At 41.2% G+C, this 72089-nt stretch overlaps 1 protein-coding gene across 1 annotated transcript; it reads left to right on the forward strand.

Annotated features, from left to right (window-relative positions):
• Positions 1-3956: 3956 nt before the first annotated feature.
• On the forward strand, positions 3957-49210 carry PKDCC (protein kinase domain containing, cytoplasmic). The gene is made up of 7 exons (XM_024214266.3): positions 3957-4934; positions 21823-21945; positions 25063-25334; positions 30035-30114; positions 31492-31599; positions 44979-45152; positions 48418-49210. Exons 1-7 carry the CDS (start codon positions 4254-4256, stop codon positions 48501-48503), a joined length of 1524 nt encoding a protein of 507 aa, XP_024070034.2. The 5' UTR covers positions 3957-4253; the 3' UTR covers positions 48504-49210.
• The last annotated feature ends 22879 nt before the right edge of the window (positions 49211-72089 follow it).

Raw genomic sequence — 72089 nt, forward strand, 5'->3', positions numbered from 1 at the left:
GTGTGCGTGTTTAGGGGGGCAAGAAGGAAGAGAATCTGGATACTCCCAATCCCCCTCATTCTGGCTGCTATCCTGTGAAATGGTTTAAATCAGCCTTAATAATGAAAAGCAGTTAAAAGTTCATTTTTGCTCCCAGCAGCAGGAGGCCCTTGCAGAAGACCAAGCAAGACCAACCCTTCTCCCATACAGGCAGATTTACATTGCTCCCCCCAAACCACCCACAGGTAAAATTGTAATGCAAAGTACCTGGCTAAACAAGCTTCCCTTCCCTCCCTTTCAATGAGGCAGTGTTTGGCCTATTATCTGATAGAAATCTTCCAGAGGGAGGGGGCTGGATTGTGAGCTCTCAGGGGCTTTCCGTTGCTTGTCTGTGAAGTTCGATAATCCCGCGCTAAATGGTTTGTGCGATTCAAACGTGAGGATGGTAAATAGCTGTTAGGTGTCTGCAAGGAACGCGAGCGATCCGGGGAAAGCTCTAAATTAGAACCCTGGAGAAGACTGGGCTGATAAGACAACCCTCGGGGCTGCTGGGGGAGTGAGGAGGCGGAGAACCGTGAGGTAACCTGGCCCACTGATTCCATAGTGCACTTTGAAGAGATTGCCCGATGTGCTGTAATCAAAGCGAACTGCCTGGGAAAGGCATTGGACTGAACAGGCAGTGTCGGTGTTTCTCTCCCTCAGATCACAGCACTTAAATCCATTCCCAAGCATTTGGGGGTGAATTAAGACTGTAGCAGTGATTCTTGACAGGAGCTAAAATAAAAATGCAACCCAGAGCTAGAGAAGTAAGGATTTTAAAAGATCAGCTGAAAATCGGTTCCCCGAGTCTGAGAGCATTTCCATCCTAGGGGAAGGTACCGCCTCAGTTGTAGCAAGCAATGGGGCTGGATCCTTTCTATACTGAAGTCGAAATAGCTATGCACTTCAGTGGGAGGAAGATCTGCTCCAATAGGTTTGCCTTGGTAGTTCAGTGTTTTGTCCTCTAAGAGAGATGAATCTGTAACGTTGAAATCCCGGGAAAACAAAGTAAGAATTTAGCCCTGCCCTCCTAAACCTCACTATTTTCACCGGACAGAGTCTGTCTAGGCCCTTGAATGTTACTGGGCAAATTATAAACCCAAATAAAACTGAGTTGGTAGAATTAGTATATACAGGGTTTCCTTCTGCTCTTCGTTTCTCCAGTTTCATAAACGCTCCAACTTTACTCATGTACTTACATCTTTGGAACAAATGGGAAACATTGGTTTAAAATCAAACATATCATAACACCGCGTAAAAGTGATATTTAAAATATTTCTGGACGAATGGGAATTATTTCCCCATATAGCTCTGGGAGAGTCTTTTATTTCTGCCGTAGAGTGGGTCAGAGACTTGACATTGTGGTCGGAGATCTTTGATTGGTGATTGCTTAGTGGTTATCTGATCCGGAATGTAGATGGGTCCAGGTACGCGCACGATTCTCATTTATATTATTCATTGCAATAAATTAGCCCCAGATCGAGTATTGTATAGCATCGGAGACAGGTGTGGCTGACAGATCAGAGTGGGAAGGCCCTGCATTAACCCAGGTACAATATATTTAGTTGTATGCGAGTTTCAGATGCCTAGTAATGTAATATAATGTAATAAAAAGGAATGGATTCAAAGGTGCTGGTCGCCCGCACATCCCATTGAAATCAACGGGAGCGGCAGGCGTTCAGCACCTTTGAAAATACGGCCAGTCGTTATTATCAGAGTTATGTTGCACTTGCGAGATATTATCACGGGCCAAATTCTACCCTCACTTACAAGCCTGGGAGCAGGCTGTGGTATCACTGAGGAGAGAATTTTGTCCGGGATGACAATCAGATAAGAATGGAAAGAATAAAAAAATGAGATGCATCACGCACCGTTGGGATGTTTTATGTCTTGTTACTTGCCATCCAACTACACAAAGCTTCACCCCGTTGCTGTGTCCAGAAATAAGCTTGCCGCTGACTGAGGGTGTGTTGCTGGTTGAGCATTCAGTTGCAAGGAACAGTAGGTGGCGCTTAACTGATACAGTATTTATCTGGCTTTTGCATGCGATCTCCTCCCAGTCTCCTTACACAGCTCAGTTCTGCTCACATAAAAAGGCTGCAATGGCCACAAAGCTAACGGGACAGGCTGGCATGAGAACACCGCGAGGCGTTCAGGAAATGTGCTGCAGGCTATTTAATGGCTTGTTAGAACCACACCTATTTCAGACAAGGTCTCTTTACTGGTAATTTATTGTCCTCATTCTGAGGCTCTCACCATGTTTGACATTAGCTCTTCCATTTGCTCTTGGTATTATGTTTCAAGCCTGACTGTACAGCTACTATTAAAATATGTCAAAATTAGGCCTCATTAAAAGCCATTTGATCTGCTGGCTGCTTCTCATAAACTTGTAATTCACCCTCAGGACAGTTTTATTACAAGTGACTGACGGTTCTTAGTTAAACCAGTGATTGAAAAGATTACATTGTAAACGTAAACTGAATCTTTTAAACTCTCCCGATTATCTTGACTATATAGGCCTCTTATTAATATATCATGTCTCTTGAAAACACTATTCCTTATGAGTCAGCATGCAATCATAGACTCGGTATCACGTGTAACACATGCAACAAAAATGGACAAACAACAGTTTTGGATTTTGACTAATTACAAGCCATACAAAGTATATTGCTTTACTTTCTACTATCACCGAAAATAAATGCTTTCAAGCATCAGGCACACGCGCCTGTGAGGGTAAACGGAATTTTTGTAGCCGATGTGTATTATCTAAATGACTCGTGCTTTAAATGATCCCCTTCCTTTATTGGAAATGCTTCTTCTTTTTGCATCCCGGTGAACTTTAGCTCGCAGTCCCCCCCAGACTCTTTATGGCTTTTCTTTTGTTGACGTGCTTTTCTTTGTGACGTTTCTTGGGCCGATTGTATTTGTTAATTAGTTGCTAACAGCATCGTAATGTGGGCTTGATGGATAACCATGTCATTAGCACTCACCCCTGCAATTCACATCTCCAGCAGGGCAGGGGCTACCCCATGTTGAGACCATGATTTGTAGATCTAGTCTAGAGTGACACAGCTAACCTATCTCCTCCGTTGCTTTCAGTTTTCATCTCGAAATCACATTCCGCTGTTCTTATATTATCAGTAAACTTATGATTAGTCAGAGTTTGATCCTGCCAGAGGACACAAGGCCATTACTACTTCCTGGGTAATGTTGTACCATCTTATTGCGTTGAGAGAGAAAATATATACACCACCTCACGCAGACATAATGAATTAGATGTTATTTATCTTAATCAGATTGTTTTATTTGTAAGGTAACCAACTGCAAGAAAATATGTGGAAAATTCATCGGCAAAATCTTCCCTTTGTGTGCTTATCCTCACTTCTGTATTCCTGTGCGAGCTGCTTTCTGCGCTCTCAAGCACTGGCTTCTCAACATGTGACTGGTCTGATGCCAGTTCAGCCAGCGCTGTCAAACTGGGAGAATGGGAACGAGTGATCTTGAACAAATAAGTATGGGTGAGATTTTAAACGTCTCGCTCAAACATAAACACACACCAGGGTGGGTGGGGGGGGTGAGATAAGCCTTCATCACTAGAGGGGGAGATTTTACTAATGAATCCCAAAATGAAGGCGCCTCCCTCCCACAGCCGCAAGTAGCCGCTGGCAGTTCTGGTTCCGCTAAACCTGCCTCCTCTAGCTCAGAGGCTCCTGCCAGAAAAGTGACTTCACTAATGCTACCCCTACCCCGGCCCCCGGGTGTGTGATCTTGGGTATAGCGCTGTTGGCCAGCCCAGCCTACTCCCCACTCTGCAGAGCACACCGTTATCATTTCGGTCCCGCCTATTGCCTGGCCGTGCACGGGAGCAGCGGCTGAGCCTGGGAGTTGTAGTCCTGACTTCCCGGCTATCAAACGGCGGTGGGGAGCGTCATTCGAGAGACTACGTTTCCCAGGGCCCCCTGCTGCTCCGCCGGTCCACGGGCCGGGCTGGACTGTCAATCAGGGGACGTCAGCGAGCGGGGAGCGCTCAGGGTTATTATCCCCCCCCCACCTCGCCTCCGGGTCCGGCTAATAATCCGCGCTCCAGGAGCTCATGAGCAGGGAGGCAAGTGTCAGGCTGATGTGCCTGAGCCGGGCGAGGGCCGGCGGGGCCACGTGAAGAGGCTGCGGTCCCGGGGAGCCTTTTCCGCCCAAACCTGAGCCCTGGGGGAGAGGGGAGAGGCTGGGGCGCTGCGATGAGGCGCAGAAAGATCGCGGTGGCCGCCGGCTGCTGCCTCTCCTTCTTCCTGGGCACTTTGCTGAACGTGTTGTTCATCCCGGGCTTTGATCCTCACCAGCAGCAGCCGCGGCGCGGGGTCACCCCGGCGTTTGCGGGCTCGCCTTTGTACTGGCCAGGGGAGGACCGCGAGAGCCAGCGCTTGGAGTTAGCCCGGCAGATCAGGGAGCGCTACGAGGAGGTGGTCCGCTACCAGAAGCACCAGGCGCCCGCGGCTGCTGCCAGGCGGCTGGTGAGACCGCTGGAGCGGCGGCTGATGGACCTTGCCCAGCAGCGGACCTCCTCGGAGCAGACTCTTCGGCTGGAGAAGGGGAAAGCGCCGCAGGCTGAAAGCCGCGGGGGCTCCTATCCCGAAGCCAAAGTAGACCTGGCTCTGAACCCCCCTCTGCTGGGGTGCCGAGACATCCACAATGTCACCAGCCTGCATTACTTGGGCTCCGGCTACACCAAAGCTGTCTACAAGGTCGTTCTGAACCGCACGCTGGCCGTGGCGCTGAAATCGGTCGATTTTGGGGGGCACGACATCGAGAACTGCGTGAAGCAATACGCGGCGTTAGAAGATTGCTACCGGCTAGCCTCCTACAAAATCGTCAAGGAGATGATCCTCCTGCAAAGGCTGCAGCATGCCAACATCCTCCAGGTAAGCCCAGGGGGCTGGGGCGCTCTGGCGCTGGTGCCATGGGGGTCGCTTGGGCTCTTTGAAAGGAATTACAGGTAGCTTTTGCAGATCGGCTGGACGTGACACGGTAGACAATGGTCATCTTTAGGGTTTCTTTAAAAACGTCTGGGCTTGTACCAGACTGCGAGTGAAAACCAGCCGACGTGTACAGATAGGATGTGGAAAAATGTGTCAAGGGTTTATTTCTCACCACAGGCAACCTGTTGGCGCTCTTCATACCAAGGGAATAAAAGTATGTAGTAACCGCAGAGCGGGGTGTATATAGGGTGGAGCTGATTGCATTTGTGATCTGTATGAAAGAACTAGAAAGCTTTGATCTTGATATACCTATAACACTGCTGTTCCTGGCCTGGCATACCGAGTGATTATAGTACATCGAATAAATAGTATTTGACTATCACTAATGTCAGCCCAATGGGTCGAAAAATGTCATCTTGTGTTAACAAGCCTCCCTCTAAATACAAATGTAACATTCTTTGGACAAGTATAGTTATAACATCCTTTTGAGACTAATGTTTATCGAGTCAAATAAGTTACTTCAGTTAATGTTTTCTAAAGATTTGTAGATATTAGTTCATCACCATTTAAATTTTATATACACAAAATCACTTCTGATCTATCATCTATACAGATCTATAGTTTCTGCTCTTTTCTAACAACTCTTTACTTATAATACGGAAAAGATAGGAAACCTTTATACACAAACACGCTCAACAGACATACACACCTAAAGATATTGACATCATCTCTGAAGTGATTCATTCTGACAGATTTACCCTGGCCTGTATACCAAAGCAGTGGGGAAAGATTAGGAATATTGTACATTTTCATTCTGCTAATTGGTGCAGAAGTAATGTCATTATGGGAGAAGGCGTATAGCGACGCCTGGCCTAGTAGCCTTTTCTGATTGTTCTTTCACCTAAGAAAAAATAAATAAAAAATAAAATTGTGATGTTGGAAAGCGAAGGAAGCGTAAGAAGATATAAACTCCCTCAAAATACGTACAATAAAATGCTAACCCTAATCAATACAAACGACAACTCCCCTTCCCCCCGAATATTATGAGAATGGAAATGTGATTGTTCCTCACCTGGCACTGTGGTCGTTATTTAGGTTTATTGTGTATTTTATCGTGTGAATCTTAAATACACAGAATCCTGGCAAATGGAAGATTAGAAGGAGTATTAACTGTAACAGGGCTCAGTATTATTCTTACTGTACACTGACATTACTCCACTTGCCAGAAATGTTGCATCGTGCGACTATTACACCTCCACATTAATTTCAACGTGCCCATTTGGATTGAAATTCCTGTTGAATTTCGCAGTGTGTGTGGAACGTTGATGAAAAAAATAAAACAATATTAGAACGTGCGTTCCCCGTAGCTACTTTTTAAAAGAAATCAAATAGGCAGTTTTTGATTTCTTCGGTAGCAAAAGGTACCAGTTCCCCCATAAGAACTAAAGGTCGAAATGAACAGAACGGTCAATTTTCAGTCTAGGAAAGGCCAGATGCCAGTTTAATATCGCCTCTTCCCCATGAGTACATGCAAAAATTGGGATTGGGAAGCCAATTTCTTTCCTGGGATAAAACTGGAGAAAACATTTTTTGTAGCTCTAGAATAAAAAATCAACAACCAACTAAATAAAGCGTTTGCTAATTATTGCCTCCATGCTGCCAGGTATAACTATAACACATACTAAAAACAACATCTCGCACACTACACTACAACTTCTGTTAGAGGTTTTCAGTTACTCCATATGATGTAATACATCCTCATAGGAAGAAATTCAAACTAATCACTGTAGTACAGACTAGGATATCGATAATAGCTTGACAGTAGGAAATAAACTCAATTTTTAAACATTGGTTTTCAAGATTGTTCTCTTATTCCGTAGAAAGCAATCCAGTGTTTCTACAAGGTAGCAAAACTGATGATTTATATTAAACATGTTAGAATTGCAGATTCTCTGGTTTCCTCGGTGGGTTTTAATGATCGTACTGTATTCCTTTCACATGTTATTCAAATAGATACTTTCATCGTATGCAGAGAATAATTTGGAAATAATTAGTCATCTTCACAAAATGGAAACCAAACTTCTGTCCTGCATTATCTATGCAACGAGCAACAACAACAAACTTCAGTGTTTACACATGTGTAGACACTAGGGTTCCTTTAAACTGGGATAGGCATTATGGAACATCTTATTGAAAAATCTGCTCACGATCAGTGATTGCTTTTTGTACCAAAGACTAGAGGAAGCGCTGTCAGTTAATTCCCCTGTTTGCTGAAGGCTGGTGGACCTTATAATAGGTAAATGAAGTCAATCTTCTTCATGTCACATTTTCCTTGTGAGCAGTCACGTCATGTAGAAACTGAACGAGAACAAACACATGAATAGACGCTTCTAAAAACGCCAATTAGAAAATACACGCCCAGCTGGGAGAATGTTCTAATGAGCAAAAATCCCTTGTGTTAATTATGTTTTCATAAATGACATGCCATCTAATTACAGAATAGATTAAATTTAAATCAGAAACATGTTTTCCGTTTGGCTCAGATTCTTTCTTTATGATTATTTTGGCTGCCCGCTGTCTCCTCAGACACTAGCAGAATTTCCTTTTGACTTGGCTGCTCTGATCAGATTGCAAATGCCCTAGAAAGAGCTGCGAAGCCACGTACATCGCTGCCTTTTTGTTTACCCTATTCCATTCATTGCGAATAGCGCGGGGCGAGGTCACTGCCGTGAGTGAACACTAATGTTTGATAAGACCTTACCTTGCAAAGCGACTATTAAAAACCCGACAGACTTTATCTATTCACATTTGGGCAGACGTATGGTCCAGGAACAGATCTGTAATGTCATACTGGGGGTCATCGGGGCACACACAACGGGGAACCGTGAGCGTTTTCAAAACCAGCCTGCTATTTTTTGTTATGTCTATTCTAAAATCCCCGATAGGGCATGGTCCTGCATCTGCTAACCTCAGTGACAAAATTAACGCAGGATTAGGCCTCTAACGCTTATCCGGGTTTAGAAATCACTATCTATAAATTTCTGACGGAGACAGAGGAAAGAAACTCAAAAGTCATCATACTTTCCCCAATCTATTCTGGTTTTTGACATAAGCATCAATTTTAATTAGAGGAAAAGAGTGTAAAGGACCCAAACCATGTAACTGATGTCAAATTCACTATAACACAACGGTGTGTATGTCCTAATAAGAAAAGCCTTTTCTTAGTTCATTTTCATCGGGGTTCTTCATCCACTGTAGAAACACAATTGAGAGTGCTCAGTTTGTCCTCAAACGCCTTTCACTTTCTGCCTGCATGCAATGTATCCATCAATCACCGAGTTACTTCCCTAGCAAAATGGACAGTCCGTTTCTGCGTTAGAGAGACAAGGTGGGTGAGGCAAGATCTTTTACGGGACCAACTTCTGTTGGTGAGAAAGAGACGCTTTGACACCCACCTTGTCTCTCTAATAGCCCGGGAGCTACAGGGCTAAAACAACATTGCTGCATACAGTTAATTACTGCGTTGCCAGTGCTACTTCAGTAGATCTTAATTTAGCAAAATACAAGACTTCTGCCTACTGCTCGGCTTAGTTTTTAAAAGGAATTTCCAGCTTCATCATCGCTCTCCCTTAGTCGAAAGAGTTGTGGAGACCACCTGAAATGACTCTCCAGCCACCCCCGCCAGCAGCAGTTTACAGTCCCTCTTGGGTAAGGAACTTTTAGCGATCTCAGACATGGGAAAAATCAAATGTGCGGGAAAAAATTCTAATACGCCAAGCCCCGGCTTAGCCCGGCGATTCTGTTAGCTACCAGGGGTTAGCTGCTCCTGACGACTCAGATAGGCTCACACTGGGTTTTCAATAGCAATGTGTTTACTACGGAGTTTGACACCACTGTAAACCAGCCATAAAATATTGCACTTTTGTTTCTCAAACTTCCCCTTCCAATTATCCCCCCAACACACAGTGAACACTTAACACCCCTAAGCCAGCTGCGACCAATTATTAGCACGACTCGGGGCTGGAGCTGCTCAGTGGTGAGCTACTTCAACTCCAATTGACTCGCTCAGCCCTCTAAAACAGCGCCCCCAAAGAGCTGTACTTTAGTATGAAAACAGACGCCACCTTCACGCTAACTGCAGCTGGTGATGGTGGTAAGGGGGGGGGGGGGTGGCGGCTAGAAGGGGCGAGGGAGAAGAGAGATCTCTCCCTCTTTCATAGAGTCAAACACGGACAGATAAATAGCCCCCCCCCAAAGAACCTACTCACAGAGATGCATAAGGCGGTGTGCAATGTTATTGCTGCTAAGTGGCTTTCCCTGCACTGTACCCTTAGCGATCTGGCGCGGCAGCGCATGCCCCCACTCAGGCCTGTATGAGGGGCTATCTAGGGTGAATATGCTTGAGTGAGTCTTTCTCGGCGGAAACCCAGCGTTTCTTTCCTGGAGGTTCAGTCCCAGGAAAGGGGATTTTCCTGTAAATCTCTCGCAGCTGACAGCCTGAAGTGTAGTTTGTAAGATAACAGACTTGTTCTTGACTGTCTCTGCAGTTCCCATTCTAGCCTGTCTCTTGTCAAAACTAGCTTTGGTCCCGTCCCCTTTAAGGCATCCTTTTAGAATACCTGATTAGGGCACAATATACGTACGTGGAAGTTTAAAAAAAAACCAAAACCCTTCTCAGCTCGCAGCCCTGTTCTCGCACCACATATTGACACGTTCGTCATGCATGGAGCCTGTTCGGGCCAGGCGCCAGATGTGGCACATCCAGCTATCAAACGAAACGCTGAGAACCCGGACAAGGGAGTGTGGGTTAGTGTTAGATACAGGGGTTAGCTGGTGTTAATACAAAGAAAACAGGAGGTGCCTGTCGCTTTAAAGTGTTTGTATTGACCGCCTCTGAATCAGGCTTGGTTTGTCCGATGGGGCATTGCCTCGGGATCTGGGCAGAGGCGCGGATTCAAAGGGCAAGGCTGGGAACTTGTCAATTACACACACACTGCTCTAGATCGCTTCCTATACACATTCCTGTCGCACACCAGCCATTGTGATAGGCAGGTGCAAATGAAAATAGAACCGTATTTGGTTTGGAGAGGGAGAGAAGGGGCTAGTTCATTAAAGTTGATTTAATAATGAAGGGCATTGGGGAAAAGGGGGATTTGGGTCACTGATTTATTGTAACACAGGATTTAGCAGCCCACTAATTGCTTTGCACTCGCTCTCTATCAAGTGCTGTGGCGGGTCTCCTCTTCCTTTCCCTCTCCGCGGTGGTTTCTTTTCTTAGAAAGTTAAAATATTTATTTCTGAATCCAGCTTTTCCGGGCAGCCGGGTTAGTTTGCTCTAATTCCTCCCTCCAGTCTGTCTGTATCTAGGGAAGAAAAGCAAATCAACCACCATTTGCTGTTAATTTCAGACAATGAATACGATTGGAAAGACCCTGGCAATGTTTGATTTACTGTAATAATATAATTACAGCCCTGTAGATCTGAATTAAGGGTGCTGCCATTCATGAGTATAAACAATCTTTTGACGGGTTCTCCCCTTACATTGCTGAAGACGAATGGAAGGGAGTGAAGGTTTGAAACTGACATACGTGTTTTGTGAAACCGCAAGATTGTCTTTGTAGGTTTTTAGGTATCTTTATAATCACCCATAGCGCAATTCAGTGTGTGCTACTGAAAAAGTCTCCACTTCAACCAAAACAAATCTTTATTTTATTTAAAAAATAATAAAAATAAGTGATGATACAGTGGCGGTGGGGAGGAACAGCCTTGAATAGCAGCTGATAGCAAACCAGAGGCTTGTTGAGTAAGACCAACCCCCTTTTTTGGTTTGTTTGTCAGATTAGTGTTAAAGCAAATACACTTTAAAAATCATGATCCAGATTATGATTTTATCCCATTTTAAATCTAGAGTAATTCAGTTGTCTTTAGGGGAATTATTTTGGATTTACATATGTGTAAGTGGCCTTGATTACACTCTGAAGATGTATCATGTTAGAAAACATGGGATTAAAAGATTTTGCCTTTGGCGCTGACAAATCCAGTGGTGTTTGAAAACATTTTAGGTGGTCCTGGCATGGGCTATTACAACCAGCTAACACATTTTTAAACATTACTTGTTCCTCTTTTAAATAGGATGTAAAGTCACGTTACCATCGTGTTAGTTAACATGTTTTCTAACATTCTGCTTTTCCTCAGCATAGACAAATCCAGTTAGTGAGGTCAAAAGCAGGACCCTTATTTTTAGTTTGAGAATTAAGATGTTGAGGTCTCAATATATAATCTGGTAATTTTATATGGAAGAAAATAATTTTTCCAAGTGGTAAATTAATTAAACTGCATTTCTAGCTTAAATGAGTTGACATGAATCATCTAGGGAATCTTCAGGTCATATTATATCATGTTGCTTCATTCGGAGTCCACACTAATCTTTAATTAACAAAACTTGCATACTTGGCTAGGGTTGAACTCTAGTTATGGGGAGGGTCAGATGCTCAGGAAATCCTTTGTTGTTTCAAGAAAGTGGGGTCCAGTGGAATTAGAAGCTCAAATCATGAAACACTTTTGTGCTGGTAGCGGTGGAGAATGCTCGGTGATGAACTGAAGAGCTTTTTATTTTTATTGAAAAATTGAGCAACCTTCTGAGTAGACTGTGGTGTAGTGTCATCAACGAAGAGCCCAGGCAAGATGGTAGCTGATCACATGGGGAAACTGTCGTTATGAAATTTGGATTGGGAGGGGAGCATAGACATTTTCCTTCAAAAGAGAGCCCCTAATTAGAGAGAATTAACCTGCTAGAATGAGATTTTGGGATCTTATTATGTGTTTGATCTGCATCCATAGATAAAGGGCTTAATATAGCTCCAGGGGCCTATCTACACTGGGAAATTTTCTAAGTGCTGTTAACCTGTTTTTATTAGAGCATTTTTAAGACATTTTAAACTGCCTGAAACCAAGTGCACACCAGCTACTTGGATGGTTTTAAAATGAGTTTAGCTGAACAAGTTTTAAAACTGCTCAGAAATTTTTCCCAGGGTAGGTAGGTACTTGGGGTAACATTTTCAAAAGCATCTAAGTGACTTAGGAGCCTAAATCCCCAAAGTGATGCAGGTACATAGAAGCCTAAGTCCCAATGACTTTCTGTGTCCAGTTGGCTCCTAAGGATTAGTCCACAAAGGGACGTAGGCATGACAACACCTAACTTCTAGGCACCCAGCTGCCTAGTGGAATTCACAGCTCCAAGTTAGGAGCCCAGGCTCCCCTATACAAAGGTGGGGGGAGTTAGATGCCTGAGAAGGGGAGACTTGGCTTCTGGTTTCCTGGCTACTGTCTATGCTAGCCAGTAGGAAATGCCGAGGAGAGTGGTGGAGTCTGAGCCCCGTGTCTAGTTCCACTCAGGATTCAGAGCAGTGAATCCTCTCCTAGAACGAGGTTCCTAAGCCACCTCCGCTCTTTCTCAAAAAGAGAGAGAGAGAGAGCGAGACCCATCACATTATTGCCTATAGCCAGGTGGTTAGGGGGTGCTCACCTGGGGCTGTGGGAGACCTGTTTCCAAACCCCTACTCTGCCTGATTTGGAGCAGGTCTCCCCTATTGCTGCCTTGGCTATTGGGCGTGCTGAGGTGGGGCTCTCTCAGTCTCTTCCATTTTGTTCCATTTTGTATAACAAATGAAATATTTATTGGAGCAGGGACCTACATCACAGGCAAGTCCCCTAACCACTGGGCTATGAAGTCAGTCTCTCTTGAGCCCAGTTAATATTTATTTATTTAATACACAAGGGAACAGCTTCAGCAGGACAGGTTGGGAGCACTCTCACTCTAGAATACCCAATAGCCTCACGGTTAAGGCACTTATTTGGGAAAGCTGGGTTTAAGTCCCTGCTCCAAATCAGCCAGAGTGGGGATTTGAAAACAGGTCTCCCACAGCCTGCATGAGAGCTCTACCCACTGGGCTGTCAGGTATTCTGGGACATACATATCCACGTCAAAAAAGTCTAGATTTGGTTGTCTTTTGTGCGGGTAAGGCATGCTCGGACAATACCTACCAGATTTGGCCCTGCAGGCAAAATAGATGGAGGAATGCCAAGTTGGAGAATCCCACCGGGGAGAGCATGAACTAGGGCACCAGGCAGTTTGGTGGTATTAGACTTAGGTGGTTTTGCACCTGCTCACTAACCGCAATTGAGGTGCTTAGGGAATTTAGGGGTGAGGTGGCGTCTGAGTGGGGGTTTTGAGGCTCTCATTGGTGCCTATATTTTGTATTTAAGACCCTGAAGTGGGAGTTAGCACTAGATCCACAGGGAGATGTAGTGACGTAAGCACTTTTGAAAATGTTACCCTAGGTGTAATGTGGGGTGGCAGCACCGGATCTCTTTGTAGAGTGAGGAGGAAAAAAGCAAACAGTGCCACCCGTTGATGGAGACAGCTTGCTGCAGCTCCAGTATGCCTCCACAGCCCTGGGGAGCTCGGGGTGGGAATGGAGAAGGCCAGGGGGAGCGGACAGATGCGGCTTGGCGAGGAAAGATGAATTACACAAAGTACTTCATTATTGCAAGAGTGCTTCCCAACAGGCCCAGATGTTATCCTGCACTTTTAAGAGCGAAGAAAGGATCTGTTAACAAGAACTCCAGTGCTGTTGGAAGCACAGAGCTGATACAATTGCAAACCAGCCATAACTATTCATGTCATTATTAGACAAGCCATATGCCTCAACTCTAAAGTGTCCAAATAATATTTTCTCCCATTGAATTGCATGGGACTGTAGAGGGAATTCAACTTACATAGCTGTTGGCAGGAAGGGATTTCCATGAGGCATAAACCATAGACTTAGTTAAAGAACTACACCCTCATTACTCACTTTCAAATACATCATTCATAAAACTAATCCCATTAATTTGTCGAATGATTTCTCTGATTGTTCCTCTGTGTTGTATGCCATGTAAATTACCCCAAAAGACTCTGTTTTGAATTTCTGGCTCCTTTATGGGAGCTGATGATTTGCAACCTCATCAGCTTTCCCTGCCTAGGATCCTGGCAGTCTCCTCTCTGTGCAGCATTGAACAGAGACCAATAGCACCATTTCACCTTTTGCAAAAATCACCTTTGCTACTTGAACTTTTCAGAGACACACTGCACGTATAAAGCTGTTCAAGTTGGTGGGTATCCTGCCCAGGACACTATGTTTCAATAAAATATAACATTTTGTATAATGAGGATTCCAAGGGCAAACCTGCTTTATTACTTACCAATTGGGCTAATTTGTAAGGTAGGTAAGTACTATTGTCCTACTTCTTTTATTAGATAGATAGCAAGACTGAGCGAGGTTACATAACTAGTCCAAGGCCACACATCGAGTCTGCCACAGCTGGGGTTAGACACAGGATTTCCTGGCTTCTAAGGTCCCATGTAGCCATGTTGTCTCTTTAGATCTGCATCCTGCCCTTGATCAGTGGGTGTGTCTACATTAAGTTGAGGAAAACTTGTCTCGTTCATACTTCCTGTCATGGTTCTGTAAAGGGTTTGGCCCTCCTACACTAGCAATTATTAAAATCCTTCTGCACCAGTTCAGAAGGAACACTTCCTGACAGCTGTTGCAAACAAACAATTCAGTTCCTTAGCTTCAGTGGCACTTGATTGCACAAAATGGTTTGTAGCATCACCCATCCTTGCAATGGTTTAACCCACCCACAAGCGCTATTTTGATAGAATTGTTTTGGTGCATCCACGCACACCACACACACTGTAGTTGTAACAGCTGTAGTTCTAAGATGCCTGTAGGGCCTAGCCCATAATACCCACTGCTGCTGAGGGGAGGGGATGGCTTTAGAGTAATTTCTGCATTACTACTTTGTGGGAGGCCGTGGGGATTAGCCAAACCAGTATGCTGCCACCCCGTGGTAGCCTTGTCCACAATGGGGAGAGAGACTATTGTAGGGTGCACACTTGAGGAGCATTTGAGGAGACAAGGTGTTGTACATACAATGTATGAACCAACCAGTGATGTTTTTAATACCTTTTCACTTAGGTCCAGATTGTTAAAAGCATTTTTGTACCTAAAGATGCAAATAGGCCTCTAGTGAAGTGTCTCAGTGCCTAATTCTCATTTGAATTCTCCTCTTCCATGATGCCTACAAAAAAAACTGTACAGGGGGTTAGGGTGCTGAGACCACAGCCTCCCTCTGTCAATCTGTATCCATCTGTTGTCTCTTACTTACTTAGATTGTAAGCTTTTGGGGGCAGGGACTGTGTACAGTGCCTAGCACAATGGGGTCCTGGTCCGTGACTGGCACTACTACACACTATGGCAATACAACTAATCAATAATAATAAAGGAGCAAACTGTTGTCTTTTCTCCAATCTCCGCCTGGCCACTCAAGCTAGGCAAAAAGAACTGTCAGTGGAGTATTTGTGGACCTAGGCCTTGAAGGCTTTATATTGTTTCTGGCTAAACTCAGAATGATCTATGATAGGAAGAGCTGCTTATTCTGGGACTTTGCAACTGCAGACCAACTCTGAGTTAAACAAAGCTCTCTTGAGGGAAGTAAGCCCAGCAGTGAAGAAGACTGAGACACTTAACTCAGTAGAATTATACTGAAGGGATCAGTTTTAATATGGACGGGTCTCATGAACATTTCAACAGCACTGTCTTGCTTACTGCTTCAGAACAGAAAACATACAGAGATTAATCATTTAAATAGTTGCATAATTTAGAGTCAAACTTCCACACAACCCCACCAAAGGGGATGGCAGTCATCACAGGTGGAAGTCAGGGTAGATATTCATCCCTATTATTTAAGGTATGGCTTCAAATTCTGCCCTCAGTTATACCTGTCCATTCCCATTGAAATCATGGTTCGATTAGTAGTCTCATTGACTTTAATTGAGATCTTGGCAAGAGCTTGCATGAGTAAGTGTTTTCCTGGGCTGGACCCAAGGGTTGTGCAATGCAGTGTAAATTTACAGTGCTATAAAGAATTTTTTATAATAGAACTATTTCATTTTGGAGTTTAATTGTAATGAAAATGAGGAGAGAGAAAAGGGGAGAGAACTTTTGTAAGTCTTATGTTTACTGCCAAAATATGTGCCTTACAGGTTTTGTGAGTATTTTATTTATTATATCTATATCTCTCTCTCTCTCTCTCTATATATATATATATATATATATAGATATATATATATCTATATCTATATCTATATATATATATAGATATATATACGTGAATTTCATTTTTGTTCCGCTTTCTTTTGAAGCTATTAATATGGATGGCAGCTATGATGACATTTGTGTAACCTTTAGCTCTTCTAGTGTGCAGCACTATTAATAATGGTAAAGTTATTAATAAAAAAACCTCCTAGAGATAGTTGTGAGTAGTTAGTTTAATATTTAAATTATCCACTGCTTGCTTACAATTTCCATCTCTAGCCTGAGGCAACAGGAAGAAATTTTGCCTCTTGTCTTTGACAGCCAGCTTTGGTCCCAATCCTACAAGATGCTGAATGCATCCTGAATGGTGCTGAGTGACCTCTGCTCCCTGCGATTCCTCTGTATTTTACATTTACCTACGAAGATTAAAATTAATTAAATAACCTAATCATTTGCCATGTAAAAGCACTCACCATGTTTACAGATGCTTTTGGATTGAGGAGGGGTGGCAAAAATATTTATAATATACTCCGTAAAGTTAGAACATGTTTAAAATGTGAGAGAAAAAACAGATTTTACGCCAAAGTGAAAATCCTAGAGTATTTATTGCTAAGTAACAGCTATGCATCATGGCTGTTCTTGTATATCGCTCCTTGGAGGGACTGGCCTGTTGCCATGGCAACAGAGGGCATGGCCAAGGTGTCAGGTGCATGTAAAAGTTTATCCCTGATTTGTCTTCCTTTGGTCTGATGCCATTGGAATGTCAAAGCACTCTACAATCGGTTCCTCTAATTTAGCCACTAGGCGCTTGATCCACTGTTCAGCGATGTCAATGGGTGTCTTTCTATTGAGTGCAATGAGCGTTGAGTCAGGCTCTAGTTTACTACTAGACTGGCTTTCAAATGTCCAATTCTGGACTAATTTTCAGTTTGGCTAGATGTGCATATGTATCTTTGAAAATAAATATCATCCGTGCGCACTGTGCCCACAAGCTCCTGTGCGCACTGTGCCCACAAGCTCCAGTATGCACATGAACAAGAAAATTTTTGTCAGTTCATGGCCAAACTCTGCTCCTACAATGGAATAAATCTGCAGTAACTAATGTGAAATTACTGAGGTCTGAGTGAGAAGAGAATCAGAACTAATGCTGTTACTTTAGCAGTTACCAACTCTCACAATTTCATCAAAGGTGATTATTCCTTTTTTCCCAGAAAGCTTGAGCTCTTGGAGTCATGTGATTATATGAACAATCTCAGCTTTTATTACAAAAAACAAGTAAATTTATAGCCCTCCTGGTTACAGAGGAAAGCTAAAGGAGGGGATCCTCAGGGCTCAAAAACTAGAATGCAAATCCATTTTATCATTTTTTTAACATCTCATGATTTTTGGGCCAGTATTCTCTTCTTGGGGGCCAGACTTCTGATCTTTCGATGTTTCAGGCTGACAATCTTGCTTTAGGTTTACACCAGTGATAGAACATAATCTGGCTTTATTTTGTAAGATTTTCAATTGTACCATTCCTGTCTGAGCAAATTGTATAAATGAAAAGTAACACTTTTGCTAAGGCTTTCTCTTGACTTTTTTTTTTTTTTTTTTTTTAAATCCAGCTTTGGTGACTACACTAATGCGTGAGGGCCTGTTGTTTGCATATACTTACCCACTGATGACAGCTTAATAAGCTCCTTTATTTTGTGTTTTTATTCAGTAAGCTTGTCAGCTTTTGTGCGCAGTCTGACCTCTGCTCCCCACCACCCCCTTTCTTGTCTGAAAGGGGCACCTCTGTCTCTATAATTTGTAATAAAAGGCAATTCTAAAGGGATGTGAACTGACTGGCAGTACAGACATGAAATCTTACAAAAGAATATAACTTTCTCAGGGGCTGACCCTGTATTCTTTAGGCATCTAAAACTCCTGCTGAAGTCAGTGGGAGCTTTAGGTGCATAAGGAATACAGTCTTTGATTGAGAAAATCTAAACAGTTAGTGAAGAACTCAGTAACAGACCTGCTCTACAGGGATTATTATGCACAATGTGATAACAGTTCAAAATTTCATATCCAGCTTATATTTTCCTAAGGAAAAAGAAAAGCATCCTAAAATAGTAACTGTTTATAGATTCTATACAAAATTATGTATTTGTAGTATTTCAATGTAATGGCTTGACATATCAGACAATATTCATTGGATAATATTACTTTCCATACATTTAACTGAAACCATGCCATACTGGGGTATGAAAAAATAATATATTTGGAAAATCTAATATGTAACTAGATGATAGTAAAAATGCTATCCCTACAAAGAGAATTTCGTTTGCTGAAGTTCCTGATTCACTCTGCTTGCTCTACTTTTATATCTTTCCCATTTGGATAATCTTTTGCCTCCAGTTTCATTCAAATTGTCTGTGTGGTTATTTTTCCAAGTGCAGGTGGTTGATCCAAATATGTATGTATACAAATTAATTACTTTATTATTGGTAGTGAAAATGACATTGTCCTCTTTGGGACCTTTACAAACTAGATTGGACAAAAACCAAGAAAGTATACTTTGGGAAACAACCTTGCATTGACAGGAAGAAGGGCAAGATGATCTAATGAGCTAAATTTTTAAAGGAAAATACACGTACATCTGTATTCTGTGTGGTCATGCACATATAAATGGCCATTTTGGATACCTAATTATTTGTTTGCATCAGGATGTAGCTACTTTTTAATTTTTCAGTCACCACAATTGTACTCACAAATGTGGCTGTGTATTGCATTTGCATTTTTGCATTAGATCTCAGGCCTTCATTTAAAATATATTGAAATGTAGCCCAATATCTCCTTTCCATCTATGATTGCCATATTCCAATGATTCTATATAACAAAACAGCAATTCCATAGCTAGAAATGTTTTACATAAATAATAGTGATAAAGAAGAGCTTAAGCCAGATGATCTATTTCTTTAGTTAGAATTATGTGTGATGAAGAAAAATATCAAATATTTTTAAATGTATTTAACTATGGACTTAATTAAGTTAAATGGACTTATGGAAGAAAATTTCCCATTGCGATTTGAAGAGAGTTTCTTGTGGAAGGAAAATTGGATTTGGCCCTTTAAGCTTTCATAGCAACTTGAAGCAACTAATTAGGCTCTGGAACAGCAGAGTCTGTACTAAATATAAACATCAGTCAGGAATGATTTTTGCAGGACTGCAATTGGATTCTAAATGGAGATAATTCAATTCAGTGCCACCCAACCCCCGAGGACAATTATTATGACAATTGGAACCCGTACTTTAAGATTTATCACTTACATAAGTATTCTGAATTTATTCTTATTAAATATATATTTTAATTAAAATAAATTCAGAATCTTTTAACATGCATATACATATGCTATAAAGAAACTTTGTCTTAATTAAAATTACTTTGTTTTTATTGCACTCTTTCAGAGGGCTTGAATGGCTAATGAAGACCGATGTCCTTGTCATTCATTATTGCTCTAAATTGACATTTATTGTAGAATTGACATTTTTCATTACATTTGTCTTCTAAATCTCACTTCTGTTTTATTAGTTTTTTCCACTGGACAATACAATTTTATAAATCCCCTCTGTGATTCTATAGAACTAGACTTTAGAAGGATATAGACCCTCTTATTAGGCTCTGACACCAGAAATTAACATATTAAATATAATGGGCCCAATCTTACACTGTTAGTCCCCATCCATACGAAGGCTAAACTTTGTGAGGACTGCAGTATCAGGCATATATATATATATATATATATATATATATAAAATTCACAGGCAAGTCCAGTAGCATTCTAGCAAAGATGCATATTCTATAAAATATTTTAATTCTCTTTATATGTGTTCCTTTTGGTTTGTAATGGTAATAATTGTGCTGATGTGTTCTTCTAAGATAGTTTGTGTCATGCTAAGTTTTTACTACTATACCTATATCAGAAACATGCTTCCATAAAAAATTGTGTCACAGATATTAAGGGACAATCCCTGTATCTAGTCCAAGAAGTCCTAGGTTAATGTGTATTATTAAAACTATGGTGTATCCCTATTTAAATCCCATGTGTCTCTAGTGCAGAAATACCTGCCACAAGTACATCTCTCATGCCAAAATATCTGTTGTATGTTTTTAAAATAAACTATTCTAGCTTCCATTTTGTTCGATGTACATGTTTTTTACCAGTTGTTTTGAAGTACAATGCTATTCTTTCACTGAAAGGAGTAATTGCTTCACTTACGTTTTTGAAATATTTTCCTTCCTTTAAACATGGACAATGATAGAGCTAAGGGAATGATTCATCACAAATAATTTGCTTACTGAATTTAACCTCTTTTTCTGCTTGTTAAATGTTTGTGAGCATATTGCACAAATTTGCTTGCCATTCAGAGTAGTGAGTGAATTTGTTTGCATTGTTTTTTCCATTGTTAGTTGATTGAGAACATTTAATTGCTCTGGCTATTCAAATGTTGCTTAGTCATGATCGATCACATAACACACAAGGTATTGTTTCTGAACCCAGAATGGCTGAGCATAGTTCTTACAGGATCTGATTCAAAGCACACTGATGTCAATACAAAGACTCCCATTGACTTCAATGAGCTTTCGATGATGTCCATAATCAGGAGACGAATGGGTTTGAAGAAGCCATGGTGTTTTTGAGTCTCTTAGGGATGGGGAGGAGATGAGTAGGATCAGGGGATTTTTAACTTTTTACATCATGCCAGCTCTTCTACCATAAGACTTATTTGGCTGGGGGTAGAGTGTAAAATTGTCCCTGTCTCAGAGTCTGTAATCAGATCTTTGTTCAGCTCATTTAACTGCCTCTCTGCCAAGGCTTTGGCAAGGAGTTTCTAAAAGCCTGTCTCCTGGCTGTGTCAAACAGTCCCCATCCCATCTGAAATAAGTCACTTCAAGCACAGGCTTAAAATGTTGTTACTATGAAAGTGTCTGTGCAAGTAAAAACTGATCACTCAAGTGACTTTTGGAAAGCAAACACAAAGCTGGAGCATGGCTGAACGGCATTTATTTAAAAATATTTTTGCAGTATTCACCCCTCTCTAACATTATTGCACATGTAACTTCAACAAGTATTATCAGAAGCATTTTCTGCATTGGAAAGGATATGCCTTGACATTTGCAACGGCTTTTCAAAGTTCATTATAAAGATATAGTTGAACCCTCTGTGGCATTTAAATACAAATAGACACTCAGTGCACTAGCAATAGTATTGCAAAAAATCTTGATCTTTAAATGAGATTTTTCTAATGCTTATTTTTAAGCACAGAATTATTATGATTATGCCAGATAACACATATACTAAAATGAATTCCCTCTGGTAAGTCTCCATATCTACACATATACATATTTTTCCATATAAGTTTCTTGATAAGGGTCTTGATTATAAAAGCCTACCCCGAAGGATAGGCAAATACTGCATACCCAGCCACCCAGAGTCTGCACTGGGCAACTTAAGAGTTTCAATAATGGGCTTCAACAGGACCTCTCCTCAGATGGAAGGATACAAAGCTGCGACATGGGGCCTTAAGGGCAGCGTCCTAAAACATATAGGATTCAAATGTCCCAGGAGGATGCAGGAGACTGTTTCCCACATCCATGGAGAAAAGAAGAGCATGCCAAGAAGTATTATACTAATCTCTCTCCCTTTGTGTACTTTTTTCAGCTCTATGGCTACTGTTATCAGGATAGCAATGACATCCCAGACACGCTGACTGCCATCACTGAGCTAGGCTCACCACTGGAGATGATTCAGCTTTTACAGACCTCTTGGGAGGACCGATTTCGAGTAAGTACAACAACCAGGGTATCAAAAGGACTTTTAAGTAGCATGCGAACACACAACTCCAAGCATGTGAGAGAAAAAAAAAAAAGAGGTTACATAATTTACAGCTTTGTTCACATTTATTAAACAACTGCTTTGCTTGGGAATGTTAAGACTTAGTTTGTCTGTAAGATGTAACACTCCCATTTTTCAGTTTTTAAGACACTGCGCTATTATGTGTGTTGATGGTATCTAATTATAGGCTGTTCTGTGCTATTCACATAATATCTTCAAAGGTTTCATACTTGTTAAAAACTCAGAGCTTGGCATTTTTGAACATTATGCTCTACAACTGGAATTCAAACAATAGAAGGATGTGACATCTCTGTCTTGATCATTATCACAAGCTGATTTTATAATTGTTTCCTACTGTTTCCTGTTATGTTGCCTTTTACTAGGGGAGAGTAAAGGGTAAAGCAAAGTTTATCAATGTACACAGATCCTAAAACAGAGTTTGCTCAATGAAGCCCACATTGGCAATTTAACAGAAACATGGAGGTCACACTTAATTTGTATGGAATGGAACCCAGACTGTAGAGGTACTTTCATCATGATAGGGTATGCTGAGCTGTAGTCTCGGTGGGATGTACCTCACTATTAAAGATTAGGGCTGTTACAGGCTTCACTTAGAGCTCTGTGAACTGCATTTGGCCCATAAATTGAACTTCCACTACATTGTCCTAATGATGACTCAATCAGAGTTTTTAGCTTGTAATGGCCAATGAAGTGTACTGCTATCTCCCTCACACCTCACCCATGCAACCACAAATTATGGCACTGTGATGTAAACTGCAAAAGAGGCAGTAGATTATTGGCTTGACCATATTACATAGGATGTGGGTGGAAATTCTCTTTAGAATGGGTATCCCTTACAGGGCAGTTAGAGGGAGATGAAGGAGAAATACCTTGGCAATGTTGGTTTGAGTCATAGAGATGTAATTATAAATAGACTATTCCTGGAACTGCTGTAATGAAGCCTTAGGCAATGTCATAACTATTACCTTATCTAGTGTGCAGCTGTCATAGAGGAGAGGAAAAAGGATGCAAGTTCTCAGCTCAATACATGAGAATTGTTTATGTATCTGCCCCAGTTAAGAAAACATTAACATGGTTGTTTAACTTTATACAGTTAAGTAGTGCCTTTGTGCTTACAGGACAAGGACCAAATCTCCCCAAACCTATTGAAATCAGTGGAAAGCAGTGGTGCAGACCTGAGCCCTAAAATGTGTATTTTAATCTTGTTGTGAGGGATATACACACACAGCCCGTATCAACACTGAGGGCTGGCACATAGATAAAGGACTTCAACAGGGCTCAGTACAGGCACAAGGGTCTGTGTCAGTGGATCCATTTGCAGGATCAGGGCCTTGGTAGTGTTTGAGGAAAGAGGAATGATTTCAGATTGCAAACAAAAATCCCTCTTTAGTTTTTTGCAAAATTTTTATACTTTTATGCAGAGTTTTCCGTAGTAGTTTAAGAAATCTGTGAAAAGTGATTCCCCCCCCCCTATATTTACCTTTGAGCAGTTAAAGATGTTAATTATAATTTTGTTCAAGCTTCTGGTAACGATTTTAGCACAGTGTTCAGCTCCTATAATGAGGTTCTGTGCAGTACTCCTGACCCAAGGAAAAAAATCACATTGACATTCTGAATGTTAAATGCTTCAATTTGGTCTACTTTCATTTCCTCAGCAACACGATATGCCTTTTATATATAGCATCCTCTGGGACGCTGTATAGAAGATTTCTGTAAATTTCAAGAGGAACAAAAGAGCAGTCAGTGCAGACATCCCATAACCATGCTTGTATTAATTTATACCTACAAGTATCTCTACATAAACTTTTGATATTGCTTAAGTGGAACAAAAATGTTTTAGGCTGGTAAGGCAGGGGAAATGATTACAGAAGTGTTGGATAGTCCTAATATCTCACAGACATAAAGTCTGTGAAGTATAACGTAAGCCATATTCAACCTCTATTTTCTTCTGAAGTATGCATTTAAGTATTTCCCTGAGTATATCATTTATGTCCTGAGACTGAACTGTGATTTGACTACTTTAATACATATGGTCTTAACAACAGTTTTAACAAAAAACTAGGGTGACCAGATGTCCCGATTTTATAGGGACAGTCCCGATATTTGGGGCTTTTTCTTATATAGATTCCTATTACCCCCAACCCCGTCCCAATTTTTCACACTTGCTGTCTGGTCACCCTACAAAAAACAAAGCTTACATGTAAACAATAAAAAGCTTTCTAGCTTGCATAAGACATATCGTTAATTGAATACAGTGAATGAGCATGCAAATATTTAACTGCATGCATATTAATATTGTTTTTGTTTTAGTGTGTTATACAATACATACAAAGAAATATTGTCAAGGCATCACATAAATGAACTGCAAACAGTAGTAAACACTATAGGGTTGGGTCCAAATTTGAAGGTTCCAAATATTATTCTCTTCTATCTATTAGCAAAGCCAGATAATTCTTCACTCTATGGCCCCAATCTGATGCACATGTGCGGAGCTCCATTAACTTGAATGGGATTCTGTGTGGACATCAGAGTCTGTCTACATCGATAGGCCCTGATCCCACAAAGACTTAGCTTTATGCACTGTGAATAGTTCCACTGAAGTCAAACTATTCTCAGTGTGAAAAGTTAAGTACGTGTCAGCTTTTAGAAGATAAGAGACTTAGATTGCAGGATCAGGGCCTACGTGTGATGTTTTATTTTAAAAAATGCTTTTATTTCTATTAAAATAATAAAAGCAAAACAAGAAAGCCTCAGCAGCTCAGAACTCATGAGCAACTCTACAATAATAAAATTGCATAGGGGAAAAATTGGTAAAGAAGCACGTTTTAGTTTCAAGCTTCTAAAGATTATTATAATTTACATTGAAAGAATAATGTTAAATTTTATGAAGAATACTTTGAATGTATTAACTTTGGCATTAAATTGATCATAAAAATCAATCTTTGGTCATTATTATGTGTGTGACTTAATTTAAAGCAGATGCATTTTTTTTACATGCTCCATACTAGACAAGTAACACAGGGTATCTGTGCTTTTATATTTCAGATATGTCTCAGCTTAGTTCGGCTTTTGCATTATTTGGCTCACTCTCCGCTTGGCTCCGTGACACTGTTGGATTTTCGCCCTCGACAGTTTGTGATTGTAGATGGAGAGCTGAAAGTGACAGATTTGGATGATGCCAGCATAGAAGAAAGCTCTTGTACCAGTAACCGTGACTGTTTTATAGAGTTTCCAGCAAAAAATTTCACTCTTCCCTGCTCTGTGGAGGGCCGATGTCGAAATATGAATGAAAAGAGGAATCTTTACAATGCATACAGGTAGATGACCAGTTATCTAAGTAGATAAAGTGAATAAAATTTGACAAGAATTCTGTATAGTCATTTATAGCCATTGAGATCAATGGAAATGTTGGATCGGGCCCTTATAGACTAATAACTAAAACAATGAATAATTTGTGTTGTAAATATTTCATTAATAATAATACATAACATTAATATCTTGGAAGTACTTTGCAAACATTGGGTCTGATTCACCACTAAAGTCTATGTTGGTATAACTCGATTGAAGTCTGTTACACAGTAAAGATTTATAGCAGTGAAAAACTGGGGTAATCTTATGGTGTTTGGGCACAATTGCTACATTATTAATGAAATGATTCACACAACACATCTATGATGTCGATTAATAAGTGTTATCATCCCCTTTTAAGTATGAGTCAACTGAGGCTGAGAAGTGAAGTGACCTCAGAGCTGGGATTAGAATTCAGACAGTTCTGTCTTCTAGTTCTGTGCTCTGACCGCTAACCCATACACCTCTCTCATTAGACCAGGCCTCTTTCCTGCTGATTATAAAACTCGCTGGTTCAGTTGTTTGAAAGTCAAAAACCTGTAATGTCATTGTACTTCTTTAACGTAGACCGCTGATAATCTGGAGAGTAATCTCCCAGGGGTTATAATGAATCTTAACATTTTTTAAAAGCCATCACTGCTTTGTAATTCTCGCCTTACAATTTACCCCAGGCTTCCTCACACCAACAAACCAATTGCTGTTCTTTGAATAGGCAGTGATTTGCCTGCTTCTTGCACTACGCCCATCCATCCTCCAGTGCCTCCCCATTGAGGTCTGCATCCATAATTTATGGTCGTGCCATGCACATGACAGATAGGTAATTGGGTTATTATGTCTGGCCAATAACACTGAAGAAAGTGTCTAGCTGAAATGTGTTTCTTAGAATTTTGTTTCTTAAGGTCTCTTCAGATTTACAACTGAGGAGTTTTACATGAGGGATTTATGTTTGTGGTCTTGGCTCTTCACTAACTCTGATCACTCAACTCACTCTTTGGGCCAAACACTGATCCCATGGAAACTTTACTATTGGCTTTCACAGGATCAAGAATTGATCCTTAATGCACTGCTTCTAATTGTGCTGTGGCTTGATGTTCAAGTGCGCTGGAGAGACAGAGTGATGCGGACTGATCCAGATAGGACGGTAGAGGGTCTCAAGGCAATGCCATAATGGTGTGCTCCTTTCTTAGGCTTCTCTTTCAAGTATCACACCACTCATTCCCTGCCAGGCCACAACTGGAAGAGTCTTCTCTAGGGAGAGTCTTCTGCTTTTGTCCCAATGCACTTACCAGCATATGTGTAACATTATCTGACCACATTGAAATGTATTCCACTACATGACTGTCATGTGCATTTGCACAGTGCAATTTTTAGTGTGTTCTGCAAAATTTTCCGTTTGCTTGGGTTAAAGATCCTTCTTAGTGAATTAGTTTTTGATTAGGGCCATTTTGCTGGTCTGGCCAGAAAAAAACATTTAATATTTAAGTGTGATTTTAGCCATACACTATCATACGCTCACTGAAGAAAGCTGTCTTTTTCTGTCACAGTGGTTAAGATTTGTGAGAGTGCTATTGAACAATTCCAGCAGTTCTCAAACTGTGGGTCGGGACCCCAAAGTGGGTCACGACCCCGTTTTAATGGGGTCGCCAAGGGCTGGCATTTGCTTGCTGGGGGCTTTGGCTTTGGCCCCCTGCCCAGGCTGGCAGGGCTTGGGTAGGCTCAGGCTTTGGTACCCCCTCCTGGGGTTGTGTAACAATTTTTGTTGTCAGAAGTGGATTGCGGTGCAATGAAGTTTGAGAATCCCTGAACTATTCCATCAGCTCATCAGTTTCTAAAGATCTGTTTTTACACTTTGAAAATCCTAGTGCTTTTAGCACCCACTATTGCTTATTATTATGCTCACATAATAGGTCTTTGTATGACAGCAGACCTACACCATGGTAGGCTGCAGCCGCCCTTATGAATGCATCTCCAACAATCTCTATATGCTCACTCAGCAAGGACAAAACTACAATCTACTTGGTATAGACGACTAGGTTTTCCAGTTCCCAGATCCCCATGTATAGGGACACTGTGATGGCAGGTGACTGGCAGTACTACTTTTTGAAGCTTGGAAAAAGGGTTTCTTGTCCATATCTGGGGCTACTTGGTAGTCCCAACCTACAGCACATTAACCAATGGTATAAATCTTCAGTAGTGTCTGAATTTATTAAAGCCACCCATGAGAAACATCACTGGGCCAGTCCCCTGGTTCCTTCTCAAGGTGGATTATTAGAGCTGAGCAAATATTACAAAAAAATTGTTGTGCAAGTATTGGCTTGGATGTTTAAATGATTTGCTTCAGTCACACATGCATCCTTTTGTGTACCCTCAAGATGCACACTTTTAACAGTGAGGGTAATGAACCATTGGAACAATTTACCAATAGGTTTGGTGAATTCTTCATTTACTGAACATTTTAAAAACAATATGGGATCTTTTTGTAGATGAGATGGTCTCGTTCAAAAAGGAATTATATTCAAAGAAGTTCTGTGGCCTGTGTAATGCAGGAGGTCAGACTACTAGAAGCCCACAGTGGTCCCTTCTGGCCTTATAATCTACAAATCATGAATGCAGAGACATCGCATAATTATTGGTAGTGGGGGGAGGGCACAATTTGAAGGTTCTTCTGGTGCTATACAGTGGGACTCAAGGCAGGGCATATAAACCCTGGCAGAAATCGGGGGGGGGGGGGCGGCATGTGACTCTGCATCCTCCCCCCTGCCCCCCCCGCCGCCCCAAGGTGCTTCTGCATGAATGTTCCAGTTTGAAAAAACAACAAGGAGTCCTTGTGGCACCTTAGAGACTAACAAATGTATTTGGGTATAAGCTTTCGTGGGCTAAAACCTACTTCATTAGATGCATCAGTGCCAGTTTGAGTTTCACTGGCACTGATGTCGATGCACTTCAAAGTCACATGTATGAGTACCGATGGACATGTGTGAATGTTCATATCAAAATGTTTGCATACTCATTCAATTGAGGATCAGAAACAATACTATGTGACTTTTCTGTCCAATTGTAACTATCCAACCCAGTCTGAAAAGCAAACTGTGACCTTCAAATACTTTCAAAGAGCTGCTGGTGATCAGTCGCAATCCACTTATGGATTTTCCAGGTGCAGAAAATTTACCAGATGAATTCTTCATTGCTAATGATTTGCTTACCTTTAAAACACTATATGTATTTAGAGTGGTGCTTTTTATATAAAACACTAAGACATCTTTTATAATAATCTTATTTGGGGATTTTGTAAGTATCCTTTTTAGAAGGGATGAATTTTACTCTTGTTTAAAAAAACGTTAACATCTTCAGGAAATATTAATTGTATAAAGTGGAAGTATGTCAGCTGAATAGGCCACAATACTGGCTCCCGTAGCTGACATTTTCCAATCAATAACTTGATTTTTTTTTTAATTATGCTTATGTGAAACCTGCTTTATTCTCTCCAATGAATATGATTCACTACAGTTTCTCTGGCCGTGTGGGGAAGCTGTACTTTATAGGATGGACAAGGCAACTCTCTCAGTAAAATTTCCTATTTGTGTTACCATTCTGCTCATTACCTAATATTTATGTCTGATACTTTTGTTTATATTACCAGCTCCTGAACTGTCCATCTTTATCTAATGTTCCCTCTGCAACAGGGTTTGTAGAGTTTAGTAATACTGGCTTAGCAATAGAAATTTAAAGGGGCACTGTGAAATTCCTTCTACCTTTAAATAATAATAGAGAAGTGAAATCAGCATACCTTTAATTACCAAAAAAAAAAAAATTATTGCTGTGCCTGCTTTTCCAAATCCTAGATGTGGTTTTTGTGAAGCCATCACCATTTAACCTGCATTACCAGTTAAATGTTCACATTTCAGTGTCATCAGGCACTGAGCACAGGGCAAGAGCCTTCACCACCAGATGCTTGTTTCAAGCTTGTGAGAAATTAGGCTGGAAATTGTAGAACCTGCTTTACTTTTTGTTTCCTTCATTTTACAGCAGTTTCCTCCCTAGGAAAAGCAACACAAACTACCTGAATCCCTAGCAGGTTTTTTTTTTTTTAGTAGAGAATGTGTATTCAAACATGGAGTCCATTCAGGAACATCACGAATGCATGTTAATGATGACCCCACCATGGGAATATTGAAGATGGCCTGAATTTTGGTGGCGTAGAATGATTCCCCCCCCCCCCCAACATTCATCTTAAAGCCTAAAAATAATGCAGAACTGAAAAGGAAATAATTGGTGAAATGAAATAAGCATAAATCTGACCTGTATTTTTAAGGTTTTGAGGAAAAAAAACAAGACTTCAGAGTTTGACAGTGTCCCTTTAATAAAGTTTGTCCAAGTACAGACAGCTTTGCAAATAGTCACAATCCATAGGGCTTCACAGCAAATTTCTATGTTAATGGAACATTTACAGGTAGTTACAAGGCAGCCTTGTGTATAGCAGCTTAGTCTAGGTATGCCAGACAGCTGTGTGACTAGCCTCCGCTATGTATTTATTTGATTATAGAATATGATTATATTTCCTGAATAGGTCAGGGACTTAAGGAATAAAATTCTAATAGTTTATGTTGTTCAGTGGTTACTAGACCCTTGCCAACTTTATTTTAAAATATGGGTTACTTTTCCATTGCAGGTTTTTTTTTACATATCTTCTGCCACACAGTGCTCCATCCTCCTTAAGACCATTATTGGATATGATAGTCAATGCGACAGGTAATCCCACTGTAAATATGTGATACTGCCAAATGTCTCCCTTTTTCATATCACTGTAAACTTGAGTGTTTGTTTGGGGGTAGATGGGGGGAAGGGTGCTACATTTACATTTATTGCTTTAAGGCCAGATTCTGCTCTCACTTAGGGCATGTCTACAGTGCAGCTGGAGGTGTAAGTTCCAGCCTGGGGAGATGTACCCATGCTAGCTTTGATCGAGTGAGCATGCTGAAAATTGCAGTGTAGCTGTGGTGGATGGGCTAGCCACCGGAGCATCTACCTAGTATCTCTGATGGGATTGTACTTGGGTGGCTAGCCTGAGTCGCTGCTCATGCCACTTTGGCTACACTGCTATTTTTAGGTGCTAGTTTGGGCAGAGCTAGCACATGCATGTCTACCTGATCTGGGAATTACACCTCCAGGTGGAGTGTAGACGTGCCCTTAGAATTAAATTCACTCCTGATCAGAGGAGCTAAGATGAGGCCTATATACCATTTAACTCTCTATTTTGAGGTCTTAAGTGGTATTTAAGTAGTATGAGCCTTGTCCTGGGCCCAGCACAGGGATGAATTCCACCCTTACATAGGTGCAGTTCCCACTGCAAGTCAATGGCAGTTTGACCAGAGCAGTATTTGACTCAGAATTTGGTCTCCTCTGCATGCAGATCTCAGGAGGAACAAGCCAACCCACAGAGTGAAATTCATCCTGACCAAAGGGCTCATGCACAGCCCTCTGCAAAATGTTAGTCCCATGTTAAGGGATTCATTGGTGTGGAGGACCTTGAATGGGCCATCTCTACCGAGAGGAATTAGAACCACGGAGACAATTTATTGCATACATCTCCCAGATGACATTAGAGATTATTTTATGCTTTAGAATCCAGAGTAGACCATAAAATTATCTTTACCATAAAATGACATTCAGACAAGAGTAGCTTAGTATGTCTTAACTGTACTTTTGATTTCACGCCAGAGGTGTTTTTTTTTTTTTTTTTTCCCCCCCCCCCCCCTGCCTGGTCTTCAGTACATTTTATGGGGAAGTATAATGTGCCAGGCTATAAATAATTTCAAAGGGAATTCACTGGAAAGGAATTTCCATCTCTTGTGGGTAACCCATCCTATCGTATTCAGACAGGAAGCTGGCTGTCTCAGCACACGAGCTGCTCAGCTTTGGAGACATAGGGTTAGGGCTTGACTCATCGCATATATGAAAATCAATTTGGCAGTCACTTTGTAACGCCTCATGGACTTTAAGTCCACATCACCAAAACATCACACAGTTTGGCACAACTGAATCTTGATCCTTTGGACCTTACTCAGGTATAATCCCTATTAATTCCAAGTTCTTTGTCTAAATCACTGTTTTTCTGTACTATTAAAGGAGAACTCCACTGGGGAATAGATGAAACAGTGGCTCAGCTAGAAAAAGTTTTGCATTTATACAAGAGTGGCACATACCTACAGAACGCTACACGGATGCTGAAAGCTGGTAAAGTATTCCTTTGACAAATGTAAAGCTATTGGCTCGATCTAGATGGTGAGGTGTGGAGGGGAGCAGAAATAAGGAGAAGAGACCAAAAAGGCTCCTGAAGTCATGGAAATTGAAGTCCACAGCAGGGCTTCCAGGTAGTCAGAGTTCCATGGGTACCACGGAAGGTACTAAGGTGGGTTGTTGATGCCATGGAGAGCAGCCATCAACCATGTCAAACCTATGGGAAATCTGCAGTATAAATTCATGCTGAAAGGTGCATCATGCCCAAAGACTTATCTCCCAATCTGCATTTTGGAACCTCCCTGAGGTGGGAGTTTGGGGCAGGCCAAAGCAGGGAGCCCATGAAGAGGGAACCAATTTATCTCCATGCTAATATCCTAGCTCTACATGGATATCCTAAAATTCATGGGATTTCCTTGCAGATATTGCAGCTGCTGCAGGTTAGAAGCATTAAGCCTCCTATCTGCTCTGCGGGGGAAAATCCCTGCAGCTTGCAGAAGTGATACGGTAACAAAACTGCATAAATTGACAAAGAAATTGCATAAAGCTTACATGCTAAGGTTTTTCTTTTACATCTTAACAAAAATCTCTTGTATAGCACCATAAATGTATACAGTGCTTTTCAAACATACGCTGTAGAGAGGGATACATATTCTACCTCGAAGAACACATTACAGATTGTAACATTTGAAAGAAGGTAATAGGTAAATGTTCTTGTTTAGCCACACCACCAAAAAAAGATGCTGGGCAGAATTTATCTTTTTGTAGGTGCAATATCCATGTCAGACTTTGAGCTGCTGGGAGGGTGATAGGAAAATATGATGGTTTTGCTGCACATGCATAGCAGAGAGAAAGAGATGGGTGATAAATGAAGATGGATTTAGGGTAAAGGATTTGAAAAGTTCAGTAAAGCATTTCCCTTGTGACAGACTCATGAGTCAAATGTATTCCTGGTGTAACTCTGCTGACTTTAGTGGACTCTGACCCCAGGGATGAATTTGGCCCACTAATCACAAATAATTCAATATTTATTTTGTTGTAAAATTGGCAAGAAAATTGTTACAGGTGTTCATTTAACTTTCTAATGTTCAGATTTTCATCACAGTCTTTGCTGAGTGATACCTGTCAACACAGTCAAATCATTCTCAGCAGCACAATCAACAGTACAAACACATCCTTTGTTGAGGAAGTGCCAGGAAGGTTGAGGTTTTTCTGTGATGCTGGCTAATTCCAGATTTAGCTGCCATGTCAGGACAAGATGAGGTTTTGAATTTTAAAGGCTGTCCTGCTTATAAAGAATTGCCGGGAGAAAACCCAAGACAGCAATGCTAGATGTAACAGTGCAAGCCTTCACTGATATGGAGCAGATCTGCACTCACATTAGGCTTCTGTATTTCATATGTGGTTTAGTTATGTATAATCCTGAATAACTGTGGCTCAGATTCTGCTACCCTTACTCAAGTTGGCTAGTGCCTTTGTTTGCAAGCAGTCCCATTAACTTTTACGAAACTGCTCAGGATGCAAAGTGCTACTCAACATGAGTAAAGGGTATAGACATTGCCCTGTGTAACTGCACATAGAGCATGTGAGTACAGTTTTATGAAATTCTAATAAAATTCTAATTTAACGTAACATTAAGGTTCTTTAAATTATTTTATGTGAGGATTCAGCCAATGGCAATCAAGAGAAATCAAATATCCTCACAGAAATTACACTGAAACAAGACTTGTTGACTTATGGGTAAATTTTCATACTTATATACCATATCTTCAGAATGCATGGGCCTGTTTCTCATTTGCACTAAGGCCATTTTACACCACTACAGTCATGTAAAAGGACCTTAAAGTGGGTGTGTATATATAATGTATTCATATTTTAAGGCCCCTTTATCCTATGGTGACCAGATAGCGAGGATGAAAAATCGGGACACTTTTTTGGGGGTAGGGGGAGTATAATTGCGTATACAAGAAAAAGGCCCTCATATTGGGATGTTGGGTAACCCTACTTTATCCTCCCAGAGGCCCCAGTGCAAATGAGTGTAATCAGGCCCCATGTGTCCATGCATATCCTTCCTTCTCCACACAGGCTCTTCTCTCGCAAGATTTCACTTTTAGCACATGATGACTCACTTTTTTTAAAACTCTCAATCCAAAGATGATTTACCAATGGTGAAATTCTCCTCATGGTGCAGTGGCGCTGCAAGGCAGGGTGTGGTGGTAGGGGAGGATTGGGTGCTCAGGAGAATAGCCAAATGCTGGTCCAGCACACAAGGCAACACTACTCCCAAGCCATACTGGGACCACAGACTAAGTAGTTTGGGCCACGTAATAACTCTTGCAAGTGGTGGTGGTGGGGGAGAGAGGGGCATGGATACTGTTCCAACCCATCAGTTCAGCAGCCGCAGAGGCAGTAGCAGTCACAAAAGCAGTTACACTCCCATGTTCTGGCCCTGCCTGGGCGGTGGGGGGGAGGGGCGGGGCGGGATTTCACCTCCCTAATCCCTTGCATTTTATGTGGATGAGACAAATTTCACCTTAAAACACCACTGAAAATGTTGTTGTCCGTGGAAAGACAGAGAAACCAGCAGCACTTCACAGGACACTGTATAACTCTCTCCTAAGGCAAGGGGAAAATATTTTTTTAAGTTGTGGCTTGTTAGAAAAAGAACAATCTTGTTCTATAATATAGTGAGAGGGGGAGGAGGCTATTTTGTCAGATGCTGAGCTGATTTAGATTTGGGCTCGGGATTGTGGTTTGGGTTCGAGGCTGAATTGGAACTAGGCTTTGGTTTCAGGTTAAAATGAGGCAAGTTGCAGTGGGGGAGGTTTAGGTTGGATATTAGGAAAAACTTTTTCACTAGGAGGGTGGTGAAGCACTGGAATGGGTTACCTAGGAAGTGGTGGAATCTCCATCCTTAGAGGTTTTTAAGGTCAGGCTTGACAAAGCCCTGGCTGGGATGATTTAGTTGGGAATTGGTCCTGCTTTGAGCAGGGGGTTGGACTAGATGACCTCCTGAGGTCCCTTCCAACCCTGATATTCTATGAAAAGCTTACAAGGTTGTTCTCATTAGATTTCGGTTTAAATGGTGGAAATATCATCAGGTGACCTGGTCTCACAAGATTTCCACCATCTTGAATAATGGAAATCTCAAGAAATTAACGGCTCATGTGACGTTACCTCCATTTTGGGCTGCAGTCTCACCAAATAACTGTTACCAACAGATTCCTGCTGCATCTGAAAGAGACCTAGAAAATAAGCCTGTTCTGGTATAGAATTTATACTGAAACCAAAGCCACAATAGTAGGTTCAGATCCAGGAACTGCAAGCAATCTCTCTTTTTAAAAAAAGGAACATTAGAAGGTTCAACTCATGGTGCCTTATAATTTGATTTAGATCTAGAAACTCAGAGTTATCCATTGTCTTTAATAGAGAGTTGTAAATCCTTACAAGAAGTGATGGTGATCTCTGAAAATGGACTTAAGGAAAAAGCTGAAATCTGACCTTTCATGAAACAGATTTCTCTATCTGAGCCTATGTTTTTGCAAGGAAACCCTTTTCAAGTGAGAAAGGTGATATTGACCATCAGTAGGAAAGTGACACTAGGAAAGTTCTTGTCAATCTGAGTCTGCCCATAAATTAAATTTAACAACGTGAACCATGGTCATGTCACAGAAGGACTTAGGTCTTAAGCTTTCACTGTGTTTCAGCTGTAAAACATTTTACAGTGTTGTAAATTCTATTATACTCTGGACTTTGCTTCTAAATTACTGAAGCAAAACAGAGAAGGGGTGGGGTCAGAAGTCCTTCAGTAGCCATGTAAGTTTTTTGTAATTGTAAATAACACAAAATTGTTATACAGGTGCTACACTGTTTGGAATGACACTGTGTTCGAATGCTTTTATCTGTAATGAGATATTAGTCTCTTCTTCTTCGAACATTGAACAACGTAGATCATACATTTCCTTTTGAAATTATTTTTCTAAAAATGATAGTAGCATTGCTATAACTGCAAGAATACTATACTATACAAACCCATTGGATTTCATGGGTGAAATTCCTTCCTCCTTGAAGTCTACAGCAAAACTTCCATTGACTTCAAGAGTGATGCTGATTTACACCAACTCAGGGTCTGGCTCTGGAGTTTTAGTCTAACCTCCCCAACCCAACCTTTCAGTGAATTCAGGAGTTACACAGAAATGTATGAGAGGCACTACAGCTAGTAAATCCTGTAGCTTTGTTATTCATTAAAGAAAATAGGTGACCCATTATTAAGTCTTGAGGGGTGGGTTAGCCAAAAGAAAGGCATAATTAGCAGATATAAAAGCAGTTGTTTGAACCAAGTACATTTACAGGACTCAAGAGACAGAATGCCAGGGAGTAAGGTAAAAGAAATTCCCTGTTTTCCTTTGTCCTTTGACATTTTGGCAGGGTTGCGCTGTATGTAAATATTTACAGTGCAATAATGTTTCTTAAAAAATACTATAGCAACCTGCTTGAGAAATTATAAATCTGCTCAAGAAATGTTAACGGTGTGTGTGTGTGTGTGTGTGTGTGTGTGTGAGAGAGAGAGAGAAACTTTGGAGGGTGAGAACAGATTATATTCAGGCAGTTTTTATATGCCATATTAGGTTGAGCTACAAAAGACAATAAGCACTTTCTTGAAGATACTTAAAAACACACATGTTACAGATGGGACTACATTACAAACAATTCCCTACAAATAGTCTCACAGATTCTAAAATGAATTAGTTTTGGCCAGGATTGTGCTCCTGTTGTGTCCTTTTGCACAACCATATAGGTCCAGATTGTATGAGGCCTTTTACTGAGGCCCTGGCCGACACTAGAGGGGGGGAATCGATCTAAGTTTTGCAACTTCAGCTATGTGAATAACACAGCTGAAGTGGACGTACTTAGATCTACTTACTGCGGTGTCTTCACTGTGGTAGGTCGACTGCTACCACTCCCCCGTTGACTCCGCCTACGCTTCTCGCTCCGGTGGAGTACGGGAGTCGACGGGAGAGTGCTTGGTGGTCGATTTATTGCGTCTTCACTAGACGCAATAAATCTACCCCTGCTGGATTGATCGCTCTGGAGGTAAGTGTAGACATGTCCTGAGTCGCATAGGGATAGAGGGGCATGGAGGAAGCCTCCCCATTGGCCATGCAAGGGCCTCCCCTGCTAGCAGTCTGTGTGCTCCCTCCACTTTAGGGAGCACAAGGATTTGTTTTGCAGCCATATGTGGGGCAGGAGACTAAAAATGAGAAGGGGAGAGGCATGGTCTGACCTCTACCTTTATCGGCCCATGGAGTGGGGCCAATCCACTAGGAGTGCGTAGTTATGGAACAGAGTGCTCGCCTCTACCAACCTCACGCAGCAGCCCCAGAGAGACAGTAGCTGACTTCCATAGGGTGTAGCTCTGACTCACTTTTACAGGGCTGTAGCATAAATATAATGACATAGCCCTGAGAAAATAAGGAGTTACTGTATTCCTTTCCCTCATGTGTAGACAGTAGGATATACATCTCCACCCTTGTGCTGCCTTCCTCTCTGCTCTGAAAAATGACTCTAAAAATGGCATCATGGAGTTTCATATTATTATCTTTCCATTGCGCTAGATCAAATTTGACCAGCTTAGTAATAAAATGTTTTTTTCTAACTGCTGGGCTGGACCGTCAGACGTGTTAGGGGCCAGATTTTATTTAGGCTGCTAAAGATGCAGATACGCACCTAGTGGAATTTTCAAAAGTGCTGAGGTGCCTAATTCCCAATGGCAGTTAAGCCCTGTTGAAAATCTCACTACTAGGTGCCTAACTCCAATTGGGCGCTATGCACCGAGGAACTTCTGAAAATTCCACTATGTGTCTAGCTGCATCTTTAGCAGCTTTTAAATATGTTTAAAAATCTGACCCTATACATTTTCTGGCTTGTGCAGTATCATGACCATTTGGTATGTTCACAGCATAGGAACAGAGAAGTTAGATAAAACCATACAATACTTTTGCTGGAAGGTTGCATTTTAACAGTACTTGATTTTTTTTAGAATTTAGAATAATACACAAGAACCCAAAAATAGAGAGACAAAGCAGGCTGCTCCCTAAGACAGAGAGGCACAGGTCACCTCACTTTACTTTAGACTGCCTGTCTGCTGCCAGACTATTGCTCACACACTTTCCTACAAAGTCCCCTGCCTGCAAGCAGGACCTGGGAATTCCCCGAGCATTTAAAGTGATAGCTCTACAATTTTAATACAGTTTTTCATACACCAATGAAGATTTTGCTGGTCAAATTCTGCCTCCGTCACATCTGTGCAACCCCAGTCTCTGGTACAGCTACCTTCAATGAGGTTGCACTGCAGAGGCATAACTGTAGGTAGAATTTGCCACTGTAGTTGGAACCTAGTTAACAGTTCTATTTTCAATGCATGAGGCAGAAAAAAATCCAACTTTTTCTCCTGTCATGGTGCAATGTTGACAGGAGGACAAAATGCAAATATTTGTACTGCAGGAGCCCTGACAGGCTCCAATCAAGACAAGGGCTTCATTGTGCTAGGCACTGTACAGATACATAGTAAGGGACCGTCCCTGCTCTAAAGAGTTGACAGTCTAAATAGACAGGACAGACAAAAGATGGAGCAGAAACAGAAAGGAAGTGTCTTACCCAAGGTCATGCAGCAGGTCCTATCCAGATGCCTTTTTCACTGGACCACAGCACCTCTCCAAATGGCTGCAGTGATTTAGTGGAGGAGGGCAAGTGTGATTGGAAGTGGAGATAAATGGAATAAACTTGATGAGTAATTTTCCCTGCTATACTACCGTTTTGTTGCTGGCACGGGCTTGTAGCACATGTAGCGCCCCCTTCCCCCCAAAAAGCTTTTGTATAAAGCAAAATCACATTAACTTGGCCTAAGAGCCATATTTATGGGGCATTCTTTTTGAATGAATTAATATAGCATATGAAAACATGGACAAATGAAAAATGTAAAATGAGACCTGCTAAAAGTCAAGCAAACAAATGTAATATCAAGAGGGCAAACAGTTGTAATAACAAAGTTCTCGCTCTGTTTCTTAATCTGAACGTATGTGTGAAGCAGTCAGTATATTTTTTCTGTTATTTAGAGTCTGGTTCTGCCGTCCGTACTCGTTGGGAAATCAGTGGGACTATTTGTATAGCAAGGTATTACTGAGATTGGTAGAATCAGGCCCTTTATGTTTAACTACAAGCAAGGGCAGTTGGGAGTAGGGGGGGAAGAAATCCAGAAGCAAGTTTCATTATTTTATCATTACAATGGAAATGGGGGTGAAATAGGGAGTAACAGGATTACTTTGTCAAGGATGCAGCTGTGTCATTGATCCATGGTGTATTGGCAGGTGATAACTGGAAAAGATGACTGGGCAATTTCCCACCTGGTAGCTGTAGCTGGTAGTAAAAATGCACTCTAGCTGCTGTGGCTGAAATAAATGGTCATTAGGACTGATTAAAGTCAGATTTAAGGTGATTTAAGCAATTTAAAAGGGGGAACCACAGTCTGTTTATAATGTAGTCCTGGAGTTATTTATACGATTGAGTCTGGTACTGTGAAAACGGGCATGTTTATAGATTAGAGTCAGCACTGGGACAACACAGGTGATTTTTTTGCTAAGATAATTTTGGGATGTTAGTGCCTTTTAAGCTTTGCTATTTTGTTTTTAATTATAGTATTTGGTCAGTGATTTGTTAGTTTGCCGTGAACTGATTTCAGTTTTTAAATATATCACTTTATCCTGTGAAATGGTACATTGTCAAGATGTCTTTTCTGCAATATAGGGGTGGGCAAGAGCCTCTAGGACATTTTGGGCCTGATCTAAATTACTTGTCAATTTACAGCAGTGTAACATAAATGAATGGGCTTGAGTCTGATCTTGCTTTACACTTACTTTCTCCCAGTGTAACTGTCCCAGTTTTGCTGGAGTTACTTACCTTACATCTAGAGCTGGTTGGGAATTTTTCAGCTAAACATTTTTTGTTGGAAAATGCCAGTTAAAGCAAACTTCATGGGAATGGGTCAGTTTCAACTAATTTCCCATTTAGAAAGAAAGAGAGAAAGAAAAAGTTCTGAAATGAAACATTCTGTTTTTTAATTTGAAATGACTTTTTACTTCAAAATTCAGGTTAATTTATAGATAATTAAAAAAACCCTAAATGAAATATGAGTGATTTAAAAACACATCTTGGATTTTTGGTTCATGAACAATTTTTAGATTTCAACTTATGATTTGGGCTGGGAAAATGTTTTGAAATCTCAAATTTTTGTAGGATGGGAAAACTGTTTCCTGCCTGGCTCTACTTACATCAGTGTGAATAGAGAATTTGGTCCCAGAAGTTAAACTGGTATGAAAATGGTATAAGTGATAACAGAATCCGGCCTAGTGTAGTTAAAGTTTATTTGCTTCAACATTTACAAAAATATGTACAAGTGAAAAGGAATATTTTGGGTAAGGAATTATTTATGAACACCGTGTAATTCTTTGATCTATTCCTTGACTTTACAGTGATAGACTTTAAATATGCTATGTCAGATTGTGTATATGTATGTGAAAGTGTAAATTTATGGCTGCATTTATAGTATTAGGCAAGTATTTATTGGTTTTAAACACCATTAGTCTGGAAATCGACCAGAACTTTGACCTTTTTATGATGTGATTTACTGCTGTGAGCCTTCAAATTCCATGGACTCTATTTAAGTAAGTTTCAGGTTTGGGAAGGCAAAAACCTGAGCTAAAGCTGTCTTTAAATCAGTAGGGTATTTCTAAATAGAACAAGTATTTTGAACCATTGTGATCAGGATGGACATTTAAAGTAGTTGTTTGAGAAATGCACCTTAGATTTCTTAAGCCATATCACACATCAGGTAAAAAGTCCTGATGTGGCTACAAATCTCATTCAAACCTCTCTCTTTGATACATACAACAAAGTACAAGTGAGCTATGTAACATTTTTATCTTGCTATATCCTACATAGTGAACCACTAAGAGCTAGGTGAGTGACATGAACATAAAAACAAATGGATAGAAAGTAAGTGACTGGAAAGTTACCACTTAGTGGGTTTATTTTTCATCTTGATAGTTTATCTCAGATTGAGCAAGTTTTGAATAGGAGAGGAATGCTCTCTGAACCATTGAATTAGTACCACGTTTTTCAGTATTTTGATTCATTATGTATTTGAGTGGTTACATTTGCGTATGTCTAAAATACATAGCTTACCTTTTAATTGGACATACCAATTAGTGTTGTCAGAACTCCTGTTAATTAAGTAACTCTCCAATTGCCTTCAAGTAAGGGCTCCTTATCCTGCTATCCCTACTTAAGTGAGTAAAGTGTCTTGGTTTCAAATACTCACAGCACAATGGGATTACTCACACAAGTAAAGATTATGGATCGGACCCTTGATTTGAAGTGATATACACGTGATATTCGCGTGATATTTTTCTTCATTGTGCAAATTACAAAGATACTAGATCATCATGTTCTGAGACAAGGTGAATCTTTGGAAAAGGATTCACTTCTCAGACCAGTATTCAGTTATTGTTGTCATGAGTTAGAGTTTTTTCTAGGTTTAGGTACAAGCAGTTTAAGATATTTTCTATAACCCAAAAAACCACATGGGCCTGACTGCCCTGGGGGGTGTGGGGGGGGGAGAGGATGTCTCCTGGAGCTCCCTAATTGAGGAAGAGGAATAATTTGTGGCACCAGTTTAAAGGGGTACAGCAAACTTGTTCCTCTGCAAGGCTGGAAAGCTCTGCTGGCAGGAGAGAGGGGGGGAGGGGGGGAAGGAGCTACATTTCAGCCTACTCTTCATCCTTGCTGCTCTCTTTCAGGTGAGATGCTGCCAGGGGACCAAAGCCTCTTGACAGCAGCGCCTACACTCAGGGCTATGATTTAGGCTTTCCTGTTGTAGGCCACACAAGTAGTGGCAACGGCTCCTTTCCTGTTCCTCCCCTGCATGGCCACTTATGGCAGAGGCACAGCTGGCCTTTAGGAGCAGCTCACCCCCTCACATCTATTTTAAAAATAGACATGAAAAAAATGATTAAAGGGAAAATGTAGTAAGGGTTATTACATTAGTGGTAAGGGGAAAAGTGATGTATGGAGAAGGAAGCTAAAGAGTGTCTTGATGTGGCTGTCGAGGTTGCCATATGGTCCTCACTTTGACAGCAACACCAGTTGGCAGTTACTGTACTCATATGTTAGGGACCCGAGCGTGGTGCCCCTGAAGCCAATGGGAGATTTTCTGTTGACTTCAGTGGAAGCAGGAGATGATCCATAATGATCTAAGTTTGATGCAAAGTCCAGTTGTAGATATCAGATCAGGATTTCTGTCGGAAAATTTAATGCTTTTAAAAAGTAAACTGCCCATCTCTTCACATTGTGCTTGCTGAAATGCATCATGCTTAGGACATCAGCCTTTCCACAGGAAAACCCACACAATGGAAAGGGAACCCCATGACAATCCCCTCACATTTCCCCTCCTCCCTACACTTTCACCATATTGGAAAACATAGGTGCTGGAACTGGGGATGCTCCCGCACCCCCTGGCTTGAAGTAGTTTCCATTATAAATAAGGTTTACAGTTTTGTTCAATGGCTCTCAGCTCCCCCCACTATAAAAATTGTTCCAGAACCCCTGCTGGAAAACCCAAGAATCTGTGGGTGTTTTGAGAAATGTGCCAGTCTTGGGGTTCTGCCAGAGCTATCCACATGGAGGCCCTGTTCCTCCACACTTCCCATTGGCCTCCTATGTCTCTGCCTCTGCCAGGACTGTGCAAGGAAGCTTAGTAACTTCTCAGCCAGGGAATGTATCAGTCTTCCTCTGTGTATATTTTTGTGGTTTGGATTATCATTTCCTAAATATACTGTGACACTATTTACATTAGTACAGAGCTCAGAGACTTTTGCAGACCATTGTGGCTTCCCTGCTCTAGGAACTGGACAAAGAGGTCACTGCTGCACACCTCAGAGCTGCTCCAAGTAGAAGGACTATCTTCACTCTAATGTTTACATGAACACGATCTAGGTACCTTTTTGAATTTGCGCCAGCAGGGTCTACGTGGGATAGTTAAATCACAACACATTAGCACAATCTATAATTCACACCCCTCAGTCAAAGCAAGCCCTCAGTCTCTTTGAAAGTGAATGAAAACTGCTTTTTTTTGATAGATGTATGAATAAAGGAAATACAGCTTCAGCTGCTCTGGCCCACTGTGGTTAAAGAATTGTAATGGTAGGTAGGGTAGGGAGCAGGGCCGCCCAGAGGATTCAGGGGGTCTGGGGCAAAGCAATTTCGGAGGCCCCTTTCATAAAAAAAAGTTGCAATACTATAGAATACTATATTCTCGTGGGAGCCCCTGCGGGGCCCGGGGCCTGGGGCAAATTGCCCCACTTGCCCCCCCCCACCCCCGGGCAGCCTGGGTAAGGAGTGGGGGAAACTGTTGAGAGAAACATTGAATATATAGTAACATGTTAGAAATGAAACAATGTAATATGTAGCAGAGAGACTTTTAAAACATATTTGCCTGTAGGAGAGTTTTTAAAAAAGTAAATTGCAGTTTGATAGGTGGGTTACTCGGAGACAGATTTTTGTTTGTATAGTGAAGATATATCACATGATGTTGGGGTTGCTATGCAGACTTCCTGCCAAGGCCTGCTAGAGTTTGACCTTAGACGCTGTCGTCAGGAGCTTGGCAAGCTCTGAGGAGAATTCCCTGTAAGGGCCCAAGGCTTGATCCCTACCGGCATTCCAGCACTATAGATGATGTTCATTTTCCTCCGTTACTTAAAAAGTACGTCCTGCTTGCAGATGTCCGTTTAGGTGTACTGATTCACCTTTGCCTGGCACCTTTTGTAGTCACGCCGGTGCAAGGTGAGCGTTTCACATCCACTTTGCATTTGGTTGGCACTGGTATAATTGTCTACATAAGGAACAGGGCAATGGTAGACTGGACCCGTTGTTTGCCTTACATGGAGTGTCTCATTGACCTTAGAGTGAAGGCACAAATCAACTCAAATCAGTCTCTCTGCTGTAGCTCTGGTCAAATAATTCCATTACATTTAATACTAATGACATATGTCTGACTAGTGACCGTTCTTATTCATGCAGCAGCTTTTTAAGGAGACTTTTTTTTGGTAATTGTTTCCCATTTTTAAAATCCATTCTGGGGTCTGATCCTGCATCTACGGTAGTTAATGGGAGTTTTGCCATTGACTTAAATGGGACATGATTGGACTCTTATTGTGTTTTCTGTTGGTGTTTTCTGTTGGTGTATGTCTTATTTTTGTTTTGACCAGGCTCATAAGAGCATATTGATTATTTCACTCACTTTCCATATAAATAGTATGGAATGTACCCTAAATGGTGAGTAATTGTGTATGAATCAAACTGTTGGCTGTTAAGTCTGTAGTAAACACTGTCTGTTGGACTGGAAGCATCCTTACAAAGCTCTCTCTGAAATATTAGCAGGCTGAAACTTTGCAGTTTCAAGCAAAAGATCCTTGAACTAAAGTGACTAAAGAAGTAGGGCACCCAGCTACAATTTCCGTAATAGATGCAATTAGAATAACTATAGAATGATTTTTTATTTCTGTGTTCTGGGAGCTAAGTAGAAATATTTATAAATGATTAGTTTAATTTTGCTGATGCATTCATCAGAGAAGCCCAAGAGCAGCTGGGAGACTGAGAGGAGCTGTGAACAGAGAACAAGAGGGAGCTCATAAAGGCAAGAGAGACTGAACGGCAGCCAAGGGAGCCAAGTAATCCACAGGGCAATGCAGAGGAGCTGGGCAAGAACCAAGCTGACATGCTTCATGGGCTCTTTTTGTCCCTCCTTCCCCCTCCCTCCCCCCCGAGACCCATCAAGCAACTCCCCTTTTGTGTTAATCTGAGCAAGGAAAAAAGTTTGCTTAATTAAAAGCCTGTCTTTTCTTCATGTTCTAAAGAAGCTAGAGTGAAATAACATGCTCTCCTGGCTGAGAGGGAGGGGCAGGAGTGCCTGATCAGGTCTCACCCTGACAATCCCATTCAGTGTTAAGAACGAGGACAGGGAATCAGTTCATTCAAGTGGATGCTCTTTATTGAATGGGACATTCTCCCAGTAAAACCCCACATAAAATCTATCGTGCCTGCTCAGGAAAGAGGCAAAAACATCTTGTGTACGCACAGTTTTATGGACAGATCCTTTTCTATAAATAAATAAATAAATGAGAGCACCAGAGGTGATGAAAATCTAATGTGATAGATTATGAGAGATGTCCCTTCATACGCCTTCTCTCTCCCACCCTCCCGGCACTTTGACAAACCCTTTCAGAAGAGCTTTCCAACTGATTGTTTAGCTCTGGTTTTTGCAGAGTACCAACAGATACCTGAAGCTGCTATTCCCGATGAGAACTACAGGTGCTGGCCTTCTTACCATCACAAGGGCTGCCTCCTCTCTGTGTTCGATGTCGGCGAAGCCATCGAGGTCTGCGAGAATCACTCCCAGTGCAAAGCTTTTGTCCTGACCAACCAGACAACGTGGACAGGTAACCGGTGCTATTGAACAAATGCAGCAGCTGGTGCTAATAATCCAAAACAAGCTACTGGCCCATCTAAATATATATGGTTTTGAAACCATCTGGTGAATGAGTTACACTGGAGTAGGCTCATGGGAGCATAGTTGCTAGAGATGGGAGGATGTCTCTCAACCCTCAGTTGGGGCTGAGCAGAGGAGGTGGGCTAGGCTGTACTTTCCTTGTGGTCCATAGAGGGGGTCTGTGCACTGACTCAGAATAGCCTGGCATGAAGGGATCAATTGGGGGCAGCTGGACAGGGATCACAGGCACTTGACCTCCCTGGGAGTTTTCACATGAGTAAGATAGGCAAGATTTGGCCCAACATTTGAATTTGAAAGAAACATTCAAGTCCATATGATCTGGTTTGAAATTAGGCCAAACGAGTTCTCTCATCCCTCCTTCCATCACTTAGCTATGACCCTCTGGCAGACAGAAGAGGGTCCTGATCCTGACAGAAATACTGTGCTGTCGTCAGCTGTAATAAATAAGCAGCTGGTGTTCTGGTTTAGATGCAGTTTGTTGGTAAGGAGAGTTGGCACAACCTTCTGAGACAAAGGATAGTTCAGTTGCTAGGGCACCATCCTAGGATTTGGGAGAGCTGGGGTTAAATCTCTGCTCTGTCATAGACTTCCTGGGTGAGCTTGGGTAAGTCACTTCGCTTCTGAAGAAATGTCTACACTGTGTGTGCAAACCTGTGGCAGTGAATTTTAGACTTGTGTTACATCGCTAAAAACAGCTGTGGAGATGTCTGGGCTTGGGCAGGAGCTCAGGCTCTGAAGCTCGGTGGGGGGTGAGTTTTGGAGCCTGAGCTGCACTACGTACACAGCTGGTTTTGGTGTGAGCCTGTTGGTAGCCCTGGTAACTGAAATTTGCTGCTGCAGGTTTATAAAGCAGTCTAGATATACCCTCCCTGTCTGAGTTCCTGTCTGAGGGGACGATAGCCCTTCCCTACCTCAGAGGCAGGGCCGGCTCTAGGATTTTTGCCGCCCAAGGCAAAACCAATTTTGGCCGCCCCCCCGCCCCTGTTTTTTAATTACCCCACCCCCGGCCCCGCCTCAACTCCGCCCCTTCCCCCCAGGCTCTCAAGCCTAGGAGGGAGGGGGAGAAGTGGCACGCGAGCGGCAGCGGAGGTGAGTTAGGGCGGCCGGGGCACATTTTTAGGGGTGGCATTCTGGCGCTGGCCATGCCGCCCCTAAAAATGTGCCGCCCCAAGCACCAGCTTGTATTGCTGGTGCCTAGAGCCGGCCCTGCTCAGAGGAGTGTTGTGAGGGGCTCAGATACTGTGGTAATGGGAGCCATACAAATACTTGAGACTGTAAACCCCTAGTTTAAAGAAGCAATATGACTACATAATAAAAATCTCCTTCAGCTTCTCTGCACAGTAGTGCTCTGCTCTGGGAAAGTCAGCTCTAATCTTCAGAGTCATTGTGTACTAAGATCTATATGTAAATGATGGTACAGTAGTGACACAAATCACTAGAAAGGGAGTAAAACGGTTAAGGCAGAAATGTAAAAATGACAACACTACCTGGGCATAACATTGTGCTACTTTAACTGCTCATGCATTGTGCCCCACTGTGGGTAGATAGCAAAGATGCAGGCTTACATATTTAGAAGTGGCCACTTCGTTTGGTAGCTTAGTTTCTGGTGTCCAGCTAGAGACACCCTAAATCTGATTCTCAGCTAGTGTAAATCAATGTAGCTTTGACTTCAGTGGAGCTATGTTAATTTAGACCAGGCCAAAATCTGTCTCTTTATCTCACTCAGGTACCCCGAAACTGGAGGCACCCACAATAGACACTTTTTAAAAAAAAGGTGTCCATAGGATGGTATTAGCTGTAAGGTGTGGTATGCAGCTGTGGGTCTTCAGATCCATCGTGCACCCCAAAGACATGAACAGAGCCTACCTAGAACGAAGAATATATATCACAGGCTTATGCAAGCCTTATCCTGAGAAGCCAACACTTTCTAGCTGATCATATCATACTGTCCATTACATGACAATCAGATTTACCAAATATACCACTAAAAACACCTTCTTGAGCTCTGGTGAGATTTGTAGGAAGAAAGGAACAGCTCCCTTAATTGAATAGCACCATCAAAATAATTCTTTAAAATAATACTTTAATTCCTGCTACATTATCACTTGATTCTCAGGCATTCTGATGAGTTATTGATTATTTAAAACCATATTTGTTGGCATCCAGATCAGCATGTGATACGTTTTTTAGGGAAATGTTATCCAGCTGAAGAGGCAGGATTTGTGGGAATATAATTTGGCTGTATTACCTTGAGGCAGAAGGTAGGGGAAGGTTGAATTACTGCCTAAAGACACAGTAGCGTATATTCCAGTGACTCAACTTTATCAATTACAGTGGGTGCCCTAGGGATTTCAGTATGCTGGGATCACATCCAGATAGAGGGGATGTAAGAAAGATCCTAGTTCGACAAGCATGATGAGAGCAGAAAGGGCTAGCGAGGCACCAGCAAATACCAACAACCAACCCCTTTCTGAAGGACAGCCTTAAATGAACTCTGGCTTAAAGGATTAATTATGTAATGGAAACTGTACAGGCTGCCCATCACTCAGTGTTTTTTGTTGTACTAGTTTGTTGGTAAGAGTGGAAAATCTGCTACAGTTGACTTAAAAATCTGAGCTGCTGAACAACAGGAGATGACTTATTTAGCATCTGTGTTTCAGACTAGGCCAAATTTGGTGCATATATACGTTTTTTGTGGAGGTTCAAGCAGGCCAAGAAGATATTCTTGCATGATCTAGTGAATGCCCTTCATTTAAGTTGTTATCCAGAGCCCATTAAAATCAATGGGATGACTTATAGAAGCTCCTTCAACTCTATAAATAAATCAGATTAATACAATTTTAATCTTCAAATGCTTCTCTTAGTTACACCTGGGCAACCCCAGAGAGCCAAATCTTGACCACACTTATCCTGGCATATACCTGGAGTAGCTCTGCTCTTAGTGATTCTGGCTTGAATCCATAATAAACCTATGGAAATCAATGTAGTGTTGGTGTAACAGAGTGCAGTTTGGCCCTTGTGACTTCAGCAGAAAGACTCCAGATTTATACCAGCTTGAAAGAGAGAAGAATTTGGCCTCCTGTGTAGTTTAAAGAATGCAGAGAAAGAATCAGGATATGAGATTTCAGTGTTTGGAATAGACCAAAATGTTGGTAATCACTTCTAATTATTTTCTTCTTTCATGTTCCGTTTAGGTCGGCAGCTTGTCTTCTTCAAAATGGGCTCAAATCATATTGTGCCTGATCCTGACAAGATAACATATGTGAAAGTGACAGGCTGACAGCTTAAGTGGCTTAGTCTGACTTGTAAATGACAGGAGCTGTTTGTGTATAAATATAGACAGCTGTTACGTACAAGATGTCTGCGGGAGGGAGAGATAATTGCACTATTACTCATTCTAATCTAGAGTGCTAAGCAAAACTTTAAAGAAATGACCTGCATGACCAGGATGAATGTGCAATACAACAACATTTTCAAAATGTGATTTTTAAAACAAAACAAAAAATACAAAATGTGATACACTGTTGGAATATAAGTTGGGTTTTAAAGCAGTAATCTAGTCTTTCTAACCAAGGTTAATGGTCTGTACACATTTGCACAGAGTTGGAAGTTCATAATTTCCATAGGAAGTCTGGGTCCTCTGCCATGATATTTATTTAGACAAGTACAATCACTACAGAGTTAATGAAGCTTATCAGTTACAAAGCTAAATATCAAATGTTATAGAAGACAATCAACATTTGTGTCAATGTTATCAGATATGCAAGACCAAAAACATTTGTAGAAATACTATGGGCCTGTCATCAATGGAACTCAGCCATATTTATAATTTCAAAAATGTAGCCAATTTTCATTTTGTTTGAAAAGTTTATGAAAACATTTCTTTAATTTAAGAAAGCCATATTTCAGTTGTTTAGGCCCTGATCCAGCAAAGCACTTAAGCATATGGCAACTTTAAGCATGAGTAGTCCCACTGAAGCCAGGGGGATTTAAGTCCATGCTTAAGTGCTTTGCTGAATAGGGATAGCTTTAAGTATATATTTAAGTGTTTTGCTGAATCAAGGCCTTAATCACTGTCCAAAATATTCCCTAAGGTATTTCACTGACAGATCAGCAAAGCAATCCAGCAGTTTGAACAACATAATTTTTGATGAAAATCTTGCCATGGAAAACTTTCCATTTGTAGTATCCTCAAATCCTTGGTTTTCTAAGGTGCTTCTTACTAGTTCTTAGAACAAATGAAATGAAAAATGAACACTAGCCTTAAATTCTATATAAATAGATGCATTTTATAGGCATAGTGTGTCTAGAGAATTTGCTTTCAGTGAAAGCAATAAACTAAATGCTAAAAGTGACCAATGTCATACTGTTTTGTAGTTTGTGCATTCAGAAAATTTTGTACTTTTGTTCCTTAAATTGTTTATTTTTGTAAAAAAAAATAAAATTTAAAATTTGTCAGTTTTTTTTCTGTGCTTCGCCCTAAGGCCTGAACCCTGTGAAGATGCATGTAAGTTCTTAACGTAGAATATTGTAAGTCATGCACAATTCTGCCTTAGGATATACATGACTCCCTACTGACTTCAGTGGGAATCTGGTGTGCGTATCCATGAGCGAAGTTTGGCCCTGTATGTGTGTTTGTCTATGCTGAAATAAGTGACCTTTAGGTCGAGAGATCATGTTTCAGTAGCTTCTCTTTCTTTGTGACTTCAGTCATGTAAATATAGCTCACTAGTGTTCAAACAGTTTGAATTAACAGCGGATTAGAATAGAATCTGAAGTAATTAATCATAGGACTAAATTCTGTTTGTCCTCACTGGGCTCTGCTCAGGGTAGTGGGGGAGAGGGAGGAAGGGAGTTGCAGCAGCAAAGCAGAAGTTCTCTCAGCTTTCTGACTATGCAGGAGAGTATGTTCTTGGGGCAGCACATTCAGCAACAGTCCTTACTTCACTGCAGTTTCTCAGAGATCACTGATACTGTAATAATATCTCACAAATCACTAAAATGACATGCTATAATTCACAGATTAGCATTTTAGCTGCTGCAATAACTGATTGTATAATTAGGAGTCCATCATTCATTTAATGGTGATAAACACACAGTAAGGAGTCCTTTAAAATTCATTACACATCACACCAACACATACTGTACTTAGACGGACAGATCATTGAAGTGATACACCTTATTGGCATTGAGGTATCAGTACATACTTTGAAAGCCTTTAACCCTGGTTGAGTGCCTTCATATTAAACATTATATAAAATACTTGGCATTTTAAAAAAAGTAATATATTTTATAAATGGTGGTTTAATTAGCCATTTTACTAAATAAAAAGTATCCAACAGTTTTTTTAAATTTCAAGGGAAAAAAAGATATCCAAAGGCTAATGATCAGGATAATTTCATTCTACCCTTTCAAGTTTTCCTAAAAACATCTGAAACCGAAAACCAAAAAACATACTGCCCTGTGGAAACTGAAAAACTGCCAAAACAATTCTCACCAGAATTTGCAAAAAGAAAGAACGTAGCTTTGAGCCAAAAGACTGGATGACAAATTTCAGTGGTCATCAATTTTATATGGACCATTTGATAACTCTTTGAAAATAAAGGGTTTTCTATGGAAATGCTGATAGAATCTTAACAAGAGAAGCACTTTAGTACATTAAATAGTTCTAATAGCCTGAATAACCACTGGTAGTAAATATACTTCTGTTATCTAGGGCAATGTGTCTTTGGCAGCTTAAGAGCCGATTCAGCAAATGCTCAGATTGGTTCTTGTGGCATTTATTATTTATTTGGTGTATGCAATTCGGTCAAGCCAAGCCACGATGTTCAAGGCACGAAGACCTCCAGGAAGTGGAGTCATTTTGCAGTCCTCAACCCTGTGTCATGGTTTGTGGCTGCCCACATTGACACTGACTGTCTCTAAAACGCCATTGAAATTCTGCTGCAGTACAAATTAATGTCTGGTACGAAACTGGTTCAGAAGACTGCATTGCCTTTGCCGTAAATCAAACTCAGGTAGATGTTGGGTAGGGTCTGAAACAAGATAATTTTGTGTCACTTTCTCTGTGGACCATGAAGCTCACCATGCGTCCCCTACCGTAAATCCCTCACCTGTTAAACTTATCCACAATGGGCATTGTGAGGGCAGACTATAATGTAGTGGATACTTGTGGCATGGAAACCCACAGTAGAAGAAGACTCACAAAAGCAATTTGGCAGGTTTGATCCAGTTAGACCCTTCTAGACTTGGAGCAGCAATCATATACCTTTTTCCACAAAGAAATTGTATTTTTATCTTTTCTTGAAGGGTTGGACTGTTTCTTACATTTCCTTGGCATCGTCAAACAGCTTCCTGCGGCTCCAAAGCAGGAAAAGGAAAGACGACACCAACTAGGCTCTACATGGTTGGTCCTTGGTATTAAAAAAGGAATAAATCCTGAGATCTGAATAGAGATTTACTCAGTGCAAAACCAACAGACTACATATGAAATGAACTGCCACCAATGTACTGAATGGGCCTGGGGGAAGTGAGATCTATCAAATAGTGAGCATTGTTCACAAAAGGCTCTATCTGATCATTTGTATAAATCTGACAAGGCGTAAGGAAGGCCTGATGACTCTTGGAAAGGCTTGAAAGTTTAGGGGTCTGTTAAGATCTGCCCATGGTCCCTTTGCTACAGGAGTTAATACAAGAAACTACAGGCTAGAAGTGATTACTTAGCAGCTAGCCCTACTCCTGCCAGACACTGATTGATCAGCTGACAGGCATCAAAAGGGAGGAAGTAGAAGCCTATTTGAATGAACCTGAATAAGCAATTGGTGAAATGTGGTGGACTATTGTTACTACCCAGGGAGGAAAAGCAAAGGGGATACACTGGGGGAATCCAGTGACAAAAAGACTAGAGGGAGTCATGAGACAGAGATTGGTATTGCCAACCTTAAGCATTTGAAAAATCACTAGTCAATCCTACAAAAATCATGAGATTTTAAAAAAATATATCCCATTTTTCTTTGCTGGCTGGTTTCTGAGGGAGCCCTTGGGTCATATTTCCAAGCTTTTCTCCACTACCAGAAGGGATAGAAACTTACCTTTTCTAAAAATGAACATTGACATTCTCACATAAATCCACAGCTTCTTGAGTCAGCTGACTAAGAAAAAACACCAAATATAATGAAAATTGCACGAGAACCGCAATAGATACAGAGGTACTCAAACTTGAGTCCAGAGAACCCTTCCTTGTGTCTTTTACAATGAAGAAATAAGTAAAACTGGTCAAAAATTGGGGAAAAATCTTCATGAATATTTTCTTAGAAAATGGTCCTCATTTTTGGGGGGCCAAAATTTGAAATTCTAATGAGAAAACTGAGGATTTTTTAAATAAAAGCTTGCTAAAATACTTTATACTGTGTCAAACATCTGTGGAAACAAGCAGAGAGGGATTGGGAAGGGGAGGGGGATCCATGAAAGGGTCTCTCTCTTACAAAGTGTCCCACAGAATGGAAAAGCCAGAGAACCCTGGCTTAATAAAAAACAAAAAATTATGAAATACTATTAAAAACCAATGTATACGCAAACTTAGTGGACCCTATTTAATAATTGGAATTTATCAAAAATGTAATTTTTTTTATTTCCACATCTTCTAAGCTACAGCAGTAGTGATTAGGTAGGCATGAGCCAATTTCCTTTTTTGTAATTGCAGCATAGGTCCAGTGCCACTTACAGCTCTCACTGTGTGGTCAGGTGCTCTGTCCTCCCCAAGACAGACATAGAACTGGAAATCTCTACGTTTTCAGGTCTATCTTTTGTAGCCTTTCAAGTCCTGTATTTTTATTTTCATCTAATTGATTTTCAATCTTTTAGGAGATACATGTGAAAGAGTGTTGGAAAAAAAACCCAAATCCCATTGTCCCTTCATTGTGTTAGCAGTTGCCTTGGGTCAGTAGCTGCACCTTTACCAAAGGGGAAAGTAACTACACCTCTACCTCGATATAACGCTGTCCTCGGGAGCCAAAAAAAATCTTACTGCGTTATAGGTGAAACCGCATTATATTGAACTTGCTTTGATCCACCGAAGTGCACAGCCCCGCCCCTCGGGAGCTCTGCTTTACCACGTTATATCCAAATTCGTGTTATATCGGGTCGCGTTATATCGAGGTAGTGGTGTACATTAAAAAGAAGTCACCCTTGTTTTGAAATTGCCTTTGATTTAAAGCCACAGGGAAAATAACTAATTTAATGGAAACTGCATTCTGTAAACAAACAGGCTTGTTCAGCAAGTGACTGTGAGGCTACCAGGGAAGAAGAAAATTTCAATTCACCATTTGAGATGTTAGAGCCTGAATCCGACTTTATCTGTCTGGGTTTCTTGGTATAACTCCGTTGATTCCTGATTTACATCTGTGTAACAGATCAGAATCATGCTCTTAGAGTTCAGAGTGGCCATATTTTAAGATCTAAATAAAAACTTTTTCTTGACTGCAAATCTTTTGACCATGTAAATGAGACAAAAAATGCATTGTCTCTCCCCATCACAGTTCTTGGTGATCCTGTGGGATTCCAACAACTGACTGACAAAAAACATTAATGAAGATAGCTTTTGTTTTGGTTTTAAGTTGGACTTTGCCAAATCTGTCAGAGGGGTAGCTGTGTTTGTCACTTTTTACAGATCCAGACTAAGAGTCCTGTGGCCCCTTATAGACTAACAGACGTACTGGAGCATAAGCTTTCGTGGGTGAATACCCACTTCGTCAGATGCATGTGGTAGAAATTTCCAGAGGCAGGTATAAATATGCAGGCAAGAATCAGTCTAGAGATAACGAGGTTAGTTCAATCAGGGAGGATAAGGCCCTCTTCTAGCAATTGAGGTGTGAACACCAAGGGAGGAGAAACTGCTTTTGTAGTTGGCTAGCCATTCACAGTCTTTGTTTAATCCTGAGCCGATGGTGTCAAATTTGCAAATGAACTGAAGTTCAGCAGTTTCTCTTTGGAGTCTGGTCCTGAAGTTTTTTTGGCCGATGTACATAGCAGAGGGGTATTGCTGGCACATGATGGCGTATATTACATTGGTGGACATGCAGGTGAATGAACCGGTGATGATGTGGCTGATCTGGTTAGGTCCTGTGATGGTGTCGCTGGTGTAAATATGTGGGCAGAGTTGGCATCGAGGTTTGTTGCATGGATTGGTTCCTGAGTTAGAGTTACAATGGTGCGGTGTGTGGTTGCTGGTGAGAATATGCTTAAGGTTGGCAGGTTGTCTGTGGGCGAGGACTGGCCTGCCTCCCAAAGCCTGTGAAAGCGAGGGATCGTTGTCCAGGATGGGTTGTAGATCACTGATGATGCATTGGAGAGGTTTTAGCTGAGGACTGTAGGTGATGGCCAGTGGAGTTCTGTTGGTTTCTTTCTTGGGCTTGTCTTGCAGCAGGAGGCTTCTGGGTACATGTCTGGCTCTGTTGATTTGTTTGTTGACTTTATCCTCACACACAATTATTTCAAATTTGGTGACAATATATACCTCCAGACCAGTGGCACAGCTATGGGCACCCGCATGGCCCCACAATATGCCAACATTTTTATGGCTGACCTGGAACAACGCTTCCTCAGCTCTCGTCCACTCATGCCCTTTCTCTACCTATGCTACATTGATGACATCTTCATCATCTGGGAAGGAGACTCTGGAAGAATTCCACCACGATTTCAGCAGTTTTCACCCCACCATCAACCTCAGCCTGGACCAATCTACATGGGAGGTCCACTTCCTAGACACCACGGTACAAATAAGTGACGGTCACGTTAACACCACCCTATACCGAAAACCCACCGACCGCTATGCCTACCTTCATGCCTCCATCTTCCATCCCGGACACACCACACGATTCATTGTCTACAGCCAAGTGCTGAGGTATAACCGCATTTGCTCCAACCCCTCAGATAGAGACCAACACCTACAAGATCTTCACCAAGCATTCTCAAAACTACGATACCCGCATGAGGAAATAAGGAAACAAATCAACAGACCCAGACGTGTACCCAGAAGCCTCCTGCTGCAAGACAAGCCCAAGAAAGAAACCAACAGAACACTGGCCATCACCAACAGTCCTCAGCTAAAACCTTCCCAATGCATCATCATTTCTTTCATGGGGGCTACTTGTGGAGTACAGTACTACCAGTGTGTCAGCTGTGGAAAGAAATTATACTTAATGTTGCCAACTCCCATGATTTTGATATTGGGTTTTTCTTAAAGTCCCAATTCCTGGAGTCATGTGTGAACAAAAAGCTGCTACGTGTTCGTAACTACTAACCAGTGTGGATAAAAGAGCCATAAGTGATGCAATTCAACAGCAGCTCCAGTTGTGAGGCATTGTGTATTGATGCTATAAAACACTTGTAATCAGTGTGCAAACACTTGCCTACCAGAATTAACTTTAGTCACATGAAACTCACTCAACAAGGTGGATGTGGGTGCTGAAATCCCAACTGCTTCAAGATGACAAAGCTCCAAAAAGGAGATATAGAAAGAACAGGGGCACAGAAAAGGAGGCATAAGAAGAAATACATGGGTCAGACTCAGACCTGAACAGAGAGAGCACTGACATAGCAAATGCTTGCACCATGTGCCAAACTGCTTGTGGCTGCACAAGGACAATACCCAATCCACTCTGAGTTTCAGGAAAGAATTAACTCTTAATTCCCTGAAGCCAAATCAGAACACAACACACCCCATAGCCTTCCCTCCCAGTTGTCAGCTTCTCAAGAATTTCCTTGGTTCCCTTCACAGTCTAGATCTATAGTCTTCCAATTCCTGATTACCAGTGAACCCCAAACTCTAGGCGTTTGATACCTTTTGTATACAAACAGGACAATGCTCAATTAGTGATTCTGACTGACTGCTCAGTCATCTTTCAAGTCCTCTTTCTCAGGTCAGATTGTGTTTCATCCCATAATTGCACAGAAAAATGCCCTCCAGTTGCCCACTTTATGCCTGAATTGTGCTGGAATAAACTTTTAAACAGCTAGAGAGGTAAAGAACTAAACTCCAAATCATATACAGCTAACAACCCAAATAAAATAGCCAAAAACTATGGTAAAAATTACATATTCTTTAACACAAAGCAAGATTACCCGGCATCACCATCTAACGCCATTGACAGATTTTTATTTAAACCTAGCTTCTGGAGCTTTGACAGGAACTATTACAGCATGGGTCCCTGCCTTCTGAGCAAAGCTAACTTTCTTCTGAATAAATCATAGCCTATTAGAGCAATATAAGTCTTTGTCCCCCCTCTGGTGGCTAGTCAATATAAGAGGTCACTTAGTGTGCCACAGTAGCTAGCTAAAAAGCCTAGTGTTTAGCTCAACAGGTAGAAACTCATGCTTTAAGCGCTGTATGTCTCTGGTTCAAACTCCGCTGATGGTTAAGACTGGTTGCATTAGCATAGATGATCATCCTCCCAAAGCTTCAGCTACCATGCACTGGCCTAACTGGGTCCTTACATTTTTTTCTGCTTAATATTTAGTGTAATGGACAAAATATAAACACATTATAAAACGTTCGGTTGCCACTACATCTCTGATCTATTCAGACTCAGAGTGATAAGATTTCATATTGCTGTAGAGCAGAAAATTTGGGGGATGTAAGATGTGGGGAGGGATGGAGGAGGGAATAGCAAATTTGCTATTTTTTCCGTATTGGACACCATCTGTATTTTATTCAAATAGGGTTATATATTTTGTGAAAATAAAAAACAGCCTCATGAGTCAGTATGTGCATGGCCGTCCCTTGAATATCTATAATGGGAAACATGTTTTAGGTTGGAAGTTGCAAAGGGAAATCAAATGTTTGAAGTGTCAGAGTTGGAGAAATATAAAATATGCCTGACACCAGAGCGATTGAAGCCAAAAGGAATAAATCATCATCTCAGGAAAGAAAAACCCCAGCAAGCTCCTGGCTGTAACATGCATTTTCCTACACTCCAATAAAATGACATACAACCTGATAATTTAACCAGACTTGTCAATAAGAACTGATGGTTTCAGCAGACACTATCACTGCATGCTCCAGAGTAGACTTCAAAAGCATCTAGTACGTTAGCCAAAAATTTTAAATGGAACCTTAAATATTAGGGCTGAAGTAAAATATCTCATTTTGCAGAACATTTGAATAAAGTAATTAATGCCAGTTTAGTAGTTTAGTCCCAATGGAATGTCTCTCCTCAGCTGTTATATAAGTGTCTGTTTAAGTAGGGCAACCAGAGCATCCAAGAAGGAACTTGAGAAGAACTCTGAGGTTGTAATAATACGAGGTTGAATGCACGCTCATTTGTGTTATGCCCTTTGTTGTGATTCTGGTTGAGTTTTAACCCATTTTCTGTTCACATTATGCTCATTGTCAGAAAGATGATTTACTATAAGTTTTACACCTAACGTTGCATGTTTTGTGCACGGTACTGCTACAGAATGTGTTCTGGTTTGAGCAGTACCTAGCTCTACTTGAAATAATTAGAGCAGTTCAGTGAGGAAATGAAAATACTCCCTTTAAACTGTAAATTCACATGCTATAATTTGGCCAGGCCAGTGATTTCCTTTTGCTGTTTAATAAACATTGATATTACTTTTTTTCAAAAGGAAACAGCGCCTTGCATGTCAAGCCAAGGTCTAATCTTTATTTGTTTAAAGAATAAACGTATGCAGTCGTATTCTCCGCTGTGTCCAGCTTAGGCTGAGCGCAGCTGCAGAGTTGGAAAGGGAGCTCATGATTCTTGCCTTGACCCTGGCCCATGGTATGGGGTAGAGCAGCCTGGGGGAATTCTCTGAAGCGTGTTGGCTTTCTGTGATTCCCTAGGGACCATATGCCAGAATGCATCATGCTCCAGCCACCTCTCCTCACCTTGACTCCCAGCCCCTATCCCACCATGACACAGAGCATGGCAGGCAGCTCTGCCATTTCTGGGCCTCCTGGGCACTTCCTCATGCTGGGAGCATCCACTGCAAGGCACTTGAGGGAGCTTCAGGTCCTTTGGTGCCACTCAAGGACCCAAAAAGGAGTGGAGAGGGGTTGAGAATCTGGCCCAATGTAGGTTTTATTTTGTCCAATCAAAAATGCATCAACCAGTCAGAAAGCTGAATCACTGTTATGCTCTGATAAGATCTGAAAGAATATATTTTAGCCAGACACTAGCTTAATTGTTCATTTCACTTTCGAACACCCCCCCCCACCGTATGTTTATAGATAAGCTGTTCTCTGATTGGCTACAGCACACAATAAGCCTCTTTTACTAATCAGTGAGCATGAAACTGTTCAATAGTGATACAGGGCCAGAGTCTGGTTCCTCTTCTCCCACTGAGTAGCACCTGGCTTTAGAGGGGGCCATTTGTGGAGTAACACGAGGAAGGGTGTTGGAATCGAGCCCACAGCGAGAACCTGTCACTCTACTGCACCAGGGAAATTATTAAATCAACATCAGTCACTAGGTATAAGCGAATCAAAGTCACTTCACTGGAAAGGGGTCACAGGACCAGTGTCTCCTGCTTTGAAAATAAATGTCTTAGCTTTGCCTCACTATTTACAGAGCAGCAGGAGACTGTTATCCTGTGACAGTGCAATGCTCTATTGACATGATCTCCTAATTAAATCTACAAATGGAACTCATCTTTTTGTGTTTCCAGTCTGTTTTTTTCCCCTGCAAAGTACTTTCAATATTTGTTTGTTCGCTGGCCAGAAATCTATTCCAAGGGAAGTTAGAAACAGTGTTCAGTTTAGTACTTTCATATTAGCACACGGAGCCAATACAGGATGGTAAAAAACATGCATTTAATAAAGTGGCATCGCCAAGACAGATGGGCTTTTTCATTGGAGACTAAGTCAAACACAGGAGTACGACCTTTATTATGGATTAAATGATGAAACTACTCCTCTCTTCCCACAATTAACATTCCCTGTGACCTCAAAAAGGTCATGTACTCACTCCCAAGTATCCACCATAGACGCCTCTCTAGCACTGAGGACCTTCTAGAGGGGTGCAGCAGGTCTGGTGGTCTTGCTGCTGGGCTTTTCATTCACAACATGAATGGCTGCAGTTCCATTCAAATGTTGAGTGCTTTAGATGTTGGTGCATAATGCACTTCCCTCTGAACTAGGAAACCCCAAAGTCAAAGGAGTTTAGATGGGAGAGGTTTTCAAGACAGGGGGTTAGTGTGGGTGTATAATCCCACTGGTGGAAGGGACTTTGCTCCAAATCAAGTGGTTTCAAACTTTTCCAGAAAGTTTACCATACTTTAATAATATAAGGATCACCTTGAGAATCACCTCCCCTCTTATTCACGACAGCACAGGCCACCCTCCCCCTCCTATTCACAATAGCATAGTATTCCTATGGCAATTAGAGCAATTGCTTTAATGAAAAAATTAAATTAGGAATGTATTTAATGTTTGTTTAGCTGCCTTTTGATATGAACTAACTGATGTAAATAAGGAGGAGTTTTCCAGGAACCACCAGTAAGTGCTTTTTGGACCACATTTGCCTTACACAATCAAACAGCTGGGAAGGACCATACAGAGCACTGGATACATTATCTAAGGTAGTCTACAAAGTGCAAGTAGAGAAGTAAAAGTTTCTCTTTTCTGTTGGTCTTATGGCTCTTGGTCTGTAGGGTATAATGAAGCGTCAGTTGCTGACACCATTGTATATGTTGGCTGAACATGGTAAGGAACAATCAGTGATACAATGTTTAAATTCTAACCTGTACCATTTGCCAGTGGAAATATACTTTGGAGGGAGAGGGAAAGATTAATCCCTGTTCATGTATTTTTCCAGTTCTGTAATATAAGGTGTCATGTTGGCAGCTCTATGGGAACAAGTATGTACCTTATGGTTATAAAAAGGTTATTCCTTTAAAAAAAAAACTTTCAAAACTTCCTTTACTCCAAGACGTTAAGAATGTAATTTTCAGTATAGATACATAATTCCTTAAATATTATCCATCCATACATTTTGAAGTGATTATGATGACCAGTGGGCTACTGGCTCTTGGTAAAGCTTTTAGGTGTACATCCAACCCAGGGAATGCCTGTAAAACCCTATGCACAAATAGCTTACATGTACACAGCATTTTTCATCTACAAGGATTCCCAAAGCCCTTTATAGCTTGTACACAGCATACAAGGATCATTTGTCCACCATAGAAATTCAGCTATTCTTTGGTGGGGCTAAGCAGTCCTTCTGTACCAGCAACACTACACAATAGGTTATTTTTCACTTGCTATAAACTTTCTAAACCGAGACTGCAGGGGAAATTTCATATAGGCAAGAATGTACTTAACCAAGCTGGGATTTGCCAGGATACTGGCAAACCCCCCACTGTTCCCAGCATTTTAAAGCACTTACTGATCCTCAGAGGAAAGGCGCTACATGAGCGTAAAGTGTTATCGCTTTTCTCATTCTGACAAATGCCAGGGAATCATTTGATCACCCGGAATGTGAGTGGCGAGGGCCTCAGATCTCTTTCGAAATGTGGCACCTGCAGCAGTGCAGTTCCCTTTTCCACATTATGCTGGGGGCATTGGTTCAAAACAGGATCACTCATCAACACTGCTTAATTTTCACCTAGCAACTAGAATTCCTTTGGAGGTCTCCCATCCAAGTACAGACCAGGTCCAACCCTGCTTAGGCCAAATTGGGCCATTTAGCCACTGGCTGAGATACTGGATTGGTGCTGAGCTGTGCTACTCCATTAGGAATTCAGGGAGGAATAGTGCCTCAAAGAGGCATAACCTCCCCGTGAGCAACCAGGTGTGCCAGGCAACTTCATAGACTGCACTGTCCTTTGGAGTCATGCAGCCCAATTCCCCTGATGCAGCTTGTCTGAGCTATGGGCCAGGGGAGAGGGGAAGGACAAAGTCATAGCCTCATCGCCTCCATGCCTATCTCTGCCTCCTTTGAGGCACCATTCTGCCCTCAGTGCAGGAAGTACAATTGTGATGGCTCTGTCTGCAGGCCACACAAGATACTGCAGGTCTACACAATTGTTTTAGTGGCTGTCATAATCTGACTCCTAAATTTGCGGGATGTGATGAGATCGCAGTCCATGGTGGCACATCACCCATCATATATCTTACCTATGACCGACCAGAACTGGAGTCTTTAGAGTGCATGTCCAGTTGTCCCTTTGAAGGGACAGATGAGATGCAAATTTCAAAGTGTGACCAGCACACCATCCCCTAGGTCATAAATTAAATCAAAGTTACTTATCAGTAGACATTTGCATGTATGAAGTTATTGATCCATAGTTTCAAGTGCATTTAATATGACAAAGTTACTTGAAAACCCCACAAAAGCATTATCATGCTGTATATACTGAATGCCTCTGCACATCCCAAAAAGAGATTTGATCCTCTTTTCAAACTACATGAAGATTTAGCCACAATCCTTTCGTTTTCCAAATGTCAAAGGTACTCTCGTCCAGTTTCCCAGCACAGTGCGGATTAGCTGGAATACCGAATCCAAAGACTCAGACTAACATTCCCCTTACCATTGAGAGCTACTCATGTGCATTCCCAAAGAAAAACATTTGGGAAATCTCAGAATATTTCCTGCTAGAGAAAGAGAGTACTTGCAACATCTGTGAACTATTACATCTGCTCATTGGATTCTGCACATAAGTCTTATTGCTATCAGTACTCAGTGCATAACAGCCAAACAAGTGACTTTGAAAGCCCTAAAGCCGACTTCAACTTACACTTCTTACTCCTTCTTTCTATTCCTTGCTGTGTAAGTTACACTCAGATTCTCCTACACATCAGTAGAGCAGGTGTCAGTAGATTTAGAGGAGCTTGGGTGAATGTAAAGGCACTGAAGTTAACTGAAAGGGGTCAAACTTACACCACCTTACCCATCACTTTGAATTTGACCTTAAGATGAGAGCTCAGTCCTGCATCTCTTACTCACCCTTCTCTTACCCACACAAGGAGTCCCATTCATTTCAGTGTGACTGCTGGTCTGAATGAAGCCCGCAGGATCAGGCCCCAAAACACCAAACTGCCCACCTGTTCTCTGCATTATCAACACCACAAATAAATATCTTTAGGAGGCTTTGTGAATGAAACCATTCAACTCCTTGCCCTTCCAACATCTAGCAATATAACTGACTTCAGAAGGTATTGCCACCGTTTTTCCTCTATACTGCCCCTCTGTAAAACAGCCACCTGTTCTCTGCATTGTTTCCTCTATACTGCCCCTCTGTAGCTCACTGCCCCTCTGCTGTAGCTCACTGCCTCTCTATACTGCCCCTCTGTAGCTCACTGAAATTGAAAATTTATGTCTAGTCTGCAATTTCAAATCCCACATTCCACCCCGGGAACAGTGGCTGAAGAGCTGAAAGGTGATGGTTTGCCTTTGCCATCCCCAGCTGAAGCTTGTCCACTGAAATTTCAAAAGTGGAAAATGACAATGGTACAGGGCACATTTTGTCCATTAACTCACTTGCTGAGAGGACTGAAACATTGCACTGAATGCTCATTTTTCCCTATTGTGAAATGCTGTTTCACAGGTACGCTGCTGAAGCAGGTCAGAGAATATATTTGCATAAACCATTTGTTAGAAACAGAAGGTTCTTTGTAAGGACTATTAAGAAACCACATAATATACTTTTCTGTTCTTATGCGAATCATAGTCCCTTGTAAACAGTGACTAGATACACATGGTGGGTATGTTTTGTCTGCAATCAAGATTCCACAAACAATAAATTTGGTGTTCAAAAATGAATGTACCCGGAATTAGTTATTGTAATGTTAATGATTTCCCATTACTATCTGAGAGCCTGGAAGTTTAGCTACTAATACCAAGCAGTTTTGATTTAATTGAGAAAACACAATCTAAATTTGATTCTGAGATGGTCACCCTAATATTACTTTTTTCCCCTAATCAATCAGGATCAATTTTTGATCATTCAAGGTAGTGGGAAAATTCACCACCTTCCTTTTTTCTTTTTCAAATTAGCACTTCTGCTGTACAGAAGAGGAAATTCGACCTCTACATTCAGTTGTGGATTTTAATAAATCGTTTCACTTAATTTCTGTTTGTATCGCTTGACTGAACACTTCTGTCTAGAGAGGTGGCTGCAGAGATTGCTTCTGTATGATTCCACCTCTCCTTCTTCACGTTTCATTGCACTTTTCCAGTAGCTGAACTTGTGCACACTCAAGGAGGACTTCTACCACCTACATGATCACACAAACTGGGATAAGTAAGCCAGATAAGTAAAGGCAAACAAAGCCCAAGTGTGGCACACTGAACAACCAAAGAGATTACCGCTCATGCGATTAACATCTTTTCATGCCCCTACTCCCACTGCAAGATGGTCTTGTTTCCTTTTAATTGGACAAAACATGCTCAAGTATTTCCACATTGTGTTTCACCGCGATGAATTTTTCAGGCAGTTCCTCCATTATTTGGCAGCATCTACTGCTATTTATCAGGGATAAACATTGGAGGAGCGCTCATAAGAAACACATAGGCAAATTCACTTTTGGACAAATTTCCCAAGGCAATGCTTTGCAAATAATATGTTGCTGTAAATGTACTGATTGGGGTTTTTGTAAAAAATATTGGATAATTAAATATTTTAAATTAAAGCAGTTGCAGAAGTGACTTTATTTTGAATGAACTAGGAAACTTGTGTGGATAACATACGCCTCTGGTGTTGACTATTAATTGCTTGGACTAATAGAATACAGCCAATTACCCGCAATCATTATCATCAAGAAAAATAGTATGTTCTATTTATATAGCACCTTTAATCCAGAGACTCTTTCCAGACTACTGTACCCCTTTCAGGAGTCTGATATGTCTTGCATACCCCGAGTTTTACCTTACTTAAAAACTACTTGATTACAAATCAGACATAAAAATACAAGTGTCACAGCACACTATTACTGAAAAATTGCTGACTTTATCATTTTAACCATATAATTATAAAATAAATCAATTGGAATAGAAATATTGTACTTGCATTTCAGTGTACAGTATATAGAGCAGTATAAACAAACCATTGTCTGTATGAAATTTTATTTTGTATTGACGTCGCTAGGTTTTTTTTAATGTACCCTGTTGTAAAACTAGGCAAATATCTAGATGAGTTGATGTACCCCCGGGCCCTGGAAGACCTCTGCAAACCCACAGGGGTACACGTACCTCTGGTTGAGAATCATTGCTTTTAAATCTAAGCATCTCAAGATGTTCTACCAACATTAATTTATTAGAGCCCAATCCTATAGGGTACAGAGTGCCTCTTAAGAGGTACTGAACACTATCAACTCCCAGTGAAATCAACGGGTGTCAAGGATATTCATAATCTCTCAGGAGGGGCTGGATCAGGCTTGTAATCCTCACAATACTCCTGTTTGGTGGGCTAATTTTTCTAGCTGGTTACACACAGGAATTCTGGTGGAAAATAATTGAACAAGAATGTCATTAAAAGGCCATCAATTTTTTTAAAGTTAAAAAAATAGCAAGGAAAGTCAGAAGGAAGTGGTGTGAGGTGTCTACATTTAAAAATATTCGAGAATACTTTGCACTTATATAGGCCTTGATTCAGCAAAGCACTTAAGCACATAAGCATATAAGAATGGCCATACTGGGTCAGACCAAAGGTCCATCTAGCCCAGTATCCTGTCTTCTGACACTGGCCAATGCCAGGTGCCCCAGATGGAATGAACAGAACAGGTAATCATCAAGTGATCCATCCACATGCTTAACTTTAAGCACATAAGTAGTCTAAATGAAGTCAATGGCACTACACGTGCTTAAATTTAAGAATGTGATCAGGTTTGGTAGATCAGAGTCTTAGTGACATTCTTCAAAGACTGTGAAGTACTTTGCAATTATTTGCTAGGTGAATATAGTCCATATGCACTTTACAGATGTACAAAGAGCTCTAGGGGAAAATTTTCAAACATGGGTACTCAAAATTAGGCACCTAAATCTGTAAATAAGTGGCCTGATTTTCAGAGGTGCTGAGCACTACTTCCTCTTTCACTTCAGTAGTGGCTGCAGATGCTCAGCCCCTCTGAAAATAAAAGATGAGCTTTTCAAAGCAGACAGAGAGGACTGAAATTGATGGGAGTAGCGTGGCTAAATCCCTGATCTGATTTGCAAACCTAAATCAAACCACTCATTGAGGTGACTTATTATGGATTTAGGTGCCTAACTTCAGGCACCCAGGTTTGAAAATGTTGGCCCATGTAGCTTGCCCAAGTGTCTACACAGCAGCTGGGAGGTGTACACATGCTAGCTTGGCTCAAGCTAAAAACAACAGTGTCACCCTGGCAGCACAGACGGTGGCTCAGATTAGCGGAGTTAGTACATATCCTGGGGTTGGGCAGGATTGTACTTGGGCATCTAGTCAGCCACCACCCATGTTGCCATGGCCACACTGCTATTTTTAGGGTATGTCTACACTGCAATGTAAGCAAAGGATAAGTGGAACTTGAATCAGCTGACCAATGTACCCTGGGCATGAGCATCTACATTGTATTTATACCCTATATGAAGACTTTTCTAACCCATGCTCTGGCATTCACACTGCAAGACCTGAGTCAAAGTAACTATATCCCAGAGTCCCCAGTACCCCCCTGAAATGTGGCCTCTCTAGCCCTAGGACCGTGGTACACTGTAGAAAAATTTTACTGCCTGCACTGTATGTTACAGGAAGTTTGAACAGACCGCCAAACTCATTGCAAACACAGGAGACTCTCTGATAGAGTGTTTGTGTAACCCACACACCTTCTGTCCCATCTAGTGGCACTGAGACCACTTAGAGAATGAGTCCGCTCTACAGCCTTAGCTAACAGCCAGTTGGCTTTCAGCTCATGCGGTAGGGGCTCATGCACTAAGCTCCAGCGGTCCCAGGTTTGATCCCCTCTGCCGATGACTGGGGTCTGTCGGTGTTACACTTGCAGATCAGTGATCAGAAGAGAATGCTGATCTGACCTGAGCTATTGCCGTTCGCCAAAGTGGTGGGCAGCTTCTGTTTTCAATAGAGTGGATTACAGATTGTTGGGATAGAGAGGACTAAGGAAGTGGTCCCATGGGATACTTCTGTATGGCTCCTGGGACCAGAGTGAAGCAGGGCTGCATCTATACTGCAAAGCAATAGGGCTCAGATCCTGGGGCCCTAGGTTAGTGTAATTGCAGTATAGATGCAAGGGGGGTTAGGCTCAAGCCTGGGCTTACACTGAGTGTAGACATACCCAAAATATGCTAGCTCAAGCAGAGCCAGTCCTGCCAGCTGCTGTATAACACACCCTTAGTGACAGAATAGGGCATAGAACCCTGGGCTCCTACTCCAATTGTGAATCAGAATCTGCAGCTAGAGCTGGATGAATAGTGCAGGTATTCAGAGTTTTACATGAATTTATTTTAGCTGAGCTCACAAAACTGTAGTGTTCGCTTTCCATGACTGTTCATGTGATCTAGTTTTACTGGCACAAATGTTTGCAGGAAGTGAAGATCAAAGTCTGAGGAAATACATTTTAAATTTAAACATTCATGACTCATCCAATGAGGATACAAAGTCAATATCATAACTCTTCTGGCCAATCACATCTAAACAGCACAGCTTGAACCCAGAATATTGATGATCAATTCATACAGTAAAATCAATCAAAAAGATAGTTCTGAAATCAATTTGAATAATGATAACTGGAGCAAACCAGGATCTACTTGCAAGATCTACTTCCAAAAGGAGAAAAGAGGCTAAATTAATCAAATAGAAGCCGATACAAAGCCTGATCCAAACCCTTTTGAAGTCAATGGGAATCTTTCCCATTGAGATTCCCAAATGGGAGTCACGTTATATGCTAAACTCTAGTAAATAGTTTAGCAGGCATTAACTGACAAACAAATAAAACTCCTAGATGGATATGTCAGACAGACAGCAAAAAATAGGTTTATAGCACCTGATAAATGATTAATCCTCTACACCAGACCAATGCATAAAGAAACACAAAGTTATTTGGTGAAAACAGTACTTAATTTTAACTTAAATTCAGACTGGGTTTGTGAAACTCTGAAGAGAGAGAAAAATCAGATTAGGAGAAGAATGTTTTATTCTTTCACTTGTGTCATTTGGCCCTGTGGCCAAGTGTAAGGAGCGTAAAGAGAAGACTTCTAAGTGTTTCAACAGCAGTTTAGTTTTAGGCATACTTATTTTTCTTATCAAAATATCCCTTTAGTCAATACTACAGTACATAACAAATCATTCATTACTAGCCAATAATGTCTGAGTTGATAACCAATGGCACACGCAGAGAACTGAAATAACGATTGACTCCAGATTTTGATCCAAGATCTTGAAAACAGCTGTGTGTTTTAGGCAGATCATTTACTTTTGGTTAAGAACAACATTTAGCCAAGTGGGTCATTCTTAAGTGCAGACATGTGCCAGGTGGGTCTGTTTTGTTTAGACATATGCCAGGCCTTGGAAGTAATTTGGGTAGCTTCAAACAGGGGGCTATCTGATGACTTTCTGGTAGTGTGGATATTATAATATTACACTGCATGCTGTTCAAAGATTATGTTTGAGAATGGGCATTCAGTACATGTGTGTGTCAAGTTTTGGAATACAATCTCAGCAAAACAGTAACTTACAAACAGTGTTTAGGTGAAAAGTTCTTAACTGTGATATTCAAATTGCCTCTGAAGAGTTCAAATCAGATGCATTTCTTTCTGCCATATGCCTTATACTTCTGACTAGCCTGTGGGCCATTTAGACTGAAATTTTCAATTGGGTCTAATGCAGTTAGGAACCCTGCTCCTACCGATATTTGGTGGGAGTTAGTCACCAAACTTCCCTAGGCCCCTTCAAAAATCCCAGGCTTAAGCTATACAACTGAGACTGGCTCTAAACTGGCTAGCTACATTATACACAGGCTCCAGGTCTGTGCATACTGAATGGGTAAATGCATCCCTAACTGCTTGTTTTGTGCACAAATGTGAGATTGGTGCAACGATTTAGGCAGCCAGTTTGGAAACTTTGCCCTGAACATTTAATTAGGATCAAATTCATGTTTCTTTAAAAAAAACCCACAACAACCTGACAACAGATCTTGCCTCTTCTATACTTTGAATGCATCTCCTTCATGTGAATTTTCTTCTGATCTTTATATTTTATTTATCTACAGAATTACATCCATAGTATTCTTCAAACATATTCTTTCCCTCATAAACATATTATTTATACATGCATAAAACAAGAAAATAAGGAACTAAAAAACCCCCTCCACAAATATACTGTTCCTGCATCAAACCAAAGGGATGGCATATTTTGTATCATACACAAGAAATGGGCCAAACCAGAATCCTTAGACAAACCCCCAAACTTTGTGGGTTCAGATAAATGGGACCTGAAGCCGAGTTAACCTCTGGCTTTGCCTTTGCAAAACTAAAACCTGGCAGGGGAGATTTTGCAAAATTAAAACCTTCTCAAAGCCCTGGTTTTGCTCAACTCTCCCAATCACTTTCTGTTTCTACTTTAGCTTACATCCAAAATCAGGTGCTGGAAGTGTAGCAAGTGGCTATGTATCATGTGGAAGCACTACACTGTCAGCTGAGTGACGACTTCAGACTCAACATTCCATCAGTTCTCACTCGCACCAAAGATCCCCAAAGCCAGCGGTAAGTTAGATAACACTGGAAGGAAAAGGTAAAAAGTACCCCCTTGGATTCCTTCTACATTTTTGAGTGGTGACACATCATACAGCATTATATTCTTTAGATTGCATTCTTCCCTAGTGGATGCAGCGTCCTAGGCTAAGTCATTATTTCTGGCCTTTTATATTCAGGGATGGAATGAAACTGTTACATATTAGGCCAAAATTTAAGATGAGAGAGTTTTTCCCACCTGTCACTGGAAAATGTAGAAAAGGCTAAATTTTGTCAGTTTGGCTTTAGGTGTAAAATTCTCTTCAAATGTCTACCTGTGAGGAAAGTATACAAGTTTAGGCAGGACTTGTGACAAGCTTAAAAAAATTCAGGCACATGTTTTCTTTTCATTTTTCTTCAGTGGATTCTTTTCTCACCAAGAAGTGTTCTCATTGTGTCCCTTTGGAGACATTCAGCAACACCTGAGGTATGACAGAAAATAAGTTTAAGGAAGTTGGAGCTAGTGAAGTAGGGTAATAGGGCAAGTTAGAAGCAATTGGGAAGCAACTGAGACTAATGGAAAAGGTGAACACTTCCTTATCTGAGATTGATTCTAGGTTGGCAGCACTGCCAGTACCCCACAGCTCAAACTTTGGAAGAACCTCGTCATCTGTTTAGCCCAGTTTGATCTTTGCAGTGAATTGGATTTAACCAGAGAAAGATTGTGTCCAGAGTGAAAGGGTGCTTTTTTAAAAGCAGCAGTCATAGTGTCCTTCAGTTCAACATAAAAACAGGGCACTGGCTTCAGGGAACACTACATTATAAAGGGAGGCAGTGTTGCCTACTGGCTAGCGTTCTACCCCCTCCCTTTATATTTTTGAGGCTTTATTAAAAATCTAGACATTTCAGAGCATTCCTTGAATCTCAGTAATAAGCACTTGTATAGTGCTTTACATGCTCACAGCCCTTTTCAAATACTAACTAATCCTCTAAACATCCTGTGCGAGGTAGAACAAAGAGCACTAAGACAGTAGAACCAGTAGCTCCCTGCACTTCCCTTGCCCTTGATAACCTTACCTTGGATTTAGTTCTTAACATAAGCTCAGATACCAGGCTGTACCTGAAGAGCTCTTGGCATAGCTCAGGAGGAGATGAAGCAAAAGTGGCTTTTGAGGCCTCTTTGTCTTCCCCTGATCCTGAGTATGGTAAGCACTGGACAATGTCAAGGTATAACTTAGAGAAGGCATAGGGTGCTCTAAGCTGTATGGGCTGCCAATGACAATCAAGGGCCATTCCACTTGTAGGAGACTGCTGTGTTGTAAGCATGTCCTAGTCCCACCCACTTTCCCATGGGCATGCCCTCTGGGCCAGCAGCTGGAAGGGGAGGGTGGTTGCTACTGCATCTTTGTGCCCTCTGAGGATCCCCATTCTAAAGCGACTGGATCTGTCAGGTTTAAGGTTGCTTTGTGCCAGAGAGGAGTGCATAAAGCAGACCTAGCGCCGTGGAGAACTGGGCCATAATATAAAATATAATCTCAAAAAGGCTTTGTTAAAATCATTAACAGAAAAAATGCAGCTAAGAGAATTCTACTACAAAGAATCTAAGATGGTGGGAATCTTTCATAAGGAAGTGTTAGATATTTTTATTTGAAAAAAATATCTAGCAATCCCAGAGGCCTCTGTGCTGTTTAATATCAACCAGAAGAGTAAGACAACTGCACATATTAAAGAATTCCCTGACATTCTGATTTTACCCTCTCTGTGGTTAAATTTATTTCTTTTCCTGCCATTCATCTATCCAGGCATCCCATTAAAAATCAATGGGAATTTTATTAAAAAAAAAAAAAACCCTGATGATACAACATGGCCCTATTAAGCGAACAGGGTGTCTTCTTGGGAGACTTTTGTTCTATTTAGAAACCAAATCATTGTGGAGAATGTATGGGGAACTTCACTAATGGGTTGCAGAGGGGAAGGAAGGAGGACATGCTGAGTTTTACTTTGACAGATTTTCACAATAGAAATGAAAATATTCCTGACACGGAGATTGCAGAACTGCCCCACTCAGATGCAGCGTGCCGCCAGACTTCCAAAAATGTAACATGCAATCAATTTAGCTTACAAATAAAGTCTCTCTCTTTCCACTCCCTCTTCCCTTTGGTGTGTCAGAGAAGATAAATGAAAGAAGCAGTAAGAAGGGCAAACAACAGTAGCACCTAAAGCAGAAACTGCTTGTGTGGGGTGAGTCATAGTGCCAGCCAAGGGCAGAACCCATGGTTACAGGACAAAACACAGAAGTGAATGAAAGATCCTTTTGAAGGAGCAAATGAAAGACTCCAGTGACCTCTTGGTAGAAGGGAAAACTTCAAAGGGGCTATAACAGTTAAAAGACACAGCCATCCTGCAGCAAGGGCTGCTGTTGTACTTGGTGCTAACACAATGAAACCAAGCAAGCTACACAGTGGCTGTGGATGGGAGAGTTTTTCCCACCAGTGATTGGAAAATGTGGAATAAGCTAATTTTGTCAGTTTGGCTTTAGCTGTAGAATTCCTCTTAAAATCTCCATGTGAAGAAAGTATGGAAATTTAGGGAGGCCTCATGACAAGCTTAGGAAAATTCAGGCACATGATTTATTTTCATGTTTTCAAGAACATTCAACAGCTCAAGAAATATCCCCATCGTGTCCCTTTGGAAACATTAAGAATCACCTGTAAGGAAGTTGGAGCCAGTGAAGTCGGGCATTTAAATACAACCTTGCTGAATACACTAGAAAGAAAAAAAAATGTGCTGATTGCCAGAGGATGATGCATTCTGATGTTTTTCCTCAGCTGGGGCTCAATTTTGCAATTTGCTGAACACTTGATCTAGCAAAAATATTTAAGCACACGCTTAATTTTAAGCATAAGTAGTCCAATTGGCTTCAGTGAGACGATCCCTGTGCTTAATGTTAGGCAAGTGGATAAATGCTTTGCTGGATTGGGGCCAGAATGCTCAGCACCTTGCCTGATCGAACCCCTGAATTCCAAGGATTTGAGAGCAAGTGAATCACAGCACTTCAATGAACAAAGGCTTTGCCGTTTAATCTGTCTTTAGTTGGAAAAAGATAAGGCTCCAAATGGACTCTACTTCAAGACTAGATTACACATTAAGATAAGCATAACATGATAAAGACCAACCAAGACAGCTTCTGTAAGGGTAAATTGTGCCTCTGTAACCTGCAAGAATTCTTT

The sequence above is a fragment of the Terrapene carolina genome, unplaced genomic scaffold (genome assembly GCF_002925995.2).
Source record: "Terrapene carolina triunguis isolate 2854851 unplaced genomic scaffold, T_m_triunguis-2.0 Scaffold120, whole genome shotgun sequence".
NCBI lineage: Eukaryota > Metazoa > Chordata > Testudines > Emydidae > Terrapene > Terrapene triunguis.

Excerpts from the sequence above, each read along its gene's own strand:
- PKDCC (XM_024214266.3), top strand. The coding sequence starts at position 4,254 with ATGAGGCGCAGAAAGATCGCGGTGGCCGCCGGCTGCTGCCTCTCCTTC. Across the intron at positions 21,946-25,062 it reads CTTGGGAGGACCGATTTCGA|ATATGTCTCAGCTTAGTTCG; the intron begins GTAAGTACAACA and ends TTTATATTTCAG. Across the intron at positions 31,600-44,978 it reads TACACGGATGCTGAAAGCTG|AGTACCAACAGATACCTGAA; the intron begins GTAAAGTATTCC and ends TGGTTTTTGCAG.